This window comes from Sus scrofa, chromosome 6, assembly GCF_000003025.6.
Source record: "Sus scrofa isolate TJ Tabasco breed Duroc chromosome 6, Sscrofa11.1, whole genome shotgun sequence".
NCBI lineage: Eukaryota > Metazoa > Chordata > Mammalia > Artiodactyla > Suidae > Sus > Sus scrofa.
In genome coordinates, this window is record NC_010448.4 from 75,968,130 (window position 1) to 76,037,855 (window position 69,726).

Consider the following 69,726-nt stretch of genomic DNA (forward strand, 5'->3'; position numbering starts at 1 on the left):
AGCCGTTTCATTGGGCTGAAATCAAGGGACCCTCAGGGCTGCGTCCCTCTGTGAGGCCCTGAGGGAGAATATGCTTTTTGCCTCTTCCAGCTGCTGGTGGCCGCTGGCAGGCCTCGGCTGGTGGCTGCAGTACTCTAATCTGGGCCTGTGTGGTCACACTGCCGTCTCATGTGTATGTCGCATCTCCCTCTGCCTCTCTTCTACAGACACCTGTGGAGTTCCTATTGTGGCACAGTGGGTGAAGAACATGACTGGTCTCCCTGAGGATGCAGGTTCAATCCCTGGCCTTGCTCAGTGGGTTAACTCTCCAGCGTTGCCACAAAGCTGTGTCGTAGAGTTGCAGGTGGGGCTCCCATTCGACCGCTAGCCCAGGAACTTTGATATGCCACAGGGGTGGCCCTAAAAAGAAAAAAATAAATAAAGACACCTTGTGATGGCATTTAGGGCCAGGATAATTCAGGATAATCTCCCAGCTCAAACACTCTTAGTCACATGTGCCAACTTAGTCACAACCACGAAGACTCTGCCCGCAGGTTCCAGGGATTAGGACCTGATATCTTTCGGGGGCTATTAAGCTAACCTCCTACAGGTTAGGAACCACCATTTGCCAGCCGGGCAGGTAGAAGGGGAAGAAGCCAAGCATCCCCTTTCCAAGCACCTGCATTCCACCCAGTCAGGAAAGAGGCAAGACTTAACGCTTACTTTAATGAGATGTAATTGACACATACGTTGTGTACGTTTAAGCTGTACGAACGTGTACAACTGATACATTTCTAGGCTGCAATATGATTACCACGGTCCTGCATCACCTAATGATCATCTTTCCCCCTGAAAACATGGTTTTAAACATTCATATTATCTTCTTTGTTTCCACGTGTCCGAGTTCTCGATCAGACTTGAAACCGTTTTAAAACAAGTCCTTGGCAACCTCCAAATTCTCCTTGGTGACCTTCATATCCCTCTGGCCATAGTCTTGGGACCAGAAGGACATATAAAAAGTCACCCTTATCATTCCCTTTTTGTGGGGGCAGATTTACCTTAATAAAAGCAAGTTGGGGGGGTTCTTTTGTGCAACTTTCGAACTTGTGCATGGAGATTATTTGGTGGCTTTTATGGCTTGTTTCCCGGAAACTGATTCTAAGATGGAAATTTGGATGGGGGGTGGGGGTAGGGGTGGGATGGTGGGAGGTGCTCTTAGGAACCACACCTGGGAGGGAGTTGAGGGGAGAGGCAGGCAGTGGGAGGTGATGAACTGGGATGCGGTGATCACAAAATTTGGGGGTAATGCCTTGGGATGCTCTGGGGCTGGGTTGGGCCCTCTGCATTGTCCTGATTTAAGACAAGCAGACTGCCATTTGTCGCCCCATATTGGACGTATCTGCTGTCGCCTTGGGAATCAGCGGTGGATGATTCCAGGAGAGGAGCTCGCTGTCAGAAGCTAGAAGCCAACACGCTCAGCAGCTGGGGAATAAGGGCCTCCATCCTGAAGGGGGGTCAGGTGGTCCCCCACAGTGTCCACAAGGGACCCTCTCACTCCCAGAGGGCCAGAGACCTAGGCAGCCAGCCTCAGCCTCCTTGAGTCCGTAGGCACGAGCTGCTTAATAAATTAGTGGTGCACGAGCTCTGACCCAGCTGTTCCTCCTCCTTCTCCCGAAAATCAGTTACGCCTGGGCTGCTGCTGAAGCCTCCTTAATGAGGGGGCGGGCTGGAGAGGCCCTGAGCCCATAAGAGGGGAGGGCGAGGGGGCGTCCTGGGGTTATCTGAGGCTGCTGTGCCAAGCAAGGCTTGGTGCGCAGGCCTGGGGGCGGTCCGTCCAGAGGGCCTGGCCATGTCGTTTCAGAGCATCATCCATCTGTCCCTGGACAGCCCTGTCCATTCCACTTGCATGTTGGGAATGGAAATCTGCTTAGATCTCAGTGGGTGAGGAGATGCGGCCGGGGCTAGGGGGATGTTGGTGGCCTGGCTTCCTGCCGGGGGCTGTCCCTAGGTGAAGCAGGCATTGGGGGTTACCTCCCTTCTCTGCCCCTTCTTCCCAGCTCATCACGGGGAGCCTAATTTGGGTGTTTAGGGGCCTCACAGTCCTGATGCTGCTGCCAGATTTGGACCTAAATCCTGCTTCTGCCCTTTGGGGGGCTATGGGGCCTTAGAAGCGAGGGCCTCGCTCCCTCTGGGTCCCCTCACCTGTAAAACAGGGCGAGGTCAAGGCCAGCTCTCGAGGCAGCCGTGAGGATTAAGTTGGAGCCTCCGTGGGGAGGTGACTCGCTCGCAAGGCCAGCTTCCCTCCCAGGTCACAGCACAGACCTCCCAAACCCCAGCCATGTTTTCCTCTACTGGGGTCCCTTGCGGCTCAGACAAATGGCTCTCCCCTCCTCGGGAGTTGGCCTTTATAAATAAGCTGTATCTTGGTAACTTCTAGAACATCAGTGAGATGATGGGGTCTGAGCTGGAGCTTGTCGGAGGGAAGACCCGGGGGTCCTTGGAGGGGGGCGTGGTAAGAGGAAAGATGAAGTTGTGTTAGGACCCAAAAACTTGCCCTGACCCTAAGTTAGGGTGCCTCCGCGCCTGCGAGGATGGTGGGTAGGGACCGTCCCCCACCGTGCCTGCTGCACTAGGCTGAGTGGTAAGGCTCTTGTGCCCTAAATTCTGTCTTGTTGGGCAAACCAGGTGTGCCCCACAGAAGTGCGAGTCCTTCACCATCGCTAGCTCTCCGGGGGTCCTGGTTGATATCTACAACGTTGCGTCTGGGAAGGTCACGCAGGAGGCTGCCCTGACCCAGTGGCCCCTGTCACATCCCATGGATGTGCTGGTGAAGATGACATCCCCGAGCTCCGATGTCAACGGGGACAAGGTGAGTCTTGGGGGACGTTGAGGAGAAGGAGCTAATACAGTCCCTGGAGTATTAGTCTCCCTCCTGACAGGTGGCGTTTCCTGGGCCCTGAGTCCGTGAAAACGTCCCTGCCAAATGTTTGGCACGTCTGACCTTACTCTGTGCTTGCAATAAACCTGGGAAGTGGGCCCATTTTACAGACCAAGAAACTAAGGCACTGAAGAAGGGACATGCCCTACCCAGGCCAGTCATCCGCGGCACAGGGATTCGAGCTCAAGGATGTCTGTCTCGTTTGTGTGTGTTGTGACCATGACACCAGCTTCCGCATTGCCTGCTTTGGAAGCCTAACTTAAAAGGTCTCCACGGCTGAACTCCTATGGGCTCTTTGGCTGAGGCTGGTCTCCCAGGTGTGGGGCTTTTAATGGAGCTGCCACATGTTTGACACCGAGGATCGGGTATCGGGTATCGCGAGAGTCAGGTTTCAAGAGGCTGGTTCTACCTCCCTTTACACGGGAGGACACACAGACCTCTACACCTCATAGCATAACTAGTGTGACGCAGATTGGGGCTCTGAGCCCAAGTCTGTGCCCGTCCTTCTGGGCAAGCTGTCACCCTAAGGGGGCACCTGTGGCAGGGAGGCGAGCTTCGACCTTGTAGAACAGGCTCATCCAGTCAGAGTCGGGCAGGGGTGGTTCTGAGGTGTTAGAACCCATCAACACCCAGGCCACCCTGCCCGACACCAATCAAATCAATCTCTGGGGGTGGGACTTGGGCTGCTGAAGTTCCTGGCTCCCCAGGTGACTCCAATGTGAAGCCAAGGGTGAGAACAGCTGAGGCAGGATGGTCAGGACCAGGGGACCCGAGTTGGCAGAATCTTCTGAAGGGGGGTAGTCAGCAGAGGCTGGTAGTTAGCAGAAGGCTAAGCTGAGATGACGGAGGGGCAGACACAGCCCACTCTACACCCTGTGCCCAGGGCAGGCAACTCCCTAAGAGGAAGGAAGTACACTGAGATATAAGACTGAGGGTTTCACAGAGCAGGACTGAGGCTGTGATGGGTGCCAGCTGAGCCCTGAGGACCTGAGAAACCTTCTACACCCAGGGCTTAGCCTTCAGCACCATCGGGAATGGGATGCTTGACCTGGGATCAAAGCCTCCGTTTAGGATCAGGTGGTTGTGGGGAGACAGTCACAGCAGGTAATTGTGGCCTTAGATAATGGCTGGTTCTGCTTCATGATGAAGGCCTGTGGTCAAGGCCAGTGGCTCAAGGGCAAATCATTGTCTCTGTGGAGTTCCTGGTGGTTAAGGATTCAGTGTTAATCACCGTTGTGGCTTGTCACTGCTGTGGCTCAGGTTCAGTCCCTGGCCTGGGAATTTATGTATGCCACAGGCACAGCCCCCTGCCAAAAAATGGTGTGTGTGTATAAAATATGAATAGGCTCCTCTGGAAGCAGGGGTTATTATGGGACACAGGAAAGAATGACTTCTAATTTCAGAACCCTCTAAGATATCCCACTTTATCTTTTTGTTGGTGGGGGCGGGACACCCACAGCATATGGAAGTTCCCAGGCTAGGGGTCGAATCAGAGCCACAGCTGCTGGCCTATGCCACGGCCACAGCAACAAGAGATCTGAGCTGCATCTGCGACCTACACCACAGCTCACAGCAATGCCAGATCCTTAACCCACTGAGCAAAGCCAAGGATAGAACGTGCGTCCTCATGGATCCTAGTCGGGTTCATTAACCACTGAGCCATGAAGGGAACTCCCCAGATATCCCACTTTTGAGGGGAGAGCCGCTTACCCCATTAGAGGCCCCATGTCATCACTGTCCATCTCATGGGGCCACAGGTGGGACCCCAGGAGGGCAGGTACGGTGGGGAGAATATATAGCATAATGTAAAGCTTGATCTCTAGAGCTGGACAGCCCAGATCTTCAATTCTGCACCTCGCCCCCTTTCTGGCCAAAGGATTCAGTCCTTTGATCTCTGGCCTTGAGGACAAAGCCCACCTGGATGGGTTGTTGGAAGCTGCCTTGTGGAAGGGCTTGGAGGGTCCTGGCATGTTATAAACGGGGGCTCTTACGATGCAGTGGCCCCATCCTGACTCACAGCAGGACAGCAGAAGCTCAGAAGCTGTAATGGGAGCCCAAGGTCAAAGCAGGTGCTGGTATGTGGCCTGGGGCCCTGTGCCAGCCCCTGGCCCTCCAACGTTCCCACAGGTCCTGGGTGCTGTCTCTGCAGGTTTTGGTCTCCTACTTCCTGCCCCATGAGGATGTCCCTGTAGCCACAGCTATACTCTATCTCACTGGCATAGGTGAGTCCCCCCCCAGCCCTGGAGAGGAGGGTGGGTTTGCAGAGGCTCAAGGAGCTGAGCGGGGGGAGGGGGGGCTCTCCCCATAACAAGATGCCCCCCGTGGGTCCCAGATGGATTCACTTGCTACCCATGCCCCTGGTCCCTCCAAGCTCAGCGGCTTCTCTGCCGCCCTTGCTCGCTGCCTGCCTCATTCTCTCAACAGAATAGACAAGGGTCCACATGTTCCCCGCCCACACCCATCCCGTGCCTGGGTCAGACCTCTGCTCCCTCTGCTACAACGGAGGATGGAGGACGAGGAAGTGTCTGGTCCCAAGTTAACCTCATCACACCAGATCCCCTCCCCCCCCATTCAAGAACATTCCTTCAGCAGCTCTTAACTGGTGTAGGAAGCCGCTGCCCCTCCCCCTCCTCTTTAGATTGTTCCAGAACAAACTATAGTCCCTTAGTAGGAACAAGCTATTACGCCTATTCTCCTAAGGAACCAGCTGTAACATCTATTCTTAGACCTGCTTCTGTGTTTTCTTTTTTCTTTTTTTTTTTTTTTTGATTGTTTTCAACCTCCACTCATTCCCCTCCTCCCTGCTCCTTCGCCATCTTTGCATCCTCACTTTCTGCTCCTCTGCCTTGAACCTGCTCAAACCAGACACCCACCCCCAACATTCCCTCCTGGAGGACCCGAGCTCCCTCTGCTTCCATAGGTTGCGTCTACCTTGTTCTTCTCCCTGGACCTGCCCACAGTGTTCATGGCAGCTGGTGGTCCTTTTCTTGAGCCTCTGACCTGAGATACTTCAAGGGCCCCGCACGCGCAGCTTTCTCCCCCTCCCCAGCAGGCTGTTCCTTCTCGGATCCCTGGGCTGGATCCTTTTTGCCCTTCTGCCCCCCCATCCCCCACCCCCATCAGTGAGGTGCTGCAGGGCTCAGGAAGCTGCTCTGTAGACCACAGATGACTCTCGACTCTCTAGCCTCACATCCCCCGTACACTTGGGTGTCTGTCTACTGAGCGATGTCTCAAACTTAATATATCCCAAATTGAACTGATTCCCTCTACCCTCAAATGCCTATTTTAGGGTGTTACCCTTTTCTCTTAGCCTGTATTGATCATGAATCTTGTCAGGGTGGCTTTAAGTCTAGCTCAAATCTAGCCATGAGCCACCATCATCTGTTGCCTGATCGCTGACAGGTCCCCAGTAGGGTTTCTGGCCCCATCCTTGACCTATAGGTCCAATCTCATTTTGGTCTGAGAGAGGCATCCTTTAAAAGGTTATCAGGTAACATAATCCTCAATGCAAAGCTTCCCACCGCTCGCACATACTTGGATTAAAGCAAGCATTGCCGTTCACAAAATCTTTCCAAACTGGCCCCACGCTACTTCTAACCTGTGGCCACTCTTCTTTGTTCATTTCTGCATTAGGCACACTGGCCTCTCTGACCCTTGAACTTGCTACCATGCTCTTCGTATTCTTTGTCTTTTTAGGGCTGCACCTGTAGCATATGGAGGTTCCCAGGCCAGGGGTGGAATTGGAGCTGCAGCCACCAGCCTACACCACAGCCACAGCAATGCAGGATCTGAGCCACGTCTGCGACCTACACCACAGCTCACGGCAATGTCAGATCCTTAACCCACTAAGTGAAGCCAGGGATTGAACCCTCGTCCTCATGGATACTAGTCAGGTTCATTAACTGCTGAGCCACAGCAGGAACTCTCCCTCTTCCTAGTCTAACTTCTTTCACCCCAGATACTAACAGGAGTCACTTTCTTGCCTCCTGCAGGTCTCTGTTCACACTTAGACATCTCTGATCTAAAACGGAGACACCCCCTCCATCCCTTTGTTCCCTGTGGCATTTTACCATTGGACTTGATGTACTTATTTCTTCATCCCTTGCCACCGCCATGTGTGCATGTACAAGCACACACGTCCCTAAGTTCAATGAAGATGGGGCCTGTCTTGCCCACCGTTGTATCTCTAGGACCTAGAACAGTACCTGGATAGGGATGGGCATCCCTGAGCATCCGTGCCAGGTGCCGAGTGGACAGCAGCCAAAGAGGTCTGTTCCCTTGGCCCTGACATTCCAGTTGAGCAGCGGCACATTCACTGTCAAGAACTATGAACAGGAATAAAACCAGGGTAAAGCCATAGGCTGCTCAGTGTGGAAGGGGCCGGGTGGAAGGTGGGATGTAGAGACCCCAGGAGGAAACCCTATGGCAATCCTTGGGCAGAAGCCTGGATCTTGAGCTCTAAAGGGGTTTGGAATTGGCACACATTGGGCCTTCGCTGTGTCTTAGCGTGCCATGAGCTTTCCTGAAGGCGAGGGAGGGGAGCCTTCCAGGTGGGGCATCATCTGGGATAAAGAGGCACAGGTGGCATCATGGCCACGCGGGCTTGCTCTGTGGCCCCCAGGAGGTTGGGGGAGATTCAGAAATACTTGGGCCTCTCCAGGCTTCTGAGGAACTTTCTTCTGCTAAGCCAGCAGCACACGCCAAGGGCCAGAGAGCCCGGATACCAGCCTTGGGCCGCCCTGGCGCCTTGCCCACAGCTCCAGGGCTGCATTCAGCCGGTCTAGGTGGCTGAAGCCTTTCCCTCCTGTTGCAGAAGTCTCTCTGGACGTGGATATCTACCGCAATGGGGACGTCGAGATGGCAAATGACAAACAGGCTAAGGTGAGGCAGTCCAGGGGTGCGGGAGCCAGATCTATCTCATAGACACTATTCAGCCGTCATAGTGTCTCTCACGTCCAGTTGCTGCACCAAATCGGAGCTGGTGTTGTTAATTTCCAGCTTCAAAAAACTAGAATGTCTTGGAGTTCCTATTATGGCTCAGAAGGTTAAGAACCTGACACCATGTCTATGAGGATGTGGGCTCGATCCCTGGCCTTGCTCAGTGGGATAAGGATCCCGTGTTGCCACAAGCTGTGGTGTAGGTCACAGATGAGGTTCGGATCCAGCGTGGCTATGGCTGTGGTATAGGCTGGCGGCTGCAGCTCTGATTAGACCCTTAGCCTGGGAACCTCCATATGCTGTGGGTGCGGCCCTAAAAGAAGACAAAAAAAGAAAAAACTGGAATGTCTGGCGGCACTTGTCTCCCTTCCTTGCCTGGCCGTGCAGCCAGCTAGGCTGGAGGGTCAGCTGTCCCCTTCGGGACCTCCCCTGACCTTGAGACAAGGTTGGAAACTGGTGACCCACTAGCTCCTCTCCTGTGTCACAGCCCACTTACCTGATGCCGCTGTCCTGTTCCCGTAGGCACCGGATTGATCTAAAGGTCCCTGTCACCCTAGAGAGAGCCTTGACTCTGTCCCCGATGTGGGGTAGCATCTGGGAAGCCGAGGACTTTACGTGGCTTCTGAACCAACACTCCTGTCTTCTTTACAGAAAAACTGGGTCTGGGGCCCCGATGGCTGGGGCGCCATCCTGCTTGTGAACTGCGCCCTGACCAACCGGGGCCAGATTAAGGACGGGAAGATCACAAAGGTGTTCTCTGCGGAGGGTGAGAACCTGCCACTCGCCACGGACACTCTCTCCCCTTCCTCCCTGGGCTCTGCCTCCTCTGGGGGCTTCACTGTCGACCCTTAGTAAACCCCAATTCCAGGCTGAGCTCCCTGCTCTGGGCCCATCAAGTCTCTTGTCAATGGTTTGATGGCTTGAAGTCACGTGGCCCCGTGGCAGGAGCACAGGCTCTGATGTCAGGTTACAAACTGTTACTTCCTGCCTGTGAACTCATGTATATTAACTTCCCTGATCCTGTTTTGGCATTTGAAGTGGGGATGATAGAATGTGGGCCCCAAAGTTGGCTGAGAAGACTAAAGACACAAAAAGGGTCGCTGAGACCCTTCCTAAAAACCCTCTCGTAGCCTAGGGTTGAGCACCTGACTGTCTTAGCAAAAGCCCACGTGGATGGGCCCTGACTTGTGGTTGGGTGTACGTTCCAGGTCTCAGCAGTAGACCAGATGCCCCGGTTCCCACCAAGGCTGGAGGGTCACCCCCCTGCCCTGTGCCAGGCCCCGTCGTGGGTGTCATAGGGACCATCTATCCCTTATGAGCAACTACTGGGGTAAATGCCATTCTCAGAGCCATACTTCAGGCTACCCACCTGCCTTTTAAGGTTTTCAAGATCTAGGGCAGGAAAAGGCAGCACTGCTGCGTAAACATGCCTTCCAGGTGATTCTGGAGTGAGCTGAGGTTCGGGCACCCGGTGCTGGCAAGCTGCCTGCGGCCATGCGGGGAGCAAGCAGCAGAGACGTGATACAGACCTGGGCAGAGTGGGAAGCAGAGGGTCCTCTGTGCTTCAACAAACAGGCCCCCCCCTCCCTGGCCCTACTGCTCCCTCCACCCCTGGGGTGCTGGCCTCCAGAAGCCGCTGAACCTTTGCCTTGTCTTTGGCTCAGATATAAGGAATCTGTCCCCGATGGTGCTGAGAGTTCAGGGGCCCAGCTGCATTTTAAAGAAACACCGGCTGCTGCTCCACACCTCCAAGGAAGAGTCGGACAAGGCGAGAGTCTACCGGCCACAAAGTGAGGGTTTGTCCACGTGCCCGGGCAAGGGGCGGACCTGCTCCTGGCAGAGTCCCCATCAGAAGGCTGCCAGGGGACCTTGGGCTGCAGGTCGGGGTCTGTTATGGCTTGTGTCCCTGGGGTGCACCTCTCCTACGGGGCTTTCATAGCTGGACGAGGAGAGATGGGTGTTAGCCGAGGTGGTGACCTTGTCTCTCAGCAAACCCCAATTCCAGGCTGAGGTCGCTGCTCTGGGAGGGCTCGGCTGTGTTGCAACCCAGAGAGGAAGGCCGTGCACCGGGCCAGGGCCCAGCTTGTGTTGGGCTTTTCAAACGAGGCTGTCAAGCCGAACTTTGTTTCTCACCTTTAAAACCTATGGCCCTCTGCCCAAATCTGGTCAATGCCTAGAACTGCCATGCATCTTTGTCCTTCGAAGGCAGACGTTTTTATCTGTGTCCCCACTCCCTACTGGTCTTTGAAGAGTGGTCAGTCACTGGCCCCCATTCACGAACAAACACCTGACTGTCCTCTGAGCCCTCAACCCCAGAAACATAGGGGCCAAAAAGCCAGCTTGGCCCCCGCTCGCCAGAGCTCCCGCCTGGCTCTTGACCCAAGAAAGGAAGGTGCCCTCAGGTGTGGTGGCAGCCACTGGGCTCCTTCAGCAGTGGGTCTGTCCCTCTCTCCTTCCTAGAGGACAGTTCCAGCACATTCGAGTTGGTGCTGGGCCCAGGGCAGCACGCCTATGCCTTGGGTCCCCTCGAAAGCGACTTGAAGGAGACCTTCTACGTGGAAGCCCTGCAGTTCCCGTCCGGCAGCTTCCCAGGCCTGATTTCCTACTCGGTCTCCCTGGTGGAAGAGTCTAAAGACGGGATAGGACCTCAGGTAGCTGGCAGCCCACGGAGCAGGGACTGGGTAGGACGGGGGGCCCCCCCTCAGCTGGGCAGCAAAGGGGGCCGTGAAGGGTGGAGTGAGGGTGTCACCCCACCTTTGGGAGAAAAGCCCTGCAGCGGCCATGGGGGAGAGGGCTGCAGGGGGGCGGGGGGTGGGGAAGCTGGGCTGAGCGGCTGGAGGCCTGGTGGGGAGTGGGGAGAAGGTAGCCGGGAGCCAGGTCACTCGCAGGACCTCGTCCCCTCCTGCAGGTGATTCCAGAGATCCTGGTGTACAAGGACACGGTGGTGTTCCGGGTGGCCCCCTGCATCTTTACCCCCAGCACGCAGATGCCCCTGGAGATGTACGTCTGCAGGTGAGAAGCCCGCAGGCTGCCCGGGCCTCACCGTGTCAGTAACTGACACGCTCTCCGGTCTAGCGTTGAGCGGGGGCAGGGAAAGGTGACTAGACGTCTCCCTGGGAACGTGAGGTCCTTCTTCCCAAGACAGCTGGTCCCTCCCCCAGAGAGTCATCCGATGCTTATTTGAATACCTGCAAGGCTGGGGCTGGAGCAGTGAACACAAGTCTCGCTCTGCTCTTCTGGGGAGACGGTGTGGTTTCAGGCAGGATCAAGGGCTCTGAGGCCGGGGAAAAGGATGCAGGGGTAAGGATGAGCCTGTGCTCTGGGGACAGCAAGCAGGTGGGCAGAGCCAGGAGCGAGCCAGAGAGAGGAGGAGAAGGGGCCCCAGGGCCTCGTGGGCTCTGCGTGTTAGGGCTTAGCCTCCGAGGCTGTAACAGACCCCCAGGGCAAGGAGGACTTCATCCCTCCTGCAGACCCCGTGGAAGGATGGAAGAAAATAGCGCTTCCACAGGGAGGTCGGCTAGGGAGGAGGGTCTATGGAGGAATGCCAGGCTTCAGGATGTGAAGATAAATGGGAAGAGCTTAAGGGATTTTGCAGATATCTAGGTACCAGATCTTTCTCTGGCTTTCATATCTGAAGGCAGAAGTTCACTCACAGGAGGTATCTGCTGAACCCTGATCTTCTAAGACTCTGCCATGGGGTGGTATTCAGGCATGGCTTGACCCAGCTTTGCCACAGATGGTGCAGGAGACTGGGACTCCACTTTCTCCCTCATTACACATCTTGGACTGTTCCAGGCCTTGCCAAGCTAGTCAGATCCCTGTAGTCTTGTCTGCGTGGACTCAAGAAATAGATTCTTTTGGAACAGTAGCATAGAATAGCAATTCAAGTTCTGGACCTGGAACTGGAATAGAATCCAAATGTTGATGCTTCCCAATGATGACCTCGCTGGCATCCCACATGTGGGGACCTGTTTATAAAATGGGTGATCTTACATCGGCCTCAGATACCACTGTTTCTCTCCAAGGAATGGATGTTCATCGTGGACCTATAAGCCAGGTGCTGTACACGCAGCACTAAGACTTCAGGGCTCAAGACCCACCCCTAGCACCCATATGAACATGACAACTTCACTGCCCATCTTAAGGGGGTGCTCGGCTTCTTGGCATCCTGGGAGGAAGATTCAGCCCCCTTGGGGAGAGAAGAGTCAGTGTTCTGGGTAAACTGAGGCAGGAGAGGCAGTTCTAGGTCACTGGGGCAGCAGATAGAATGGCACTGCAGGGTAGGCATAGGTGGGGACCTAGGCCGCAAGAGCAGAGGCTGATACTAGCAATTTGGGGGGGGTTAGGGCCGCCCCTGCAGCATATGGAGGTTCCCAGGCTAGGGGTCCCATCGGAGCTATAGCTGCTGGCCTACACCACAGCCACAGCAATTCGGGATCTGAGCCATAGCAACGCAGGATCTGAGCTGCATCTGTGACCTACACCATAGCTCATGGCAATGCCAGATCCTTAACCCACTGAGCAAGGCCAGGGATCAAAGCTGCAACTTCACGGATACTAGTCAGATTCATTTCTGCTGCGGCACCACAGCAGGAACTCAATGACACCAGCAATTCTTGACCTCACTCTGCCATAAACTGAGCCATGCCAGGTCAGGCAAGCCCTGAGCCATTGGCTGGCGTTCCATGAGGTGGGGGAACAGCAGCAGCTCGGCTTTCCTGGCTGGGGTTGGGGGGGTGGGGTTGGGGAAATGGCACATGATCTCTCCTGACCAGGAGGTGATGCCCCCTTGCCCTGGTCTAGTGAGATCACAACCCTTGGGGGAGACTTGGAGCCCTTCCCAGAGCTGGCTTATCTCCCATGGCAGAGAGCTGCAGGTCCAGGGCTTTGTGAATGCGGTGACGGAGCTGAGCGAGAGGAGTAACAGCCAGGTGGCATCCGTCTATGAAGACCCCAACCGCTTGGGCAGGTGGCTCCAGGTAACGCCCCATCTGCGGGGGAGGGGCGGGGGGGGAGATGCCCATGGGGCACATGTGACAAATCTCAACCTTCCAGCGAAGCGAAGAGCCACCAGGGGCATCTTTGTTCTTAGGACCTTGGGGGTTGCTGAGATGAAATACTTACCCAAGTCCTGGCTACTAAGGGATAAAGCTCAGAGTCTCACCTCCTCCCATTTCCAGAATAGATGTGTTTAAGAACACAGAACACCTAGCCCTAAGCCCCAGGCATCTGAGGGTCTGACGCCAATAGCAACAGGTTGGCAGAGCCAGGAGGATCTCCCCAGGGTCCAGCTCAACCCAGTCTGTTTTTTTGGCAGAGGGTGGGGTGTGTGTGGGGGGTGCTGCACCTGTGGCATATGGAAGTTCCCTGGCTAGGGGTTGAATTGGAGCTAGAGCTGCCGGCCTACACCACAGCTCACAGCAACACCAGAGCCTTAACCCACTGAGCAAGGCCAGGGGTTGAACCCACATCCTCATGGATACGAGTCGGGTTCATTACCGCTGAGTCACGACGGAAGCTCCACCATCAGGTTTTAAATCTGACAAATGGAAGAACAGGTCAGGGAGCGGCCCCAAGGAAAGGAAGTAACCTCTAATGAAAAAGAATCTTAAACATCTTTTTCAGTGTATATGTACATATATGTGTATATGTAAATAACATGTAAAACCGAATCACTTTGTACATCTGAAACTAACCCATTATAAATCAACTATACTGCAATTTAAAAAAAAAAAAAAAAAAAGGGAGGCTGCCTGAGCAGGGTTTTGAGGGCTGAGCAGGAGTTGGCAGGATGAAGGGGTTTTTTCCCCTGCCCGCAGTCTCCGGAGGTGGCCCGTGTACGAGGAGCCAGGACGCAAGAAAGCAGCTGATGGAGCGAGAGGAACTCACGGCTTGTTTCCCTGTCCTGCAGGATGAGATGGCCTTCTGCTACACCCAGGCTCCCCACAAGACCACTGCCTTGGTCCTGGACACCCCTCGGGTCACCAAGCTCGAGGACTTCCCCATGAGATACTCACTGGTGGGGGCTCCATTTGACGGATCTGAACGCAGGCCAACCTCTCAGGCCTGGCGCCTGCCTGGGAGGGGATGGGTGCCAGGGGAGGGGCCCAGATGGTCCTTGGGGGGGGGGTGGGGGGGGATCTCCCGAGAGTCTTGAGGCTTCAAGCTCATCCGTCCTAACACGCTGCCCCGGCTGGATGTCCTTCCAGAGCCCTGGGATCGGCTACGTGACCCTGAACACCCTGGACCACACCGTGGCCAGTATAGACTCCATCGGGAACCTGATGGTGTCCCCGCCTGTCAAGGTCAAGGGGAAAGAGTACCCTCTAGGCAGGATCCTCATTGGCAGCAGCTTTTACCCCAGGTGAGGCGAGAGGCTGGCGTAGGTGGGGGCCCGAGTCTTAACTCCAGAGGGAGGGACCCTCGTGGTTCGGCTGGATCCACCTGAGTCCCAGTCATCGGCTCTGGACCCTGAACTGTCAAGTCAGGACCCCTGAGTCTTCGATTCACGAAGGAGACTAAAGGGAGGAAAAGGAGCCAGGTGGTGCTTCCAGGGTTTAAGCTGAAGGGGCTGAATTTGGTGGGCCTACGGACCCAGCAGGATGTTATTACCACAAAACGTCTGGCTAGAGTTCTTGGTGGCCATTCATCTAAATCCAGGACATAGATGTAGGGGCCGGGGACCAGTGTCCTGGGGTCCAGTCCTGAGTGGAGCCAGGGTAAGGGATTCTTAACGACCACGCCCACCCCCTATGGACCAGCCAATGATTAGAGCAGCCCATTACCTGAAGGTAGCCTTGTACCCACCGAGGAGCTGGCAGCCAACCTGGGCCATGCCAGCTCAAAGGCTATTCATTCCTTCCATCTCCTCCTTAGCAAGGATGGCCGGGACATGAGTAAGGCCCTCCGGGACTTCCTCTACGCCCAGCAAGTCCAGGCCCCAGTGGAACTCTTCTCCGACTGGCTGATGATCGGCCACATCTATGAGTTCATGTGCTTCATCCCCACACAGTTCAAAGTGGAGGGCAAAAAGGTTGGTGTTGGGGCTGGAGAGAGAATGTCTCTCTCCCCTCCGCCTCTGTTGGAGACTCCTGGAAGTTTCTAGGGGGGAAGCTGGCATCTGACCCCAGTTCCTTGTTTCCTAGGACTTCCGGCTGCTCCTGGCCAGCCCCAGCACCTGCTATAAGCTGTTCACGGAGAAACAGAAGCAGGGCTATGGAGATGCAGCTCTGTTTGGAGAGATTAGGAAAGAACAGCTGCTTTCTAATGGTAAGGGACCCTCCCACCCTTCACAAGAGAGGTCAGCCCCTCTGTCCCAGAGGTCCTTTCTAGAGAGTCCTTTCCACTTTGTTCCTCCCGGTCAAAAAGATCCCAGGAAAGCAGAAAAGCATAAGGGGTGACATATTAAAATATCTTGTTCTATTTTAAGGCAATTCTGATGGTACCAGGGCAGTACAGGCAGATCAGGCAGAAATTCTGGGATGGCGGGGAGGCGGCTAGAATACCGGCAAAGGGGAACTTAGCCAGCAAATGGATGGCTCCATGTGGTTGGTGGGCCCACCGCATGCCACCCACGCTAGTGTCTGGATCTCTTCCGGGTAGGTTGGGATAAGGACCTTGGGAATTGGGACTTCAGGGTCTCCTGCCTCTGCGGTTCTGTTCAAAACATTTGAGGAGCCTAGAAAGGGAGTGAGGGGGCTTTTGAGATTCTACAGCCTGAGGAAGAACAGCTTCAGCATCACATGGGAGCTTGTTAGAAATGGCAGAATTTCAGCTCCACCTTGGAGGGGGCCCAGGACCTTATGGCTTTAGGAGGGCTTATGGAATGTGATCCTGAGCATGAAGCACCTGTCACCCACCACATGCCAAAGACCTTGTGTCACCCCAGCTGATGGCTGAGTTGGACAACTGAGGAATAAAGCTGAATAAGCTGGTGGAGATCAGAGGTGGAAGGCACCAGGCCATGCGTATGGTCGGGAGGCATGGAGGTGCCAGGGAGAGGGGTGAGTGGGGGCTGATGCCCCTGTGAGCCTCCCAAGCTGCCTCCCTCAAAGCAACCCAGGACCGAGGGGTGGGTCGGGGCAGTGGAAGTACTCTCTGGGTTCTCATGGACCCCGCTGAGTCCCCAGATGTGATATTTGACCTAGTTGGGTCCCTGGAGACTAACCAGGCCAGCCTCCATAGTCAATGGCCAGAGATGACCCCCAGTCAGCTATACCCAGGGCCAGAGTCCGTCCAGCACCCCCGGACCATGCTGCCCAGTCCGTGGCCCACGGGGCTGCCTGCCCTCTCCTCCTTCCTGCAGGGAGGGAGGCCCTTACCATCAATCAACTTCTGGCCGATGAAAACATGAAGAAACAGAACGACTATGTGGAGGTACGTGGACCAAAAGGCACTGACCACCTGGGCAGTGGGTCCCTAGCTGAGCAATAAGTGTGACCAGACATCACACACAATAACTTACTCTAATCGTCAAAATAACCCGAGAATGTAAACCCATCTTGTCTTGGAGGGTAGGGAGGCTCGGAAAAAGCCACCAGCCTAAGCCAATTCGGGTTTGAGTCCCAAATTGCTGGTGCTGTAGTTCTGCTTGCTTCCAGCAGAGGGCCCCCAACCCCGACTCAGGAAGCTCTGAGCTGGGGAGATTTGAACACCCTGGGGCCTTCTCAACCCTGCTGGCTGAAGCAGCCCTTCAGCCCAGAGTCAGAATCATCCAGCATGGCAGATCTCTTAAAACGTGAATCACAAGCTGTGAGAAACAGATCCCTCAGAAATTAAACAACTTCTAGCGGGGAAGCCACGGCCCAGAGCAGGGCAAGGATGAGCCCAAGGTTACCCGTCAGCACAAAACCACTTGGCCCACTGAGTCCTCCTGGCTCCTGGCCAAGGCATGCGCTGTGCCCTGACTTTGGCTGAAACAGGAGGCCTCCCAGCGCAGCAGGGTGGGCAGCAGTCAGATGTGGGGTTCAAACAGCATCTCTGAGCCCTGGTGAAACGCATCTTTGGTGTGCGGCCGTGAGCCCCACATCGAGACCTCAGAGATGCTCAGGTGTCGGGTGTTGGCTGGTCTGGGCAGAGAAGTGCCCAGGGGTCCTGCTTGTGTCCCCTCCTGAAGGAAGAAAGCGGGTACCTGGGCTGGAGGACTCACTCTTGCCCCCGCCCAGGCCCCCCCGACTCTGGCTGTGACAGAGGACCAAGGGGCCCCATGTGTTCATGGGATTAGGACCAGGAACTGCCCGGGGCTGAGGGATCCCGGCCTTTGCTGAGCCCTGCCCCATGCTCCCAGCCGGTACCGTGAGCGCCCTGCCCTTCCTGCCCCGCAGAGGTGCATCGACCTGAACCGGGCCATCCTGAAGCGAGAGCTGGGCCTGGCGGAGAAGGACATCATTGACATTCCGCAGCTCTTCTGCCTGGAGCAGATTGTCAACGTCCCCTCCAACGAGCTGACCGGGAAGCTCTACGCAAGGCCCTACTTCCCTAACCTGGTGAGGGGCGAGGGGGAGGGGGCTGCCCGGCTAGGCGAGGGAGGTGGGGGGGTGCCTGAGAGGAAGAGGGGTGCAAGGGTAGGGATGACGTCTCCCCCAACACACACAGGGAGCAGGTGAGTGACTCGCCAAGCAGTGACCAGGAATCGGGCCTTGGACTAATCCCCAACCTTAAGGAACCAGGTGGCCCATGTCACACACACAGGGATGCTGCGCCCTATCAGAGTTGAGGGGACTAAGCCATCTGCTGGCTATGAGACCACAGAAAGCTCCCCGACAGGGACTTCCTGTCCCTGCATCTGGGCAGCAGCATCTGGAACTCAGAGGTACTTAAACATTTCCTGTCGAGAGTCTAGGGGTGTGGGGTCTATGACAGACCCCTGCTATGCCAAACCTATGCCAACCTTGGCCTCTATCTGACCTCCCACAACTGTGACTCGTCACAGAGACATTTGGGCTCATTAGCTCCTTAACCCTTGGCAGACCATTTCTCTGAGCCCCAGGGACAAAGGCCCTGCATCCAGCAATCACACAGGGTTTATCTTTTTTAAGACCGATGAGACCTTCTGGACATGAATAGGAGCCTTGTGGAGGTCCGGGCAGTAGGTGTGGGCAGTGGTGGGAGAAGTGCCTTTAAGGAAGAGATGCTAGAATTAAGATGCGAGAAACAGACAGGAGTCCAATGACAAAGCCAGGAAGCCAGGAGAGGTTGGCAAGACTACGGCCCAAATAAGACTAAAAGGCCTGGCTGTGGCGTCAGCGGGCAGCTGTAGCTCCGATTCGACCCCTAGTCTAGGAACCTCCATATGCCACAGGTGTGGGCCTAACAAATAATAACTAAAAATTAAAAGGCCTGGGCAAGAGAAGTGCAGTGGAAGAAGGAACTGGGGAAGCTGGCAAAGCTGGTTCTTGGCCAGGCAGGATTTTGATTCTTGCTGTTGAGAAGCTTTCACAGAAGTGGGTTGGAAGTTTGCTCATATTGCCCAGCACTGTGTCTGAGCCCCGGCCCAGAGAAGGGCACCCTGTGCTTGTTCTTCCTGGTCCAGCTCAACCCCGACGGGTAGCTGGGTGTTCCCTGGTGCTGCAGCCGAGGGCTTGCCTCACCTAGAGGAGGGACGGGACTGCTTCCCCGGCTCTGACCCCCGGCCTCCTAACCGCCTGGCAGCTGCAGATAATCGTGATGGGCCAGAACCTGGGCATCCCCAAGCCCTTCGGGCCCCAGATCAACGGCGCCTGCTGCCTGGAGGAAAAGATCTACGAGTTGCTGGAGCCCCTGGGCTTCCAATGCACCTTCATTAACGACTTTGACTGCTACCTGACGGAAATCGGAGACTTCTGCTCCTGTGCCAACATCCGCCGGGTGCCCTTTGCCTTCAAATGGTGGAAGATGGTGCCCTAGACCCATCTCAGCGCTGCCAACCCTGCCCCAGCATGAATGGCCCACTGTCAGCCCTCAGTGTCTGACCCTTCCCCTGCTCGGGACCCCGGAGTCAGGACCCCGTTCACCTGTCACGCAGCATGCAGCGGGTTGGCAAAGCTGGCAGCTTGAGCCTCTTGGAAAAAGATGGAAATGTCTCCAGCTGAAAAGTCACTAATTGTTCATTAAAGCTCTAGCCATTCTGACTGCACTTGGGCTGTGGCCTGTTTGGGGGCAGGGGTGAGTCACAGCTAAAGACGGCAAGTGGAGGCAAGTGGAGCGGCTGGAACCCCTCTGTCAGGTGGCTCCACTGGCGGGGAAGGGGAAGGGGGAGAGGGCAGCGGGGCTGGAAAGACGGCCACTCACAGCGCAGTTGCTGCTACCCCTTCATCTTGAATGTCTCTGCCTACAGTGGGAAACAGGTTGGGATCACGGAGATCCTGCAATTTAGACACCCGACAAGTGGGTTTTGTGGATGCTTGCGCTGATGTGACAAGATCTAGGCTGAGGGACGGAGCTGCAGGAGGCAGGCCCCATGGGAGAGTGGATCCTGGGCCCCCGAGGACAGTGGGCTTGAGCAGGGCCAGGCTCTGGCCTCCTTGGTTTGCAGGTATAGCCTCTCCTTAAGGGGACCCTCGTTAAGGCCAAGGGGAGAGGAAATGCCCACGCCAGGACCCTGAGCTGCCCATTTCTACCTCTGCCCATCCCCGCGTTAATGGCACAAAGTGGCCGTTAAGGCAAATAACCCTGAGGTTTAATGACAGACGCTCCCGCCCCTCCCCTTCTCCTGCCCATGGGAAGCTTCGGGCAGCCCCCAGGTGGAAAAGGGAAGTCTGACAGGAGGGGCTGCTCTAACAAAGCAGCCGGGTCCCAGAGGCGCCACAAACGGGGACCGGTGTTGGAATGTTGGTGGCTGATGGCCTGGAGAAGCCTGGAGCAAAGGCCGTCAACATGGGCTGAACAGAAAACGCCTGGATTGGTTTCTTGGGGCCCCCTGCTGGACAGCTTGCCAAATTGCCCGTAGGGTGCCACTTGTGACAAGCGCTTTAGGGCCAACAAGGCTCCCCTTAGGAAGACAGGGTGGGCAGAAGTGGAGCGGATCACGTTTGAGGGCACTACGCAGGTGTTCCGTGCCTCGTCTCATCCTCTCACAGCCCTGTGTGACAAGAAGGAACAACTGCTTTGAGTTGGGCCACTGGCACGCTGAAGCCTCTCCTCCAAGGGGGCACCTTTCAGGGGACAGAGCCGCCCAACCCCAGCGCGGCTTAAGCCAAGAAGTTGAAGCCTAGAAGCGACTGGCTCCCCTGGGGCCCCGGGCAGGAGGTGCGCGCAGGAAGCTGTGCTGTGTTGTTTGTTCCGATGAAAAAGAAGTGCAAAAGCCGAACAGAGTAAACAATGATGCTGTTTATTTAAAATGTTTACTCCAAGAAATATATATATAAAAAGACAATTACAGCACTAAACCAGGCACCTTCGACCAAATCACAAGCTCTTCTTGGGTTCTCCCCTTCACTCCAAGCCTCCTGGCCCTGTCTCCTTCCTGAGCTGGAAGACTCAGGTGCCCCAGGGGTCGACACCATGTGCACCCCCCAGCCCAGGCCGCTGTGCCACCTCCTCTGGGAGCGCACCTCTCCCCAGACCCCAACTCCTTGTTCTAAAGGATCTTCCCCACTAGGCAGCTCGTTTTAAAATTCTAATAAGCCCAAAAGAGTGACTGTGAGAGAGGAGAGGGCCATCTCCACTTGGAAGATGCTTCTCTGCTCTGGTCCCAGACAAGGGGTCCTAGAGCCATTGGTGGGTTTCAGACAAGTCTGCTTGAAGGTCAAAGCCCCGCTTGGTTAAGGACAGCTCCTGCAAGGCCAGGACCTGGGTGACTGCTCCCTTGACTCTCCTAGTGACCGTGCAACCCAAGGGAGGCTGCGAGGGGACAAGGAGCATATGCGTCTAAGCCTGAACCAGGAAAGAGGTCTGTCCGGGGAAACCGAGGGGTTCTATGCAAGGAAGCTTCAATCAGAGATGGGAATTCTGGGTGATTTGGACAAATCAGGTTAGTTTAGCAGAAGCTCTGAAGTTGCAGAAGCTCCTCCCCTGGACTATACACACAGGACAGTGGAGACGAGCATGAAGCCAGACAAATCTCAGACGCAGGCCGGCCTCCTCCCGCGAGGCCTTGGGACTGGCCAGGACAGATACTGCGACACGGCCTTCAAAGGCAGAAGCCACTGTCAGGAAGCGCAAGGAGGGGGAGGATACGAGTGGGGAAAAGCAACGACGACTAGGTCATTTTTGGCATTTTAACATCAAGACAATGACAAGTGGTAACGATAGCAAAGCAAAAAGAAAAATAATAAAAGACCAATATTTAACTTTCCCATCCACCCAAGTCTCACACTGAAGTTCTACCCCCATCTCCCCCAGAAGCACCACTGAACTAAAAATCTATTTTAAAGCACCCAAACCAGTCCAGACCCTCTCGAAAGCGAGAGCCCAGCCAGAGCTGTCGCCTCTCTCGGGTCCAAGCGAGAGGAGGGTTCCGGGAAAGGCACCTCGTAACTCGCGCAGAGCAGCGCAGCGCCGGTGACGGGCTCGGGCAGAGGGCGCTTGGCGGGGGAGCTGGGGTGGCGGTCACAGCCTCTGCACCGACGCGGGGAAGGGGGACGTCTTCTGTAATCCCAACTATTTGGTAGCACAGCCAAGCCAACGTGACAAGAGAGTTGGGATAACGGAACAGGGACCCGAGCCTCCGAAACAGACCAAGTCGTTCCAGCAGGATCCAGCGGAGGGGGGAGTAAAAGGCTGGTCACCCAAAGGGCTGATCCTTCTCTGCAAGGACTCACTCCGGAACGCACTGTTTACCGCTGGCTGGTCCATCTCTAACGGCAACTGCTGGCAACGCAGCCCCAGCTCCGAGGAGCCCTCAGGTCGGATCTCGAACCAGATACATGGTCCCCATGTCTGCCCACCCTCGCCCAAGTCCCCATTGGTTCCACGATCACCTGATTTCCACTTGGACTTCTTTGACAGCTAAAGTCAACACAGATGGCTAAACACAGATCCGAGACCCCCGCCAGGGGGGAAATGGCAGGTTCTATTAATGTCGCAGCCAAAAGGCGGTGGGGCTTACAAGCAGCCAAGGGGAGAAGCGGAACACACGCGGCCTCAGCCGGTCTAGAAGGAAAAGCAGGAAAGAAGTGACCCAGATGCTTCCCAGCACGCGGGTGTGATTTTGGATGGAGATCCACCACCGGGGACGTCTCTGCCTCAGGTGCTGCCGGCTCCCCCAAGGGACACTTTGTTCTGAGCACGTGGTGACTCCGCTCGGATCACATCGCTCATCACAACCGGAGAGGGGAGTTTTGAGAAATGTATTGAGAGAAGAAGGGACAAAAGGAAAAACAACTTAAAAAACAAACCGAAAAAAACCTAGATTGCTCAAAGTTTCTGCCTCTTTTGTAGGAATGGTAAGTCAACTATGAGCAAATATTTTAATTAAACAGTAAGAGGGAAAAAAAAAAAAACACTTTGGAAAGCATACAGAAAAGGTAGTTGACGTTGAATCACTTATAAAACGGAACTTCAGGGAGTCTAACAAAAATGCACCTTCGGTCAACCTTTGCTTTTTTACAAATTCCTCGTTCGACTTCTCGTCCCAGTGCACATGGAAATGACAGCTGCCGCGAGAGGTGGAGCCGAGAGACTCCGCGAGATCAGAGGGTCCGGGGGTTGTACTCTGGCAGTTTCTTGATCTTCTCCTTCTCGGTCTCACTTTCGTCTCTCGCTATCACCAAGGAGTGTGAGTAGCCCATGGCGACCTGGGGACCAACCAGTGTGGGTGGGCAAGGGCGCTCCAGCTCCACCCGCACCACGCTCGGGGTAACCAGCACAAGACATGCCGTGGACCCCAGCAGCTGCGCTGGCCAATGGGGTCGGTATGGGGATCAAAACGGAGGCACCCTAAAAAAGCTCAAAAAAGCCCTCAGTGGAGGACCACCAGTGATAAGGTGACCTGCCACTGACACCCTGCCAGCCTGCTTCCAGGCTGCCACAGGGGACGGGATGGAAAGACGCCCAGCAGGCAGGGTTTGGACACCGACTGCTGGCAGAGGCTGTTGGGGGCTCAGGGACCATGCCCCCACTCCCTCTGCCTTTCTGGACCACAATCCTGCCCAGTATGAGGAGGGCACAAGCCCCACCTGTGCTTCCGTGACAAGGGCTGGCAGCCTGGCGGGCTAACAGCCAGGGGCCTCGCCCCGCAGCCTAATGGTGCAGAGAGTTCAGGGTGAAGGTGCAAAGCAGACGTGGCTGATGCGTGGCCTGAAACAAACCTGCTGTGGCTGGACCCTGGCAGATGGCCCTCAGGGTGAGCAGTGACAGGGCCTGGGCAGCTGGCCTCTATGCCCTCCCTGTCACCCACCACCACCAGAAAACTTTAGCACAGGGACAGGAAAGCAGCACAAGGAGGTGTCAGATTAGGCTCAAAAGGGCCACGATAACCAGAGGCCAAAAGCGAGTTGACTGAGCAGCACACCCAACTCTGCTCTGGCACCCTGGCCTCGCCCATGCCTGGGCACCGCGCTCACCTGCTCCGTGAAAATGCCATCCAGCGTCTTCACCTCCTGAGCCGCGGTGGAAGACTTGGGCTTGTGATCCCCGTAGCCCTGGCAAGGTGAACAGGGGATGCTCAGGGAACTGGGGTCACCAGTTGGAAAGGGAACCATGGCCACCATGTGCCTGGTCCTCCAGGGGCTTGGAGGCCCCGGGGGCCCAGCCCCAGGCAGCCACCAGACTGCACCTGTGCGCACAGCCCTGAGCAAATGGCACCCTTGGCCTCCAGCCCTGAGACGGGGCGGGGGTCGAGGAGCAGCTCCCCGTCAGCTCCCATCCACGAAAGCAGAGGGGAAGGAATAAGACCTGCTCCCAGCGGAACTAAAAGAGCCAGGCTGACGCTCAAACTGCCATTAGAGGCGGCAGGCCGTCGGGATGCGCTCCAGAGCCCACCTGTTCTCGATGAAGCTGCTGATCGGTGAGGACTCACCACGGCCCAGAGGCTAAGAAGCAGGCCCTTGGTCGAGAAGGCCAAGTGAGGGCGGAAAACCGAGGGCCGTGGGTTCTAATCACTCAGGCCGCTGAGCTCAAAAGCAGGGAACACAGACAAACTCATTTGAGAAAAATGACGGAGGAATGTCCGCAAATGACCTAAGAAGCTAGAAACCAGGAAGCCGGGACACGCGGTCAGTACTGGCCATGCGGTTTAAAAGGACACGCTGTTCCTGGTGACCAAGACCCTCCTGCAGGGACAAGAAACTGCCCTCTTTCCTTTCGACGCCACCCCACGACTACAGCTGACAAAATGCAGGGGGTCGAGATGCCCCCCCCACCCCGCCTTCCGCTTAACACCGAGGACAGGAGAGACTTTCCCGACTACATGATGGGCAGAGAGTAACTGACAGCTGGAGGGGCCCAAACGTCAGGGGATATACTGCGGACCCTCAAGAGACAAGGGAACCACCACCCCCCATGACCGCTTTCCTTCTGCGTATTTTCAGGAAGCGGTTCAGGGAGCCCAGGCCGGGTTCTGCCTCTGCCTCTGCCTGGCAGGGACCAGCTTACCAGTTCCCCAAAAGTGGGCGATGGTCCCCAGCTGATGGTGCTCTCGTCTGCGGCCACGATGATGCTGCTCTTCCTGCAGAGGCAGAGCCCGTCAGCGCTGCACCCACCCGGTGGCCCGGGCCACAGCCTGTGGGCTCCCGGCCTGAGTGCAGGCTGTGACCTACTGGTGTTAAAATCCAGCAAGTCCCATTAAAAACTCCATTTCCAAACAACACGGCACGGGCTCAAACCCCAAACGCTGTCCCCCACAGGCCCAAGCTGCAGAGCCCTGGGCCCCAGGAACCACAGGACCCCAGACCTTTCCGCCACACCCCCACTCGGGTTCTGGGGCTCCTGGAGGGGGGTCACTTTTGGAGGCACACACACACTGGGAAAGGAGACACCGAATCAGGATGAAAGCAGAGTTCATTCTAAAGCAGGTGGAATGTGACGGCCAGTAACTTGGGCGGGGCTAAAGGTGGCAAAAGCCACATCAATCCTCGCAACGACCACCCTGTCATTCCCGCACGACCTGGCAGGTGGTCTGGATCAGCAAACTCCTCACCGGGAAGTGCCAGACAGCGCCACAGGCGTCCCCCAAACAAACTGAGAACTGACTTGGGACACTTCCTTCTTCCCCACGTGTTGCAGTAACCGACTCCCTCCTAACTAACAGCAATTCTGAACCCGAAGCGAGAGCGCACACGCCAGGCCGGGAACACTCTAGGTGACTTTCTGCGGAGGCCATGGCGAGGTGAGCACAGCCCTCCTGCCCCTCCTGACTCTGGAATCCGGGGCCGACGCCCCGACAGGGGGGGCCCAAGTGTGTCCACCGCACCCGGGAGGGAGGCAGGACAGACATCCCACTCACGCACCCGCAAGCCAGGCTCCGGATTCTCCAGCCGCAGAGGTCCTGCACGGCCTTGGGGTACATGGTGGACTCCCGGGACGTGTTGGTGGCCCCCCAGAAGAACAGACCACCTGGGAAAGACAAACAGGTCCCCACTGAGACCATCACCTCCAGGGCAGGATTCTCCTCTCAGCAACACCCAGGAGAAAGGTAAGGAGGAGACCCGCCGGGCACAATGCCTGGCACACGTGACAAGGAGCACTCGGTCCAAAGAACCCGAGACGTCGAGGAAGCCACAGTCCCGCTGTCTTGAGTAGGACAGGGCTACGGGACTCGCCACGGAGCAAGGGGCCAGGGCGGGAAACCGCGAGTCTGTTCTGGACTCGTCCTCCAGAGGCCCAGCCGGGGAATCACTGACCCACTTCCCTGACGGCAAAGGAGCAGGTGTAGCCGGCGTAGATCTGGGATGCCCCGCGCCCGGGGAAGTCGAACAGCTTCACCAGGCGGGGGACCATCTCGTCCTTTTGCTCGGCGTGGCCCAGCCGGCCATAGCCACCGAAGCCCCAGGAGAAGACGCGCTTCTGGGAGTCCAGGACCAGCTGCAGGAGACAGAAAACGCAGGGCTGCAACAGGGAATCAGCGGCATCTCCGCTGTCCCGAGAGCCTGTGCCAGTGGCTGAGGACCAAGGGCAGAAACAACCAAGATGAGCCTCCTCTGATGGGGGAGGCGCCGGCAGCCGGCGCGGCCTCGAGAGGATGTTTGCTATTTCCCGTTCCTGCCATCGTCCCGTCATGAGCCTTCCCCTGCCCCCCATCAGCAGCACGAGGGCTCTGTCTCCAGAGCAGGCCGACGTGCTCCACTTCCTACTTCGATCCTGACTAACCCGCAGGCAGAGTCCAGAAGAAAAGCCCCACCCGCCTCGGGTCCACCTGCAGATGGGTCCACCCAGGTCACCTCCACCCAGTCACAGGTGCTGTGCGCATTTCAACATGCCAACAATTCAAAATCCATATTCTGGGAGCTCCCGTTGTGGCGCAGCAGAAATCAATCCGACCATGAGGTTGCGGGTTTGATCCCTGGCCTCTCTCAGTGGGTTAAGGATCCGGCGTTGCCGTGGCTGTGGAGTAGGCCAGCAGCTGTAGATCCGATTAGACCCCTGGCCTGGAAACCTCCATATGCTGTGGGTGCGGCCCTAAAAAAAAAAATAAAAACAAAAATAAAATAAAATCCATCTTCTTACATGCGCCCCTATGTTCACAGCAGCACTATTCACAACAGCCAAGACACAGAGCGCCCCAAGTGTCCACTGACAGATAAGACATACAATGGAATACTACTCAGCCATTTACAAGAATGAAATAATGCCATTTGCAGCAACATAAACGGACCCAGAGGCTACCATCCTAAGTGAAGGAAGTCAGAGAATGCACAGAATGCATCAACAGCAGGGTCCTACTGTTAGCACAGGGAACTCTACCCAACAGTCGGTGAAGGTCTATGTGGGAAAAGAATCCGGAAAGGACTGTGTCCATGCGGAACCGAGTCACTGTGCCATCAAGCGAAAACCGTCACAACATGGTAAATCACTCCTACCTCAATAAAATGGAGAAAATGGAGAAATGTGGAAAAGAATGGGTCTGTGTATCTATGTATAACTGAGTCACTTTGCTGTACAGCAGAAATTAACATACTGTAAGTCAACTACACTTCAATAACAGAAAAGAAATAAGAGAAAGACCATATGGTATCAGTATAGGTGGAATCTAAAACACGACACAGGTGAACTTACAAAACAGGAACAGACTCGCAGACATAGAAGACTAACCGATGGTTACCAAAGAGGAAGAGGGAGGTTGAAGTTTGGAGTTTGGGATTAGCAGCTACACACTACTACAAATAAAACAGATAAACAACAAGGACCTACGGAAGAGCACGAGCACTCAGTATCCTTTAATAAATTATAAAGAACAAGAACCTGAAAAAGCACATGAATATATATTTATAAAACTGAATCACTTTGCAGGACACCAAAACAAACACGACTATACTTCAACTAAGAATAACACGTAACAGGAGTTCTCACTGTGGCTCGGCAGTAACGAACCTGACTAGTATCCATGAGGATGCAGATTTGATCCCCGGCCTTGCTCGGTGGGTTAAGGATCCAGTGTTGCCATGAGATGTGGTGTAGGTCGCAGACACGGCTTGGATCCAGCGTGGCTGTGGCCAGCAGCCATTGCTCTGATCCGACCCCTAGCCTGGGTACTTCCATAGGCCGCCAGCGCAGCCCTAAAAAGACTAAATAATATAACAATAAAATGTCTCATGTTTGCACTGTGTGAATGTACAATCTGTTAACACAGTTTGACACCAGAGGCCTAAATAAGATCTATTTCTCCTGCCCTCACTGCACGTGTGAGCAGCCATTGCTGGCCTGGGGGAGACTGCGATGTCCCAGCCCTGAGGTCACTCAGCTGCTGAGCTGCACACAGGAGACCAACCTGTCTCTGGACTCCCACCCCACCGCACTTCAAGAGAGAAGGAAAAACAAGTCTGACCCTCAGGCACTTCCAGGCCACACAACTACAGAGAGGGAACTAAGATAAAAAGATGCATATGCAAAAACCCTCTTGCCATTTGTCTAGAGGGATCTTTTAAGAAAACACCCTCAATGATTAAGCCCATTCAAGCCCCCCCATAGTCTTTCTGCCACAGGATGTCCGCAGGTTCTATCAGACAGAAGACAAAAGCAGAAACACTGTTCACAGCTCGATCCCAACCCTTAGCACCCTGGAGTTTAGCTCTGTCTGTAGACGTCTGGTGAGAATAACGCCCCCAGACAACTGAGGGTGCAAAGCCCTGGGGGCGGGGCAGGATGCCCAGGAAGCCAGAAGAAAAGCCAGGAGCACTGACACCTTACCGTGTGGTTAGCGCCGCAGGCCACATCCCGAACGACGACGTTTGGGACGGGCAGGATCTGGCCGTCCTTCGTCTTCTCGATGAAGATGGCCACCCGCCGGGGCACCAGCTCGCAGTCGTACTCTATCCGCTGCGCCCGGGCGATGAACTTCCCGTCCGAGTTGTGTCCTGCAGCCACCACAGAGCCAATCATCAGCACCTGCCCAGTGGGCCAGTCGGGGGCTCCCGGAGACCCCAGTCGACCAAGGCAGTGTCCTCCAGTCTGAGGCAATGACCCAATTAGTGGGGCAAGGAATCCATATTATGGGTTGAAACCAGCTATTTTTAAAAAACCAAATAGAACAGACTAAGAAACACCCCAGGACGCTTTCTGAAACAGAGGAATTTTGTAACAATTCTCTGCATGTGTGTCTATGTTGGGGCCGGGCCGCAGCCCACAGCAGGAGGCTGCAGATCCAAAGGAATGGCCTCCTGAGCCCCATGTGGTGGGGGGGCTTGAGGAGTACCGGATGGGCCAAGAATGGACCAAAATGTTCAGCACTATTTCCCAGACTTGTGTTAGTATGAATTACCAGTAACCTGACAGATCGCCGTGGTTGTCAAAACCACCTCGTCTCTGCCTTGCCAGACCCAGTAAGCACAGGACAGCCAGAGTGGGGCTGAGCGGGTGCTGGGCGCACTGCACCAAGGTCACGTTCTAACTCTGAAAGGACCTCTCTGGGTTTGGACAATGAGACTGAAAGCCATCTTTTTCCTTTGGCCGCACCACTGGAATGTTTAAGTTCCCAGGCCACGGATCAAACCTGTGCCACTGCAGTGGCTTAGGCCACCGCTAACCCAAGTCACTGCCATGACAACACCAGATCCTTAACCCGTTACGCCACAAGAGAAGGCCTGAAAATCCCTTTTAAAATAAGCTGGGAAGAATAACTGACTCTACATATAGAAATCAAACCAATTTCATGAAATACCTATTACAACTGAGTGTAAACCAAGCAAATGAGTCTGTACCAAGTGCTTAAAGGGGAACTGGCTCACGGTAACTGCTCATAAACGCCAGCCATCAGCATCATCACCAAGGTCATTTCGTGTCCCTGAAGGACAATCTACCTGTCATGTCGAGCTGCCTGTCCGCAGATCTGGGGCAGCCGCAGGCAGCAGGGGGGCTGCACACGGTTCCGGAAGTAGACCAGAAACTCGCTTCCGGTGTTTTGCCCGGGGCTGGGGAAAGCTCCAGGGCCTGTGGCCATGGAAACGGTTTCGCCAACAGTCTCTGGCAACTCCCTGGCAACCAACACTGGATGTGCAGAGGGGCTGTTCTTTCTTATTCACTCTGACTTAAGTATATTTAGTTTCACCAAGTCACTGTTCCCTGAAGTCTAAAGGCCAGTGAGATGCTCCTCGTTCTATTTATACCGACTTCCATCTGCCTGCTCTTAATGACGCGGAGACCCAGGCAACCCAGATCCGGGGGCTGCCGAGGATCCGGAGTGGCACGCCGCTAAGGAGCCAGCAGAGGGCGCCCACTCCTCACCTCCCACTTGGAAGGAGCCGGGAGGTGGGAAGACACCAGAGGAAACAACACTTGGGTATCAGATGGGGAAAAAAAAATGGAGACCTTGTAGAACCAGGACCGAAAAGCACTTTCGACTTCCAGAGAGCGGAGTACTCAGTAACAAGTACCGGGAAGTGCTTTCTCGGCTTTTCTTTTCTATTCGATGAAATACAAATAAATGTGTTTTGGAGGAGTGTATTCTGCTTCGGGACACAAATTGGGAAGGGAATCCCACTGTGATGGGGTCCCGGCTCCGTCACGGCGACCCTGGAATAACGGCCAAGGCCCAAGTTTTCAGAACATCCTTACTCTGGTGTCATTTTCTCACTTTCAATGAAGGCAAATCTTTAAATATGAAAATGAATGAAGGTGATTTGATTAAAAAAAATTTTTTTTAAATCATTTCATATAAAAATGAGTTCCCATGTCAGGAAAAAAAAAAATCTTTTGTCAGACACAAGCCTTGATTTTCATGAAGTCACTGGAAGACTCCACGACACGCTGGGCCACTCAACGAGACATGCACTTAATGGACCGAGGCCATTATCTGCGATCAATTACCCACATTTCTATCATGTGTGTGCAGCCCCACACCGCCTTCTGGTTCTAGACATACAGTTAGATTACAGAGCTTTTAAAAAAGGTTCTTCCATACCCAGCTGACCATATTCAGGGCACCCAAAGGAATAGAGGTTTCCTTTGCAGTCCATTATCATACTGAATTCAGCCCCACAGGCCATTTTGGTAATTGGCTGGCCGTTGTACATTATCTGCAAAGAAAAGACAGGAGACTTTCAGTTTTTTTTTTTTTTTTTTTTTTTTTAAAGGATTGATCAAGTCTCTACCTCCCCATAGGTTGGTGTGAAACAATTACTAGGCTACAAAGGATTTGTAATGGGCCCAACAACGCTGAAGGCAAAAGCTGAGAACATAAAGAAAACACCTCCCAGTCAAGTTCAAAGGCAGGCAAATGATGTCCCTGAGTCTTTGTAACCCTTAAAATGCCCAACACCAGGCCTCGCATGTTCTGGTGCCCAGTGAATGTGAAATTCAACTGACCGGCGTGGGTACGAGGGCAAAGAAAACAGAAAACAGTCACATTTAGCCTCCAAGGCGCACTTCAGTCACCAGTGCTTATGTCAGGCAACTTGAAAAAAAAGCTTTTACAAGCATTTTTGCCCACCAGTAAGATGAACTGTTTTACACTCTCTTTGCTACTGTAAGAGCTGCCTGCTAATGAGTCTAATTGAAGGTGTGAATAAGAAATATAATGGTTTGAAACAAGAAGACAGAAGAAGACAGCAAAGGCCCTGAGTAATTTCACATGGGATTTGGAAACAAATCTGAGAAAGTACTTGAAGACTCAATGTTGCAACTAGTCAGTCTGGGAAAGCCCAGCTGGGGGAACTGGAGGGCACGAACCACAAGGCAAATCAGGGAAGGTGATGAGACTGGAGATGGGGCGCTGGGTCCAAGGCTCGTCCTGGGCCCTGCTCACCCTGGCAACCGTCACATTTCCCTGCTGAGCTGACAAAACAGCATCACTCAAAGATTCTCCCAAGGGAGTTCCCGCTGTGGCTCAGGGTAACAAACCGACTAGTATCTATAAGGATGTGGGTTCGATTCCTGGCCTTGCTCAATGGATTAAGGATCCAGTGTTGCTGTGAGCTGTGGTGTAGGCCGCCAACTCTAGCTCTGATTCGACCCCTAGCCTTGGAACTTCCACATGCTGCATGTGCAGCCCTAAAAAGCAAAAAAGATCCTCCCAAGAAACCGCAAGTACACTTGGCCACGGTCCCTTTTCAAGATCAAGAAATCTGAGTCCCTCCCCTCATCAGACTCACTGGCCTCCTGCTGCCTCCTATCAGTAGTTGGTTTTTTAAACATAAATCCCACCCCTTTAACTTACTCTGCAGTTTCTCAGGAATAAGAGACGACCCACCTGCCATTTGCTGCCCCCCCCCGGCCACGCCCATGGCATGTGGAAGTTCCCAGGCCAGAGATCGAACCCCAGCCACACAGAACCTGACTCAGCTGAGCCATTAGGGAACTCCCTACCTCCTGCGTTCTAAGCACTTAGCAGGTGACTTCTTACAGGTCAACACTCAAAGTACCTGCAAGTAGGGACAAATCACATCCACGTAACGATTTCCACTTTCTGTGGAATAAAACAGGCTTAAAATAGGCCTCTGGAACCAATTATTTCAGTCGGAACAAAAAACTATTTTGAGGACGTTCTTCAATTGTGACCATATATTAAACCTGCTCCATTCAAAGCATTGAGAGCTGCTTTTACAAGGGTTTCAGTAACTCAAATAATGGCAATTGGCTGATCTCCCCCCAGAAAACCTAACACAAAAGAGAAACAGAGGCCCCGAAGGGGGGAGGAGGGCGGGTACCTGCGCAGGGCTGGGAACAGCATCTGTCTGGTTGCCAAGGCCCAGCTGCCCCATCTTGTTCTCCCCAAACGCAAACACGGAGCCTGTTTCTGGAAGGAAAAGAATGACATTCATGACAAAAGGGAAAATAATGCTGGGCGTTCTGAACTACATTTGGAATCAAAAGCTCAAGCATAATAAAAACAGCTCCTCTGCCAGAAAGAATGCTAGGGAGACTCTCCCAAAAGGGCGTGGGGCGGGCCGCTCAGGGCAGAACCATTTCCCAGCAGACACCCATCCTCGGCCCCGGGCCTCCTGCACCTGTGGGTGAGGCTCCTGGAGAGTCAGACCTTCTGATCCAGTGGGGGGGCAGCCCCACCTCCCCCCACCCCCACCCCAGGTGGACGTCTGGCCTCTGATGGCTTTTCAGGGAACCGGCCATTCCTTACCTGTCAAGGCCAAGGTGTGGTTCCGTCCACACGCCGCGGACACGATCACCTCGTGGCTGAGACCCTCGAGGAGTCTGGGGGCTTCAACTCTCTTGGTGTCACCATGGCCCAGCTGCCCCTTCTCGTTTCGCCCTGTGGGTGAGGAACAGGGTTGCATGGGGAGGAGGGTGGGCGGCCAGGGCAGCCGCAGGGCTGAGTCTGGGCCCCCAGAAGGCGCCCTGCAAACCCATACCCAAACCAGGTGAGAGAGCCAACTCCTCAGGCAGTGCCAGCCTTTCGAGGCTGCCAAGCAGGGTCGGGTAACCTGGAAGATGGGTAGGGCTGTCCCCACAGTCACCTCTGAGGGCAGCTGCCAGCCACCACCTCACCTGCACCCGCTCTGACCCTCTCCTCGGGGGCAGCGGCTGGCACCCACGCAGCACTTCCACCAGCTCTCTGCCCCCTCGGGAAAAGGCAGAGAAGCCAGGACAGGCCTGGGTGCAACATACCACAAGCAGACGGGCTCATGGAAACTCACAGCTCTCACTTCTCACCACACCTGCCAGACACCGACCCCCTCATCCGCTTCACTCCGAGAGGTATTTTAAGACCGTGACACCTGCCGAGTAGGAGTCTGGCTCCCCCAGGGCTCTGAGCACCCACCACGGACCCTTTCTCGTCTCTCCTTCTAAGCCCACCTGGCCATGGACTGCAGGGGGGGGGTGTCAAAGGCCAGCCTGCTCTGAATACAGGCCCTTCCTGTGGCAGGCCTGCCTCTGCTTCTGGGGCTGTGCTGGTGCAAAATCGGGGCAGGAGGCCCCGGGAGCCCAGCCGGCCAGCCCCCACCCTCACCCCCATTCAGCCCAAAGCAGACGTGGGGAGCTGGGGGACCAGAAGCAGGCTGAGCATCCCTGAACCTCCCCTGGTTTTCATCACAGCCTACAAGAGTCCCCAGACGAGACCCTCCCGTGGGCTGGGCCTCCCCCTGGTCCCTCTATAACCAAGAGAGGAAGCACACTTGCCACTGAACATTTTGGGAGATTACACCGGGCCAGAAAGTCAGGTAATTCGGGAAGGGGAGGGGGTGTTTCCGCAGCCTCCCCAACAATGAGACCTTTGACCCTGCATTCAGGAAAGAGGGGGGGCAGAGCCCCAAAGATGAGCCCCGACTGTGGTGGACAAGGCTTAAGAAGGTGTGACCGGCTGTCAAGAGGAAGATCGTCTTTCAACCTTGATGGTGGAGCTCTGGGGGGACGGCAGGCGCCAGCTTTTATTTTAGCTACGGAGTCTGCTCTTCAGGGCCGCACCCGCAGCACACGGAGGTTCCCGGGCTAGGAGTTAAATCAGCTACAGCTGCCGGCCTAGGCCACAGCCACAGCATCTCAGGACCCAAGTGGGGTCTGCGACCTACACCACAGTTCACGGCAACACCCCATCCTTCACCCACTGAGTGAGGCCAGGGATCGAACCCGCATCCTCATGGATACTAGTTGGGTTTGTTAACCACTGAGCCACGACAGGAATTCCCAGACACCACCTTTTAACGGAAACTGCCCAAGTTCACGGTGAAAGGCACCTTAAAGAAGCACCAACCATGAGCTTTTGGCAAATGTGAGAGGCCAAGTGGCCAGCAGGTGTAGACCTCCTGACTTACAAACCACGAGTTGTCCTGGGTACTGTACCTTCCAGAGACTCACCATGGACTAGGGACAGCCCCGCTGGCTGGTGCCCCCTAATGTGGCAAGCCTGCTCATGGGCATATCTTTCCTCTGGAGCCAGGTGAGATCACAGGTTTTCGAATCATTCCCTGCCCACAGGGAAGCCCAGGGGACGTTTTCAGAAGCACCATATTAAGAGAAATTCAGCGGAGATCAGAAATAAGACAGCGCTGAGTTTCTGTCGGGGCTCAGCAGTAACAGACCCTGACTAGTATCCATGAGGATGCAGGGTTGATCCCTGACCTCCCTCAGTGGGTTAAGAATCTGGCATTGCCATGAGCTGTGGTGTAGGTCACAGACTCAGCTCAGATGTGGTGTTGCTGTGGCTGTGGTGTAGGCTGACAGCTGCAGCTGATTTGACCCCTAGCCTGAGAACCTCCATATGCCTCAGATGTGGCCCTAAAAAAAGCAAAAGAAAAAAAAAAAAAAAAGAAAGGGAGTTTCCTTTGTGGCTTAGCAGTTAATGAACCCAACTAGTATCCATGAGGACCTGGGTTCGAACCCTGGCCTCACTCAGTGGGTGAAGGATGGGGCATTGCCGTGAGCTGTGGTGTAGGTCACAGACTTGGCTCGGACGTGGTGTTGCTGTGGCTGTGGTGTCGGCCGGCAACTGTAGCTTCAATTCAACCCCTAGCCTGGGAACTTCTATATACTGTGGGTGTGGCCCTAAAAAGACAAAAAAAAAAAAGGGAAAGGAAAGACACAGGAAGCTGGAAACTCTGACACAGAAGGCAGCATTCTGCGGGGGGGGGGGGGGGGCATTGGGGGAGGGACACAACTCCAACTGGGAGAAAAGGAAAATCGTGGCAATGTCAGCGTGTCACCAAGAAACTACAAAGTTTAAATTTGGGCCAGACACACTTGTTAGCTTTTTTTTTTCAAGAGAATTACAAAATTAGCAGAGTGCAGGGAAGACAGCAGATGTTAATATATTTGGACTTTGGTACAGCCGCTCATGAGATTGCAAAAAATGGTTCAAACAGCCCGAAATAAAAATGCAGTCATATGGACGCAGAACCAGCCAAAGGACCAGAAACAAAGGGTGAGGACAAATGCCAACACCCTCCGGGTGAAGAAGAGTCCAGGAGCCACCAGAGGGTGTGGGGGAAACAGCTTCAGCCAGGACAGGACCAGAGGGACTGATCAGGAAGAGAAACTGGACACGAGGCAAGGAAGCCTCTGCAGGGACCATGAAGGCAGGGAAGCTGAAGGGCAAGCCCCTGCACCCAGGCCAGGGGGGCCAGCAGGGGGGCCAGCTGATCATCTGTGGAAAAAGTACTCCACTGTCTGGGGAAACGGAAGAAGAAACAGGAACAAGACTGCAGAGACTCGGGCTGATGTCACGACGTGGCAGAGAGAAAAGCTGGTGGCATTTAAAGTGACAAGAACAGAGGTCTACGTCACACTGTGCCGCGGGCGGGGGGTGCTGTGCGCTGGGGGACAAAGTGCCCAAAATAGGAACTCAATTCTAGACACCTTGGTATCGCAAAGATCCAGATTCATTCAGGAAAAGGTTGTTTAAAGAGGATTTGGACCAAAACGTGGCAGAGGAGTGAGGGGGGTGTGCTCACGGGGCAGAGGAGCTGGGGCCAGGGGACCAAGGAAGGATGCCCACCCTGAGGGGCCCCGCTCCGTGAGTCCCCCGGTCCCTGGCCGCAAGTCACTTACCCCAGCTCCACAGCTTCCCTTCCGTGGTGATGAGCAGGCTGTGGGCAGCGCACGACCCCGAAACCACCGTCCGCACCCGGACCCCCGACAGGCACCCATACCTGTGGGGCCCCCACAAGTTCTGACCCAGGTTGCGGTAAGCAGCTGGGAAGAGAAAACATCAGACACCTGGCGTGAGCAAAGACCTGCCCTGACCGTCCCCAGCCGGAAAGGCCCAGCCCCGTGTAAGGTACCCCCTCAGGAGTGCCTGGGGCCCAGAGGGGACCTGTCAGCCGCCAAAGACCCTGTTCCACCTCTGTCTCTGGCCCAGACCCACGGGCAATGGCTGCATACTGGCAGCCAAAAGGCAGGTGCCTCCCACCCACAGCCCCTCGGGATGGGACCGACCCAGAAAAGCAGGCATCAGACCTGAGTCTCCCTCCCCTGTCACGGCAGCTCCCTCCCAGGCCTCCACCTGAAGGTGGGGGGTCCTGCAGCCAGAAGGCTCTCTGGGGGCCAACCCAAGTGTCCCCACCCTCCAAAGGGCCCGCCCCTCCCCAACCCCCGCACCCAGCTATCGGGCCCTCTGCCCAACGCCAGCACATCTCCATCCCCATCTTTCTCAGGGGTCCCGTTGTGCCGGCCAGATCATGACCCCTAGCTCTGCCCAAGAATTTGCTTCCCCAGAAGCCCTTCCTTGCCCCCTGCTTGTCCTTCAGACCTCAGATCCAGCCCCCGCTAGAGAAGCCCTGCCCGCCCACTCCCACCTTTTAACTCGTCACCCCAGGCCCTGTGAATCCCGTCACACTACTTATCCTACTGAATTCCCAGGGCCTTCCTGCAACCCAAGGGCGGGGGCCTCCCTGTGCCTGGAGCAAAGCAGGCACTCGGCCCGGGAGGAGTGGCAAAAGACACAGCCACCTCCTCTGCACCTTATTAGTGAACAAGACATAGCCAATTTTTGGCTGAATATTCTCAGCTTGGGACTCTCAAGAACAGAAAAACGAGCCTGTTTCTAGGTCTGTGATGACTATTATGAAATGCTCGCTGCTGCCAAGTCAACTGTGTCAGATTGATCTGGATGCAGGAATGGACTGAAAGGCCACTGTTTCTCTATCAAGTACCTGGCTCCGTGGGAAAGTCTATCAAACTGTGCCCGCCCTGCTGGCACCTCACCAGCAGAGGGCACCAGGCGAGGCCTCTCTTCGTTACAGGGAAGGTCAGGCAGAGGAGGGAAGTTCCCTGCCACTGGGGACAGCCCTGAGCTTCTCCACCTGAAGACACCCCTCTAACTACCAAAAGGTGAAAGAAGACCTGGCAATGTCCTGGGAAAGAAAGAGCGAATGAGAAACGAGAGCCTTCACACCTGTGCTAAGGGCTGTTCATCTTGGAGGCAAACTGTCATGGTGGCATAGATGCCATGTACCATGTCTGTGGGCAAAGGGGCCAGGGACACGCTGGCTGACCCAGCGTGGCTACGTGGACCCATCTCACACGTGGGAAGATGCTCTCGTTTGCCCCCTGCATGAGCTCCAGGAACGTCAACGCCCAAGATGCCATCAGCTGGTGAGAGGCAGGAATTCTCAGGGCCGCCCTAGGAACCCGCGCAGGGATCCAAGTCAAACTAAACACACAGCGGCAGTCCCTGGCCTGGTCCTCGTCAGAGGTGGAGCACAAATCACAGCCATCTTGAAACCAAAGGACGCCTCAGGTGCGGTGGTGCTGCTTTTACACGGTCCTCAGTGCTAGGCACCCAAAGGCTACGGGCCCTCTAGGAAGGAAGGCACACTTCAAGGCTGGGAGGGACTGGGGAAGACCAGGGTGGGAAGGAAAAATCCTCTTCCCTCATGTTTGGCACCAGTGGAAAACCAATTCTCCCTCCCTTCGTGTCTGGCTTCAAGGGCCCTGAGAGCTGAAGGATGCTGGAAAATTTTTTTTTGTCTTCTTGCCATTTCTTGGGCCACTCCGTGGCACATGGAGGTTCCCAGGCTAGGGGTCTAATCGGAGCTGTAGCTGCCAGCCTATGCCAGAGCCACAGCAATGCGGGATCCGAGCCGCGTCTGCGACCTACACAGCTCATGGTAACGTGGGATCCTTAACCCACTGAGCAAGGCCAGGGATCAAACCTGCAACCTCATGGTTCCTAGTCAGATTCATTAACCACTGAGCCACGGCGGGAATGCCTGAAAAACACTTCTTAAAAAATCTTGTTTAGGAATTCCTGCTGTGGCAGTGAGTTAAGAATCCAACTGCAATGGCTTGGGTTGCTGCAGAGGCACAGGTTGGCTCCCCAGCCTGGAGCAGTGGGTTAAAGGATCCAGCATTGCTGCATCTGTGTTGTGGGTCACAGTTGCAGCTCAGATTCAATCCCTGACCTGGGAACTTTCACATGCTAGGGGTGTGGCTGTTAAAAACACTTTTTTCTTTTTGGTTTACTTATATAATAATAGACGCAGCCCTGCTCTCCCCGTGGCACCTACCTCCCCCTCTGCAGTGTCTCCAACTGCAGGTGGGCCACTCAGTTACAGATCAGCTCGAGGCAACAACGGGACACATGTGCAGGGACTGGGAGGGAGACTGAGGTGACGGCTCCCGGGAGGGTTCCAGGTGATACCAGGCAGGCAGCTCGGCCAAGAGCTTGGTCCTGAAGACCGGACACTTTCCATGACAGCAGACAACAGCTCGAGCCTGCTTCTGTCTCAGCTGGACCCTGAGCGCCGCTGAAACCCCGCCTGATGTTTCCACAGAACAAGAGGATCTCCGCGGCCCACCCTGAGGCCCTGGGGAGTGTCAGTGTGCAAACACTGGTTCACCGGGCGATGCTGGAAAGTACTTCAGGAATCCTTCCAAATGAGATCAAGAAGCCATAAAACGTGGCAAAGGGCCAGCCTCCCTTCTCCTGGATGGGCTGGTATTCCCCCGAGGAAAGACACACATTTTCTTAAAGCCTTTGGGGACTAAGTTACTTCTTGGGACGTCTCTGCTCCCCCAACCTGTTACCTGCTCCGTCAAACCAGTTCCCACAGCAATTTCACAGTGTGCAAAGGAACAGGGACTCTTCCGAAACGTCCAACAAGCTTACCATCTGACACGTGACAAATACTGAGGGGAGTCTGACATCCCCACAACACCAGCCTCTTCGTTTTAATGGAAATAAATGACACAAGAAGGAAAAAAATGTGTTGGTGCTCATTTGAGGCTACGACTTATATCCTTCAATTTAATCCCAACCTTCTTTCAAGAGCAGAGCTGTCGAGTGAAAGTCTTGCCAAAGACCTGGGTTCGAACACAGCCCCACGACCAGACTGGCTGTGTGGCCTTGGGCACGTCACTCAGCCTAGCTGAACACTGCTGTAAAAGCTGAGAATACCTACCTGGCGGTGGTCACCAGAGCCACACCACACACCTAACACACAGGAAACAATCAGTAGCAGCATCGGATGGGTTTAGAAACCGTGGCTCATACCTTGTTGTTTAGGCACTTCTTTCCGACCAATCAAGTCCCAGTTGGTTGCCCCAAAAATCAAAAGCTGCCCTTTGCACTTAGACCCTTCAAGTTTCTACAGAGACAGAGAGAGAGGGAAAAAGAATTAGCTCGCGATGCTCTTCTAGCTTCCCAAACCTGTCCAACGACTGCAGGAAACAAAGAAAAGGCAGTCGTCATTCCTGCTTTCACCCGTGGACGGAGGGGCCCGGCCTCATCTTCACCTCGGCAGCCGCTTGAACGTGCGGAACCTGAGATGCCCCGGCAGCTCCTTGGTTAAGCCCACGTTCGTTTTTATCCTTTGGGTTCTCTCTTAAAACATCTTTGGCAAAGCACCACAAAGGAAGCCAAGGGGCCTTCCTCCCCGCCACGCTGCCAACTGCCTCACACAGGTATTTCCAAGAGGCCACCGTGTCACACAGGGAGTGAGTGGGAAAACCATCACCCTCGGGGCCAAGGCTGCAAGCACAGCAGGCCGCACGTGGACTTGAAGCCTTGAGGGCCCCATGGCTTCTCTGCCTGGCGACGACACACCCATCCTCCCTGTGTGCTGCCCGCATGGCCAGGAGCCTTGGCGGGGACAGGGACTCGAGAGCCTGGAGCTCATTTCCACCAGAGGGAGGAGGACCTGGGTGGGGCTGCACCGGTCTGACCAGGGTAGCCTCTGAGAGGCTCAGTCTCGCTGCTGGCTGAGGGACAGAGGACCAATGGTGAGTGGCCCCACTGGCATCCCTCGGCCTCCATCCTCCGTCACTAGGGCTACAAGCGTTCACTGTCACGGGGAACACGTGCCACTTTAAGAAGCCACAGTCCAATTCCAGGCAGCACTCACTCTGTTCTCAGCCTTCCCTTGGTTCTTAAGATGCCTGGGACACTTTTTAAGGTCAACTTTGAGTCACAGGTTCAATTCTGAAGTCCCCACTCAGTTCCACCCAGGCAGGGGAAGCCTAACTTCCTGTTCTGCTTTCACCCTCTACACCTCATCCTCCCAGGACAAGAAAAGCAAAGAAGGGGTTTTTCCTTCCATTCACCAAAGCGTTCCTGGAAGGCACCAAGAAAAAAACAGACCCAAGGGCTGCAAATCCAGGTCTAACCTCTGGGTGGTGACGACTCCCAGTGCGGTGGGTGAGAGGAACACATCTTCCCGGGAGAGGGGGGGGAATTCCACGTCTTAGGGGACTCTGTAAACCACCCCAGCCCTGGACCGGCCCCACCATGCTCGGCCACGTGGGCAGGGCTGGGGGATGCATCCATCCACCGGGCACACCCACAGTCAGCTCGCAAAGGGGTGACAAAGCAGCCAGGGCTGGAGAGTGACTTCGCTGCGTTAATTATTCAGAAAATGACCTTAGTCAGGGTAGGCCAAGCCCCAGCACCCACAGCCTCGGGTTACTGGAATGGGAGCCGAGTTTCCCCCGGTTATCTCCCCTTCTTGGTTTAACTGGCGGGCCTGGCGGGAACATTCTACAGGTAGGTCTAGCGTCGGGGACAAAGCATCAGAGGACTGTCAGGTTCCGGGCGGAAGGCGCGCCTGGGTCTCAGCCCCCATCACTGAGTTACTCTCCACTACCCCGCAGGTCCACATGCAGGGGCAGCAGAGACTCAGGAGGGAACTCATGCACCAGGGGATGAGCTGCCAGGCCAGAGATGGGTGGGGAAAAGCAGCAGAATGATGTCAACCTCAGGCCAGGCTGACCCCACTGGTCCCCCGGCGGGCAGGGGACCCCTATGCTGTCACAGCACTTGCTACGACTGTGACACCCTCCACACCTAGCCTGCCAGAACTGCCTCCAGCACCCTGGGCATGAGCAGGGTTTAACGTCTTCCCTGTGACTTGCAGATGCCAGCCTCTGCCCAGGAGGTCACGGGCTCGTGGGTACTGGCCCATCAGCCAGCTGGGCATTTACACGAAACGCCGAGCTTTCTGTTTCTGATACAAAGCGTGTGTGGGAAACCGGGTCTAACCCAGCAACAGAGGTCTGAGTCCCAGGAGGGTGGCAAAAGGTTCCTTACTTGGGTTTTTATGTCCTGGGCCTCACTTCCTCACACGTTAGATGCTCTTACCTATGTACCTTGTGACTGTAGGCTGCTTACCTTTATTTCTCTCTAACTTAATTCTTCCGTCCACCTTCTATGAAATTTAAAATTCAAGGAAGGACTGGAACTCCTGACACCTCTTAAAATCACAGCCCCTGTCCCTCTCTGTTACAGACCTGAACACACCCAGGTGTGTGGTGGCTCCACCCAGAGGACTCCAGGGGCAGCTGCCAGGGCCGTGAGAGCCAGAGGACGTGGGACCCCCAGGTGGAACAGGGCCTTTGCAGATGGGCCGAGATTGTTTTAGGGATGAAGGCAGCAGCCATACCACCTGTGTCTGCAAGACACGTGGCAGAAAAGCTGAGAAAACCCGTCTCCCAACAGGATGAGGGAACTTCATTTCACCTGGCTGCCTGCAACAACCTGGTCACGGAAGCTGGCTGAGACCAACAGCCTGGGCAGAAACGGGCGATGAGCGTCTTCCATCAACAAAATGGGGTTTCTGGACCAAAGTGATTTCTGAATTATTGCCCAAGTGCAAGAAGCATGTTTGTGAGGCCAGAGTCAACCTTTACCATATATCCATTTAAGAAGGCTGCTCTCGGTGGAAGGAAGACCATTCAGAATCATGCCAGCAACAATGATTCCCCAGTGGGCTATCAACTCAAACAGGCTTCATGCTCAGTTTTTAGTTGTATTTATTTGGTCCTTTTGGAAAAGACTGGGTTGTCGCAGGATTCACAAAACCCGAGCAACCCAACACTGAAGAACTACAAAGACCTGGACAGTTTTCGACTGCTCACCTATCTTCTAGGATTCAGCCAAGGCTGCTTGTCTTACCTACGGGTTTATTAAGTTCACAGGGAATTCAGGCTGCATCAACCCCAGAGGATCATAAAAATGCTCATCGGATGTAACTACAGAGAAACGTGAGGTCCTTGGAGAGAGCATTTTCCAAGACTGAAATCCCAAGAATGTTTCATAAAAACACACATCTCTTCCTTGAGGCAACTTTCTCCCTCATCCATCCCAGCAACTGGGGGTCACCTTTCACAAGCCCAACACCTACAGCGCTGACTGAAGGCAACGCAGCTCAGACGACTCCTGGCAGCTGCTCTCACGCAAACCTCCTTCCAACAGCCCTCAACAAGTGGCAAGGCTTGCAAAATTCTCAGTAAAAAGCCTCTTTCTGGAATAAGCTAGGGACGGCTGTTGGCCTGTGGCAGCAGACAGGATTCCCATGACTGCTTACCAGGCGCTTCCCTTGGAGTCCAGGAACCTGAGCCAGGGATACACCCAGGACCACAGGCCATGCCCACCTAGGACGAGGCAATGAGAAGGCGATAGGGCAGCATGGGCCTGGCCTTGAGCCTGGACCAATGGACGCTAAGAAGAACTTGAAGCTTGAGGTGTGTGCTTTCCATGAGACACAGAGAAGCATCCTTTGTTGGGACCTGTCTCCCACCTTCCTTGAGCCTAGGATGGCATGCTGGCCAGTGCACTGCACTCTCTCTGTGACTATCTTCTTCGGTGAATCTCAGCAGCAGAGTAAGAATTTTTTACTTCCTGACAACTAAAATCACTGCTCTAACAGGTGGACTAGAAACACCCAGACAATACAGCAGAGGCAGAGCCCCAGCTGGCCTTTCTTTTCAGTTCCCTCTTAACACTGTGATTGGAGGGCAAATGTCTGAGGCCCCTGAGGCCCCCCACATTTGTTAAGAGGAAACACTTCCTGTGCTGTTTTCGCAATACTGTGGCCATTGCCCTGGCACTGGCCTGGGTCCCCAACCCTGGGTAAGACATTTCAGTGATAGAGGCTCTCCTTCACGTCACCCTCCTCCATCATCTGATCCTTTCCACTGAGAGGACAGTTGTAAGGCATTTTCACATGAATTTGCAGAGGCGTTAAGGATGACATCAGAGAAAACCTGAGCCCGGTGGAAATCTAGCCCCATGTGATCTTCAGCTAGGCCCTTATGCTCTGTGCCCCAGTTTTCTCATCTACAAAGTGGACCTAGAAGCACAGTATTTTTAACCATTTAAACACTGCCTGAGATCCTCGGGAGGAAAGCACCGAGAAAAGGTATTGAGAAAAAGACCTCTTGAGGCTGTCAGACTCTAGACCCTTAGCAGAAGTTCTTACTCTTTTGAAGTTATTGGAGCATCTGGGGAAAGCTGTGGCCCTCTCCCTAAAGACACGTTCCACACTAAACCTGTGGCTTTTGAGCATCTGATCCCAGGTTAAGAGCTCTGGCTCCGCAAGGTTTTGCAGGTACATAAGTTGGCCACGATCTTAATTAACATTTGAAGACCAACTCTAATGAGCAAACTGAAACTCATTCAGACCACGGAGATGCTTCTTGCCTCGGGGGAGTACCGCACAGAGCCCATATCAAGCATCCGCACGCTCGGACCGCAAGAGTCGAACAAAGCCCAAACCCCCCTGCGGGTGGGGGGGGGCTGCCCGACCTCCAGGGGGAGCCTCTCCGGAGCATGCGCCCTCGCACCCTGCCCCAGCGCCCGCCACCCCCGCCTCCCCCTCCTCCCCGGCAGCGCGAGTCGGCGCAGGGCCGCATGGGGCATGCGCGGCGGCCGCCAGGCCCCGCCCCCCGGGAGCGCCGGAGCCGAGGCGGCGGGAACCTCAAAGCCCCGGCATGAACCGTCGCTCCCCGCAGCCCGCCGGCGGCCCCCTCCCCCGGGGCGCCCAGGCCCACTGGCTGTTCTGGGGGTCCGGGGCAGCCGAGGGCACGCAGCGCCGCGCCCCGCGCTCGGTGCGCGCCTCCCCGCCTCCGGCCGGAGACAACTTGCAAAAGTCTCCCTTCCCGGGGCGGGAGGGGGAGGGGAGGCGGAGGGAGTCGGATCGAGCGGCGCCGGGGGCGGGGCCATGACCCCCTCGCGCGGGCGGGCGCGGGCTCCGGCCGCCCCTCCCCCGGCGGGGGGCCCGGGGCGCGCGCCCCAACGGCCAACGGCCGCGCGGGCGGGAGGCAGCGGGGGTCGGGTAGGCCCCGGCCCGCGCCTGCCCCGCGCCCTTTTGTTGTGCGGCGGCGGCGGCGATGATTCAGCCCGCGGCCTGCGCGGGGCCCGCCGCCCCCGGTCAGGACGCGCGCGGTGACGCGCCGCGGCCCTCGCCTCCCCCAACCCCCGCCCCCGGCCCCGCACTCACCACGCGCTCCTTGGTGTGCTCCGGCTCGGTGATAACCACTGCCGCGCCGCCCGCCTTGGTCGTCGCCGGCCGCGCGGCGCGCTTGCCCCCACCGGGGGCCCCGTCGAGCTCCAGGCCATCTTCGTCGCCGCTACTACCGCCGCCGCTGCTGCTACTGCAGCGCTCGGGCCGCTCGCGCTTCCTGCCGGCCGGGCCGCCGCGCTTCCTGGGCCCGGCGCGGGCCGTGCCGTTGCCCGAGCTCGGCTCCTCCCAGGCCGCCGCCGCCTTCTTCCTGGGCATGGTCGCGCTGGAGGAGACACGGGGCAGCGGCGCACAATGGACGGGTTATAAACTGCGCGGGGGGAGGGGAGCCAGCCGAGCCACCGGCCTCCACTTCCTCCCCTGCCCTCCCCAAAGTGGCGGCCGCGGGGTGGGCGGAGAGGGGGCGAGCCGGGAGGAAATCGCACCCCTCCCGGGCCCCGGCGCGCCTCCTCTGGGGAATCCCGCACGGGAGCCCAGGTCCCCGACTGCAATCCGCTCAAGGAAAGAAAAAAAATGGAGAGCCCCCGGCCCATCCTCAAGTTATGTTTGCCTACATCGCATCACAGTTGCAGCCAGGTTCCCAAAAAAGTGAAGGGAAAGCAAGAGGGAGTCTCTGATCTCCTGGGTTTTAATTAGAGGAGGCTTCGGGACACTTCAAAGATCCCCTTTTGGCTCCTCGGGTGGTGAAGGAACTCCCCCCTCCCCGGTTGCCCCACCTGCTGCTTTTGTCTCCGCACCCCCCCCCAAGCCCACTCAAATGCAATTCTATCGAACCCCCGCGTGAGCCCCCAATTCCGCCTCAGACTGGGGGTTCCGACCTAGGGCTCTAATTAGCCGAATCCCTCCGGGTGGGCTGCCCCCCGCGGGTCAGTGGGGAGGTGGCGCGAATAAAGCGGGCCCCCAGCCCAAAACACCTGCTCGCACAGACACAAAAATTAAACTTTAATGGTGCCCAACTCTCTCCCGGCCCCTCCCGGAGCGTGCAGCTCAGCGGGTCCCTGCGATTCCGGCTGCAAAGTGCCCCGCTCCACCGCTACTTTCCCCCAGCGTCCCTGCGTCTTCGCCCTGTCTGCTTTTCTTTTTTTTTTAATTGATTTTGAACAATGGGATCTCTGTCTGTCTCCGATTAAACCACGTGGGTCCGCCTTCCTTCCCCTTTTTATTCATTCAATTCCTCCCAACCCCCCTTCCCCAGTTTTTTTCCTCCTACCTTTCCCCTCTTAAGAAAAAAAAAAGGGGAAAAAAAAAAACTTTCCCAGACCCCGCAAACTGATCATTGTGGATTTTCATTTTCAGCTCCTACCTGGTTGGAGTGATGCGAAACCGGAGAGAAAAAGAAAGAGCGGCTAAAAGACGAACCAAACGGCTTTTTTTCCCCCCCAGCCCAGACGAGGGCTCCAGCCCACTCACCAGATACACTTAAAATGTAAATACGAGCTTCCAGAACAAATGCTACAACACAAAACAGAAACACATGTGCGGCCGGGAGGCAAGCGAGCGCGCGGCGGGGCGGGCGGCGCGGGGCCCGGGGCGCGCGCGCCCCCTGCTGGCGGGCGGACCCCGCGGCGGCCCGGCCCCCGCCCGCGCCCGCGGGGCAGCCCGGCCCACCGGAGCCTGCGCCGGGCGCCACGCCGCCAGACTTCACTCCCCGGTCCTGCGCGTTTCGCAGGCATTTCGCAGGCGGCCCAGCTCGCCTTGGGCCTTCTACGCAGCGCGTCCTGCGCGTCAGAGATTTCTTTGGGGTTAGGAGAATGTTAGATTGTTTTTCCCCGGACGTGTCTAGACAGGTCACCTGAGGACAGTCGCTGGAAAATAGTTACTTTGCTCACTAAAGCCGCCAACAAGGGACGTGCCCTGATTGAGTGATTGGAGTGAAAGATGAATGCAATTTGAATAATTTTCTCCTGTGCAGAGAAAAGCTGTATTTTATTTGGCTATGGATGTGTCCCAGTATGTAGCAAGGTTCTGTTACATGGTATAGAGTTACATATGTTAGTGAATTATTAGTAATTAATTTGGAGGCCAGGGAGGCACAGGAGGCTAGTCTTGATGGAAATTCTTCATTTTTGGACACATATTTACTGAGCCCTCAGTACATGCAAGGTACACAGTGCTAGGTCTGGGGACACAAAGCTTGAGAATAAGATTTCTGTCCTAGTGGCATGCACAGTCTAATGGGAAAGGGAGATAATTAAACAAGTAATTCCAAGTGTGGTAAGTGATGGGGTTCAAGACATCCTACCCCAAAGTACGCCACCTTGGCATATTGAATATTTTCAACTGAAAGAGTGCTGGCAAAACCCGCAGGAGCAGGAAGGACACTCTAACCTCCCCCTCCCCCCACCCTTCTTCCCCAAACCAGTCCTAAAACCCTCAGGTGAGAGGTGCCCTCCCCATACCAGGAGGACAGAAACACCTTTATCTTTGAAGACAAAGGAACACCAGGAAGAATCCTGATAAACAAGCCTTGCTACGTTTCCTCCAGTCTATTACAATTCACCTCAAGCTCCTTAACCTCTCCGAGTCAGCTAGACTGTCCACTCTTTTATCAGACCTAGCAGACAAATACACAGATCTCTTTCTTTGGGTCTTCATTTCCTTATGAAGTTGCCTTTGTCTTGTAAAGCTTAGGTTAAAATAAATGTGTATGCTTTGCTCCTGTTAATCTGTTTAAGGAGTTCCCTGGTGGCCTAGTGGGTTAAGGACCTGGTATCACTGCTGTGGTGCGGGCTTGATCCCTGGCCCCAGAAACTTATTGCTGTGGGTGTGGCCAAAAAAAAAAAAGTCATTGTCAGCATAACTTTCAAACACAGCCAGAAAAGAGGCTTGAGGTAAAGTTTGGTTTTTTGTTTTTTGGGGGGTTTTTTGCCACTTCCGTGCCATATGGAAGTTTCCCAGCCAGGGATTGAACTGGTGCTATGTGCTATAGCTGTAACCAGAGCCACAGCAGTGACAATGCCACATCCTTAACCGGCTGAGCCAAGAGAGAACGTGGAGGGGGGAAGCTTTTTTTCTCCCCTACCTAAGCTTTGCAAAGAAAGACCTATGTAGGGCTGTCATGGCAAGGGACTTCATCCTGTTCTGGGGTCAGGGAACTCATCCCCGTTGAAAGATCAACTGAGCAGAGCTAACTAACTGACAGGGTGGGCAAGACTCACCAGATAGCAGGGTTGAGAAGACTATTCCGGGGCGGGTGGAGGGAACAGTACACACAAAAGTCCAGGGATCTCGAGAGACATTCTTCCTGGGAGATGTGCCCCGTGGGGTTGGGAAGAAGAGCGCTATGGCCGAAGAGGCAGGCAAGAGTTAAGATTGCTCTTTGCTAGAAGATCTTGTTGGCTGGTCCTGGAAAAAAAGCAGGGATCGGGATGGGGGCTTTCTTCCTACTGGTCTCCCCGTCCACGTTATGATCTCAACATCACTTGGTCTCCTACCAAGGATGTTTACCTGGTTCCTTTTCCTTTAGGCATTCTTCACAAAGAAGTGCCTTCTTCAGGCAGCTTCCTGAAGATCATTTTACAAGTTCTAGGATTTTTGCAATCAATTCATTCCTTAACCATTAGAGCAAGAGGCAGGATTGAAACAAATGTTTCAAGAAAGACAAAGAAACCAAGAGACCTAAATCTAAGGTATTTGATCAGAGCCAAAATCTGTGTGTCCAGGGAGCCAAGGGCACTTATGTAAAAGAACTTTAGAAATGAGAAATCAGCGGGTACATTTCAGAGATTTTCAGAAAGGTCAAGACAGGAAATAGGAGCACCCTCGGAAAGGCTCTTCTTAATAATCCTGCATTAAAAAAGATTTAGGAGTTTAAACCTTGATATTTTTATATAAAACATAAGAGGAGCCAACCAGACAAGAATTTCGCCTCAATATGCCATCAAGTCCCCTCCAGGAAATGACATGCTGATGCTTGTCAGGCTGCCTGTGCTTGGGTGGGTGTTGATTCTCCAAACACCCTGTGTGGCCAATTAGCAGTACTGACAAGACCTTTAGATGTCAGCCTGCGCGTCTTTTTCTTTTTTTTTCTTCTTCCCCATTATAAAGCTTTTTCCCGGCGCAAAAGACACATGCGTCAGAAACACTGATGCAATGAGACGCTAATATCAGATTGCATCATATGATCCTAGGTGTGGTGCCCCTGAAACTGGTTTTTCTCCAGGTCGTGCTGCCGTAGAAAAGCGCTTTGGGTAGAACACCCGAGAACTGGCCCTACTTGTCAGATGGCACAAGTAATTTTTGCAACTACATGCCTCAATTCCACTCCTGGGGAAAGCCGGTGTGGCTTTCCTGGCTGAAATGGGTGTGCTTCCGACACTGATCCGTTGGGTGTGTCATGCTGCAGCTTATGTAATGAATGTCACCTAGGGAGATGCACCTACCAGGCAGGCTGGAAGCAGCACTTCTGCCTCCAAGATGGTACTCTGAGTTGTATCTCACTTGAATGGAACGACTTCTCTAGGACAGAGCAGTTTGGTGCAAAACTGAAGAGGAGAAGGGAAAGAAGGTGGCTGAGGTTTCTCGGGTACTTGCTGCATGGCTGGCACAGAACTGCGGCGGTGGGGGTTCCAACAGCCAGCCTGCCATCACCAAGACTCACAGCAGGCTGTTTTGCCTCCTCCCCTCGTGTTCATAAAGTCATATGTCAAGTTAGATTAGGCTACTTTTAAGGTCCCTCCCAGAAATGCAATTCATTCAACTTAGTCACAGAAAGCTCCCCCTCCTGTCGGAAGATGAATTTTCTGGTCCAGGCTCTATAAAAAATCATCACTCATCAGGGGAATGATGCTCCTGCCCAGTGGAAAATGGGCCTGTGTTTGTACATTTGGATTAGGGTAGGATGATGCAACTTGGATCTTCACCATCCAACATGGTAGCCATGCTGGAAATATGGCCAGTGTCAATTGAGATGTATTGTCAGTATAACTGCACTGGACTTTTAAGTCTTAGTGCCATAAAAAAAGAGGATGGAATAACTCATAATTTTTTCTGCCACACCCGCGCATGTGGAAGTTCCCACGCCATAGCAGTGACCCAGGCTGCTGCAGGAACAACATCAGATCCCTAATCACTGTGCCACAAGGGAACTCTGTCATTCATACTTTTATGGGGGGGAGGTAAATTAGGAGTTTGGGATTAACATTACACACGTTGTATTTAAAGAATAGGCAAACAGCAAGGACCTACTGTAAGCACAGAGAATTAGACTTAATCGCTTGTAAGAACCTATAATGGAAAATAATATGAAAAAGAATGTATGTATGTATAACCGAATCACCTTGCTGTACCTTTGAAACTAATAGCACATTGTAAATTAACTATACCTCAATAAAAATTTAAAAATTCTATGGAGTTCCATGTGGCCTAGCAGGTTAAAGATCTGACATTGTCACTGTCGTGGCTCAGGTTTGATTCCTGGCCTGGGAACTTTGCATGCAGTGGGCTTGGCCCCCCAAAAAGCAAAACAAACCAAAAAAACCCCTCTTATGTTGATCACATGTTGAAATGACAATATTTTTGACATATTAGGTAAGTGTCGTATTAAAATGAGTATCACCTGTTTCCTTTTAACCTTTTCGATGCGGCCAGCACAGGTTTTTTAATTATGTATTTAAAATTTTGTGGTTCACATTTTATTTCTATTGGAGAGTACAACCTCCAAAAGCATAGCTAGAAAGCAGTAATTTGCTCTGGACCCAACACCTTCTGCCTCTGTTCTCTTCTTTCCCCCGTCAGCTAAATGACATTATAGAGTCTGGACAGCAGAAATGATCCTAATATTGTAAATCAACTATACTTCAAAAAACTTTTTAAAAATGAAGAGGAGTTCCCGTCGTGGCGCAGTGGTTAACGAATCCGACTGGGAACCATGAGCTTGCGGGTTCGATCCCTGGCCTTGCTCAGTGGGTTAAGGATCCGGCGTTGCCGTGAGCTGTGGTGTAGGTTGCAGACATGGCTCGGATCCCGCGTTGCTGTGGCTCTGGCATAGGCTGGTGGCTACAGCTCCGATTCGACCCCTAGCCTGGGAACCTCCATATGCCGCGGGAGCGGCCCAAGACATGGCAAAAGACAAAAAAAAAAAAAAAAAAAAAAAAAAAAAATTAAAATGAAGGAAAAAAAAAAAGAATTTGGGCTAAGTTTGTGGGTGGGGGTACTTGATTGAACATTTGAATATTCCCTGATTCTAAGAGTTGTAGTTGGCAAGGAATCCCTGTCATTGTGTTTGGAAAGATGTTTTCTAGGAGAACAAGACCTTTTAAGCCCTTTCAACCAGTGAGCCATGAAAGTTTAGAACCCAAATGATCTTTAAATATTATTGTTGAATCTTTAAACTCCCTCGTCTGTAAGTCCCTCGTGGGCTGGGATTTCATTCATCTTTGTTTTTCTAGCAGCCACTCAGGCAGCCTGGCATGTAGTCAGCTGTCAATATAGTTTGTTGACCTGTATAATACCCAGACAAAGAACCAAAACCGCCCACCCCCCAAAAAAGAACCAAAGCCCAGAGAGGCACTGAAACTACCTAGGGCCACACAGCTAGCTGATAGGAGAGCCGGGAAAACCATAAGCCCCTTGAACCAGTTGGGGAAACCCTTGATGTGTTCCCTGGGCCAGCAGCAGCTGCATCACTTGATGTTTGTTAGAAACACAGAAGAGTTCGATCCCTGGCCCAGGAACTTCTTATGCCATAGGCGCAGCCACCCCAAAAATAATAATTTCAGACTTAGGGAAAGTTGCAAGAATAAAGCCAAGAATTTGCCCAATTCCTGGAGCTAGTGCCCCAACTTCTCTTCCTGAGACCTTGAGGGGCTCACACTTTTGCGGACTCCCAGCCACCTGTACCACAGGGAGCAAGCAGCCCTTCACAAGTTTTGCCCCCTCCCCACCAGCCGGCCCCCCTATTCCTGCTCTTACACAAGAGAGCATTCAGGAGAAATGTGAAAGGAAAACAGGCACACCTTGGGAGTTCAATCTAATTATTTAGACCAAGGAAAAACAGGATCAAAATCAATTTCATCAATGTCTGTATGTCGTTTGTATCCACCAGACTCTCCCATCTCTGCTTCTGTACCGGTGTTTGCGATTCATAGCGCTGTCCTGGCCTGGGATAGAACCCCAGCTGGCAGAATTGATCTCTAGTCAATACTTCTCTAGTCTTTTTGTTGGCCGTGCCCTTGGCACGTGGAAGTTCCCAGGCCAGGGATTGAACCCGCACCACAGCAGCACCCCGGGCCACTGCAGTGACCATGCCAGATCCTTAACCCACTTCGCCACAAGCGAACTCCTCTAGTCATTTTTTAAGACTATCCCTCATCCAAGTTTGCAAAGAAAAGCCATCTATTGCAGAGATTCCATTTTCCTGTGGCTGTGGGCAAGATGGATATATGGTTTTGAGATCAGAGATGTACAGACATTGCACATCTGCCCAGCATTGACTGTGTAATGGAGCCGAGGAGCCAGGCCACCTTCCAGTGAGGTCAAGAGATGGAGTTTGAATGGACAAGAAAAAACAAGGCTTTGGGCTCAGCTACAGAATTAGGTCATGTGCCTGGGAGGTGAGTGAGAAAGCAAGAAGGAGTTCTGCCTGTTTAATGTGTCAGGTGGCCCTGATGGCTGGGAAGCACTGCATTTCAGGTCATGTCATGTCATCCAAAACTCTAACAGCCCTTTGGAAAATGAACAAACCAAACTAAGCGAGGCCCCCACGGTGCCAACTACCTAGGCTGTCTGATTTTCACTTTCACTGAATGGACTGAGTCAGCCAGATGAAGGAAAAGAAGTCTTCAAATGAAACAAGCTCTGGCATTTATTGAGCACCTATGGTGTGCCAGAGACTGAGTCATGTGCTCTGCAAAGAAAAGCCTATTTAGAGAGCTCCCTCGTGGCACAGCAGTTAAAGGTCCAGCATTGTCACTGTGGCAGCTCAGGTTGCTGCTGCTGTGAAACAAGTTGGATCCCTGCCTGGGAACTTCTACATGCTGCCGGCACAGCCCAGGAAAAAAAAAAAAAAAAAAAAAAAAAAGATTCTTATCACAAGAAAATGGATATGGGAACAGCCACCTCACCAAAGGAGAGAGAGTTCCACTCATGGCTGTAGATCCCGCAAGCCCATGCCCCCTGGCACAGAGAGTGTGTGGAGAAGTTGATCCGGGCCCTTCCCACTCACCTCTCTGGGGCCTGGGCTCCTAGGCTCTCAGGGGGGCCAGCCATTCCTGCCTTGCCTGCTCCCAGATGTGGCACATGGAAGGCACTGTGAGAGGGCTTCTTAAACTGTAAAGGGGTGTTCCCAGGTAAGGAAACCCTGGCAACAGGTTAGCGCAGCATCTAAAACCATCTGTTTCCCCTTGGACCCTCCCTGGTGAGGCCCAACCAGGAAGTCATCTGCTCAAGTGTCCACAGAGCCAGGCAGAGCCCACCTCTTCCTGCCTTCGTTTCCCTAATGCACAGTTATTAGAACATTGTAGCTGAGTACTTTCTTTTTTTTAAAAAAATTGAAGTATAGGGAGTTCCTGTTGTGGCGCAGTGGAAACGAATCCTACTAGTATCCATGAGGATGTGGGTTTGATCCCTGGCCTTGCTCAGTGGGTGGAAGATCTGGCGTTGCATGAGCTGTGGTGTAGGTTGCAGGTGTGGCTTGGATCTTGTGATGCTGTGGCTGTGGCTCAGGCTGGCAGTTGTAGCTCTGATTCGATCCCTAGCCTGAAAACTTCCATATGTTGCATGTTGCTGGTGTGGCCCTAAAAAGCAAAAAAAAAAAAAAAAAAAATATATATATATATATATATATATATATATAGTTTATTTATAATGTTCTATTAGTTTCTGGTGTACAGCAAAGTGATCCAGTTGTATATATACATATTTTTTTTCAGATTATTTCCATTATAGATTATTACAGGGTATTGAAAATGGTTCCCTGTGCTATACGCAGGAGCTTGGTTTTTATTTTCTTACTTTTCTTTTATTTAAAGAATTTTTGGGCGGAGTTCCCATTGTGGCTTATTGGGTAAGAACCAGACTACTATCCATGAGGATGAGGGTTCAATCCCTGGCCTTGCTCGATGTGTTAAGGATCCCGTGTTACTGCTGGCTACAGTATGGGTCACAGATGCAGCTGGGATCCGGTGTTGCTATGGCTGTGGCAGAGACTGGCAGCTCCAGCGCTGATTTGACCCCCAGCCTGGGAACCTCCATATGCTGCAGGTGCGGCCATTTGAAAAAAAAAGGTTGTGGAGGGAGGAAAAAAATTTGTTTTGGCCATACTCACAGCATGCAGAAGTTCGTGGGCCAGGGATCGAACCCAAACCTCAGCAGTGACAACACTGGATCCTTAATTCTCTGTGCACCAGGGAACTCTAGGACCTTGTTTTATAAGCAGAGTATCTTCTAGTGAGTTGACAGTTACTTAATGCTTTATTGTTCACTAGGATTCAAGATGAGATATAACACTGCAAATATAAACTATAGTAATATAAGGAATAATGATATAATACTTCCATAACTTCTGTCTATTTTCAAAGAGGCTGACCTCAGGGCCTGCACTGGACCTATTCCTGCACTTACCCCATGGTCCCCGACAAGCCCTTGCCTTGCTGTTGTCCCCCACCCCTTCATTTCTTAAATACACCCTCTTTCTCTGACCCCTTCTTTTAATTCCCTCTTTTTTTGCTTGTCTTTTTAGTACCGAACCCTCGGAATATGGAGGTTCCCAGGCTAGGGGTTGAATGGGAGCTGCAGCTGCCAGCCTAAGCCACAGCCACAGCTGCCACAGTTCATGGCAACGCCAGATCCCTGACCCACTGAGCAAGGCCAAGGAATAAACACGAATCCTCATGAATACTAGTTGGATTCGTTTCCCCTGTGCCACTATGCGGCCCTAAAAAAAAAGGCAGGAGTTCCCGTTGTGGCTCGGTGGAAATGAATCTGATTAGCATCCATGAGGATGAAGGTTTGATCCCTGGCCTCGCTTAGTGGGTTAAGGACCTGGCATTGCCGTGAGCTGTGGTATAGGTCACATAGGCGGCTCAGATCCCACATTGCTGTGGCTGTGGTATAGGCCAGAAGCTGCGGCTCTGATCTGACTCCTAGCCTGGGAACCTCCACATGCCGCGAGTGCAGCTCCCCCCCAAAAAAAGAGAAAGAGAGAAAAGAAAAAGAAAGAAAAAGAAAAAAGAAAAATAAAGTAGGCCTATTTAAAAGAACACATGGGATCACACAGGTCTGGGCCCGATCCATGGAAAACCTCTTGGCTTTGAACATGCGACCAGGTGTGCAACCTGCCATCAAATACCAGTGTGATTATGGGGCTTAGGAAGCAGGAAGCTGGCACCAAGGAGGGTGAGAACCTCATGGGTGGGAGCCTGATGGCCACCTGTCCTGTCTAGTGTGTAGGTAGGAAATACTGTCATTTCTGTGTTCGCCGGGTTGCTCTGGAAACTATCAGCTGGAATCTAGTCCCCTCCCTTGAGGGATGAGAAAACGAAGACCCAGGGGAGCTGAGCTGCCTGGAGTCTGAGCGGGATGAAGGACCCTGCCTGGACTCCTCACTGCTCCGCCAGGAGCCATCCTGATACCTAAACCACTCATTACTTTTATCTTCTGGGTAGTTTAAATGACTATCATTAGGGGCACGTTTCTCAAAAGAGTACATTTATTACCAAACCTCATTAAGTTGCCCGAGTCTTGGGCTGGGTCCCCTTCTCTGCCTCGGAGGCAAGGAAGGAATTTGGCTGGACACAGAAGCATTCCCCTCCCACGTCCTCATTACCTAACGCTGTGTCCAAAATAGGGCGCTGGGGACCTCTGGGCGGCCAGTCTGACAGGAAGGGGGTTTCCAGTGACCCTGAAGACAGCAGTGAGCACAGGTGACCCCAGGAACACAGGCAGGGCCTTCTGGGGGAGGCTGAAAAAGAGGGGCCTGGGGTGAGAGACAGCATGGGCAGGAAATGGAGAGTTCAGACCCTGGAACTGTCCGGCTTCAAACTCCAGCTCTGCCCCTTGCTGTGTGATCTTGGACGAGTTAAATAGCCTCTCTGTGCCTCTTGTCCCTCCTCTGTAAGTGGGAACGAGGACAACAGAAGCTACCTTGGAGCCCCATTCTGTGACCTAAGTGAGCTAGTCTTAGGATGATGCTAGCAGGGAGCAAGGGCTATTGAGTTGCTCTTAACCTAGACCTTTGGAGGGTGGCCCCTGGATACTCAGAGCCAAAGCTCCAGCCCTACTGGCACCATGACCTTGGGCCACTTGCCGAACATCTCTGGACCTCAGTTATCTCATGTGTAAGATCAGGGGGATGACGGAGCCTAATTCCTAGGATTGTTCTTAGGAGTCAAGGACTCAAACCCAGAGCTTGGCGCAGAGGGAGCTCCCAAGAAAGAGGAATTGCGTGAGCTAAGACTCCTGTCCACTGATCCCTGGACTCTTGTGGGCCTCACACTAGGAGTGCTCAGATGACCCTCAGGAGTGACTGGCTCTGGCTACGTGGCTGGGCAGTAAAGTGGGAAGAGCCCAGGTCAGGAGCCAGGGGCACCAGGTCTGAGGCTCCCAGTGCCATGGGCTCTTGATGACCCTGGGCGTCTTCCAGGTCCCCAGCTGCACCCAAGGTACCAAAAGGAGAGGTCTTCCATCGGGGCGGTGGTGGGGGATTCCTCGGAGGCACCTGTACCCCAGCTCCCCCAGCCTCACTCCAAGGAGGGCACATTCCTTTTTATAATAACAACAAACATCTGTTGGGTCCTGACTAAGCGGCAGGTGCTTTACATGCATGCAGTTAACCCTTACATACTCCTGAGCTAGTTCCCCGTGAAGCACAGAGAGGGGGTGCAGCCTGCCTGAGGTCACACAGCGAGTTCATGGTGGAGCTGGGATTTAAACTCATTTCTGTTCCCATCATGGTTCAATGGTTAACAAACCCAACTAGTATCCACGAGGACGTGGGTTTGATCCCTGGCCTTGCTCAGTGGGTTAAGGATCCAGTGTTGCTGTGAGCTGTGGTGTAGGCTCTCAGCCGCAGCTCCAATTCAACCCCTAGCCTGGGAATCTCCATGTACCGCGGGTGTGGCCCTAAAAAGACAAAAGACAAAAATAAATAAACAAAAATAAAGAACTCAATCCTGAGTAATCTCTGAGCCTGATTATTGATTGATTGATCGATGGATTTGCTTTTCATTGTGAACTCATTATAGCCTCACAGGAAGTTGCATCGAGAGTATAGAGTGGTTCTTTGTACCCTTCACCCAGTATCCATGAGGACTCGGACTCAATCCCTGGCCTCGCTCAGTGAGTTAAGGATCCGGTGTTGCTGGGGCTGTGGCATAGGCCCGCAGCTACAGCTCCAATTGGACCCCTAGCCTGGGAACATCCATATGCTGCAGGTGCAGCCCTAAAAAGACAAAAGACAAAAATAAATAAATAAATAAGTAAAAATTTAAAAACTCAATTCTGAGTAATCTCTGAGCCTGATTATTGATTGATAGGTGGATTTGCTTCTAGCGTCATAGGAAGTTGCATCGAGAGTATAGTGGTTCTTGGCGTTCCTGTCATGGCCCAGTAGAAACAAATCCGACTAGGAACCATGAGGTTGCGGGTTCTTGATCCCTGGCCTCACTCAGGGGGTTAAGGATCTGGCATTGCCGTGAGCTGTGGTGTAGGTCACAGATGCAGCTTGGATCTGGCGATGCTGTGGCTGTGGCAGAGGCCAGCGGCAACAGCTTCAATTAGACCTCTAGCCTGGGAACCTCCATATGCAGAGAGTACGGCCCTAAGAAGACAAAAAATAAAATAAAAAGGAGAGTATAGAGTGGTTCTTTGTACCCTTACACCCAGTTTTCCCCAATGCTTACATCTCACACAGCTAAGGTATAATATCAAAACCAGGAAACCAGAGTTCCCGTCTTGGCGCAGTGGTTAACAAACCCGACTAGGAACCATGGGGTCACAGGTTCGATCCCTGGCCTCACTCAGTGGGTTAAGGATCTGCCATTGCCGTGAGCTGTGGTGTAGGTCACAGATGAGGCTCAGATCCCGCGTTGCTGTGGCTCTGGTGCAGGCCAGTGGCTACAGCTCTGATTAGACCCCTAGCCTGGGAACCTCCATATGCTGCAAGTGTGGCCCTAGAAAAGATGAAAAGACAAAAACAAACAAACAAACCAGGAAACTGACATTGGTATAGACAAGCATTGTATAGTTCTGTGCCAGCTTATGTAACAAGGGCAGAGTTGTGAACCATCACAGAAATCAAGATAGAAAACTGGCACTTCCCTGGTGGCTCAGTGGGTTAAGGATCTGGTGGTGTTGTCACTGCTGTGGCTCAGGTTCGATCCCCAGCCCAGGAACTTCCATATGCCATGGGTGTGGCCAAAAATAAAAAGACAGAAGACTGTTTCGTGATGACCCTTTATCGACATACCCAAGACCGCCCCCCACCTGCCAGCCTTGATCCCTGCAACCACTAATCCGTTCTCCATCTGTGTAATTTTGTCATTTCGATAGTGTTATATAAATGGAAAAGAACACTTGCTTTCTTTGGCCACACTTGTGGCATGCAGAAATTCCCAGGCCAGGGACTGAACCTGTGCCACAGTGGTGACAAAGCCAGATCCTTAGCCTGCTGAGCCATCAGGGAACTCCAAGGTCAAATTCATTTTTAGTGTTGCTGTGTAATTGCTGCAGCACCATTTGTTGAAAAGTCTATCCCTCCTCTTTTGAGGTTGGACATAAAGCCACGACACTGCCACCTCCGGTCTTTATGTATCCATGTTCCTTGCAGGATTTTTTTTTTTTCTTTTTCTTTTTTTTTGTCTTTTCTAGGGCCGCACCCATGGCATACGGAAGTTCCCAGGCTAGGGGTCTAATCGGAGATGTAGCCGCCAGCCTATGCCAGAGCCACAGCACCGCCAGATCTGAGCTGCGTCTGTGACCTACACCACAGCTCACAGCAACGCCAGATCCTTAACCCACTGAGCGAGGCCAGGGATCGAACTCGCAACCTCATGGTTCCTAGTTGGGTTTGTTAACCACTGAGCCACGACGGGAACTCCTCCTTGCAGGATTTTACTTGAAGAAAAAATTATACTGCTTACATAGTTCGAAAATGGTTGAACTAGAAGATACCAATGTTCCCCTGGCTCTAAATATCTCATTCGTTAGTTCTAAGCGAATTAGCCTTCGGTGATACAAGAGGTGCTCTATGAAAATCCCCCAGTAGAGGGATTCCTGGGTCCCAGGCCTTCTCTGGAACCCTCTTCTCACCAGCTGCAGCTTATTTCTCCAGAAGGAGCAGGTTCTCTGACTGGGAGAATTAGTGGATAAATGGCATCTCTGGCCTGGAGCCTGGGCCTGCAGGGAGGCAGGTAGCCCCTTTCTGAGGAGCAATTAAGAGCTGGCAGCTTAGGTGAGGGGGTGGAGATCAAGGGTGAAGACCCAGCCTGGAGGATTTGGAAGTGGGGCTTCATAATCAGAATTTAAATACTTGCCCCCACCCACCGGCTCTTTGATGTTGGGAAAGAATGGCAGCCACTCAAGGTCTCAGTTGCGGAGTTCCCCTGCTGGTGCAGGAGGGTAAGGATCCAGCATTGTCTCAGCAGCCACAGTGTTGTCATTGCTGTGGCTCCAGTTTGATCCCTGGCCCAGGAACTTCCGCAGGCCGCGGGGTGTGGCCACAAAAAAAAAAAAAAAAAAAAAAAGAAAAAGAAAGAAAGAAAAAAAGAGGCCCCAGGTCTGAGGCTGAAGGGGCCTGCAGAACACTTCCCCCTGCACCACTTCCCCCCGCCCCGCCCCACCCCGCCCCAATACAAGTAGATGCATCTGGGGATTAACTTCCTATCAGGAGCTGCCCAGACTCCCAGAACTCCCCTGGTAACTAGGGGCTCTCTCTACCCCCTCACTGCCACCCTTACCAGTTGAAGGTCGACCTTGAAGGTCACTTGTCAAAATGTTTTACAGAAGAAAAAGCAGCTAAAAATAGTACAGGTGGAAGGTCCCTGCTCACATCAGTAGGATGCATTAAAGTTCGCAAAACATGGAGTTCTCTTGTGGCACAGAAGGTTAAGGATCCGGCATTGCCACTTCAGAGACTGGGGTTGCTCCTGTGATGGAGCTTTGATCCCTGGACTGGGAACTTTCACATGCCGGGGGTGCAGCCGAAAAACAAACAAACAAATTCGCAAAGCATGTTGGTCTTCTCTCTTGCGTCTCAACAAACTGGCGAAGGCATGGGGCACAGATTATTACGCCCACTTTATAGAAGGGGAAATTGTGGCTTGCCTTTTAACTTCTATCCACTAGACCTTCGAAGCTTGGGGAGAGAGGGCTCAGGCTTGCCTCGCTCACTTCTGTGTCCAAGCACAGCTTCCAGAACCTAGTAGTTGCTCAGGAAAGTGAGCAGAGTAATGCTCAAGATGCTAAAGCTAATCAGGAAAACAGCTGCATGAACCATCCTGGCAGTTCTCCTTCTCCAAGATCCAGCAAATAACACGTGACAGGAAGGAGTTTGTGATAAATGTACCCTCAGAAAAAGAAGAGAGAGCAAGAGAGACCAAATTCAGCCTGGGCGTTAAGAATGTTTTTTAGGAGTTTCCAGGCTCAGCAGGTTAAGAATCCAACTGGTATCCATGAGGATGCACGTTCAACCATGGGCCTTGCTCAGTGGGTTAAAGGATCTGGTGTTGCCACAACCTGCGGTGTATGTAGGTCTTGGATGCGGCTTGGCTCTGGCGTTGCTGTGGCTGTGGTGTAGGCCAAGGGCTATGGCTCCAATTCGACCCCTAGCCTGGTAACCTCCATATACTATGGGTGGGGTCCTAAAAAGAAAAAAAAGAAAAAAAAGCTTTTTAAAATTTATTTATTTATTTATTTTTTGTCTTTTTGCTATTTCTTTGGGCCGCTCCTGCAGCATATGGAGGTTCCCAGGCTAGGGGTCGAATCGGAGCTGTAGCCGCCAGCCTACGCCAGAGCCACAGCAACACGGGATCTGAGCCGTGTCTGCAACCTACACCACGGCTCACGGCAATGCCGGATCCTTAACCCACTGAGCAAGGGCAGGGACCGAACCCGCAACCTCATGGTTCCTAGTCGGATTCGTTAACCACTGCGCCACGACAGGAACTCCAAAAAAAGCTTTTTTTTAAAAACAGATTCATGATTACCAAAGGGAAAGGGGTGGGGCGGGGGCAAAATAGAACTGCCAGTGGGGCTGGCAGATACAAACTACTATATTTAAAATAGTGGAAGGAGGAGTTCCCGTCGTGGCTCAGAGGAAATGAATGAGGAACAATGAGGTTGCGGGTTCGGTCCCTGCCCTTGCTCAGTGGGTTAAGGATCTGGTGTTGCCATGAACTGTGGTGTAGGTCACAGACATGGCTGGGATCTGGGGTTGCTGTGACTCTGGCATAGGCCGGCAGCAACAGCTCCGATTTGACCCCTGGCCTGGGAACTTCCATATAACGCAAGTGTGGCCCTAAAAAGACAATAAATAAATAAATAAATAAAATAAAATAAAATAAAATAGTGTAAGGAGTTCCTACTGCGGTGTTGTGGGTTAAGAATACGGCATTGCTGTAGCTGTGATATAGGTGGCAGCTCTGGCTTGGATTTGATCCCCAGCCTAGGAACTTCCATATGCCTTGGGTGCAGTTGAAAAATACATACATACATATATAAATAAATCAGAGTAAAAAAGGAGTTCCCTGGTGGCTTAGTGGGTTAAAGATCCAGCATTGTCACAGCAGTCAATGTTGTGGCTTGGGTTTGATCCCTGCCCCAGAAACTTTTACACGCTGTGGGCACAGCCAAAAAAAAAAAAAAGAGTAGTTTTTATATTTGAACCTCAGGTAAGCAGCATGTTCCCTCCCCCAAGGAATTTCATATTTCATTCTGTACATTGGTAGACCTGTGTTACTAAAAAAAAAAAAACAGAAAACAAAACTACCCAATTATTATTATTTTAGAATTTGTCAATAAACAATAAAGCATTTGTGAACATGTATTTCCTCTCATTATATTAACTACCCACATAATATCCACAAAGTGTGCCTCTTGGCTCACAAAGCCTAAAATACTTGTTATCTGAGCCTCTACAGAAAAAGTTCACCAAAAAAAAAAAGAGAAAGAGAGAAAAAGAAAAAGTTCACCAATCCCAGCTGTGGAGAGGGAAGCCTGAGCTTAATGCAAGTTGGGAGTGGTGGGAGGGCATCCAGATAAAACCATAAGGAGGGGGGTGGCAGATTCAGTGTCCCTGGGCAGGGGAGCATAGCGCACAGGAGGAGGGGGTCAGAGTCTCTAAAGAGAGGGGACCAGGATGCTGTTTCTCCAAAGACCAGGGTCTTTTAAAGAGAAATCCACAGGCCCAATATGGTGTCATTTGTGCTAAATCCCATGATACCAAACCTAGACTCAGTTTGACCTAATCGCAGTTTCAACCTTTCTCAGAAATGCAATCTTAATCCGCTGCTCTGGAATGTTCTGGTCAGCACCAGTGAGGTCATCGTCTGTCCCCTGGGCCCTCTCCAATCCCCAGAGGAAGAAGAGGTATCTACATGATAAAACCATTGCCACTCTCTTCCCCACCCCCAACGTCAGAAGTCCTTGCCTAAAATTAAACCTTAAGAGCCCTTGCCGCCACCCCCCCCTCCTATAAAAACCTTCCATTTTGCAAATCCCTTTAGTTGCCGGATGGGGTGCGGCCCCATTCATGAATCACTGAAGAAAGCCAATTAGATCTGCAAACTTACTTGATTGAATTTTTTTTAGTTCTTTTTAGGGCCAAACCTGCAGCCTATGGAAGTTTCCGGGCTAGGGGTTGAATCAGAGCTGCAGCTGCCGGCCTACACCACAGTCACAGCAACGCCCAATCCATCCAAGCCACATTTTCAACCTACGCCTCAGCTTGTGGTAATGCCAGGTCCTTAACCCACTGGACGAAGCCAGGAATGGGACTGAACCTGCATCCTCATAGACACCACATCAGGTTCTTAATCGGCTGAGCCACAAGGGGAATTCCAAGTTTTATTTTATTTTTTTGATTTTTAGGGCCACACCTGCGGCATATGGAAGTTCCCTGGCTAGGGGTCGAATCCGAGCTGTAGCCACCGGCCTACACCACAGCCACAGCAGTGTCAGATCCAACCGCATCCGCAATTTACAGCAACAGTGGGATCATGAACCCACGGAGCGAGGTCACTGAGGGAGACCAGGGATCGAACCTGCATCCTCATGGATACTAGTCAGGCTTCCTACTGCTGAGCCACAATGGGAACTTCCCCAAATTTTATTTTTTGACTGCCCTATAATGGTGAAGGTCGTCTAAAAAGCTCCCGTCAAGCACCGGGGGTTATCCATAGACGCCTATCATGCAAGGAAAGTGTTGTCAGGATCCTGCTTTCCCTTGGGGAAGCTGAGGCGGAGAAAGTTCTCCCAGCCGGTGAGAAGCAGAGCTAGGTTTCTGTGACGTTAATTTTATGTGTCACCTCCACTGGGCTGAGGGATGCCCAGACAGCTGGTAAAAATACTGTTTCTGGGTGTGGCTGTAAGCCTGTTTCTGGAAGAGACAATCATTTGAATTGATAGACTAAAGAGCATCCTCGCCCCTCACCCGAGTGAATGACCAGCTTCCAGACCCTTGAGGGCTGGAGAGAATAAGAGGGCAAACCGCTCACCCTGCCAGGCCTGGGACACCCAGCTTCTCCCAAACTTGGTCATCAGCGCCCCCGCTGCAGGCTGGGACCCCCATGGACATGGTGCCCGTCCCACTTTCCTGAGGCTCCAGCTTGCAGGCAGCAGACCATGCGACGTCTCAGCCTCCCAAACCAAAGTGGTGCAGAAAGGGGGCCTCCTTCCAGGGCCCGAGACCGGGTTCTTGTCGGACACTGGGAAATGAATTATCCAAGGAGACACACGTGCTGACAAAGCAAGAGACCTTATTGGGAAGGGGCGCAGGGGTGGAGAGCAGCAGGGGAAGGGAACCCAAGAGACCTGCTCTGCCACATGGCTCACAGGCTCCGGTTTTATGGGAATGGGGTTCGTTTCCGGGTTGTCTCTGGCCAGTCGTCTTGCTCGGCGGTGCTTGGTCTGGTCCAGAGTCCTTCTCGAAGGCGCACGCATCTCTCAGCCAAGACGGCTTCCAGCGCCGAGGATCCTGGGAGGTTGGTTGTCTCCTGCCTCCAGTGGGCCTCTCCCACATCCTCCGGGCTACTCTTCAGGGCAGCAGCGTGTTCCTTATCAGCACCTCCTGCTGTGAGACAACCCATGCAAGTGGCTATTTTTGTGCCTGGCCAGGTGGGCAGTTTCGGTCAATAGTCCCCTAACAAAATGAGCCGGTCCTTCACAGTCACAGTAAATCTCTATGTGTCTCTGTATCCTATTAGTTTTGCTTCTCTGGAGAACCCTAACTAATACAGATTCGAACACAAAACTGACCAACATCCAAGCCCAGTCTCTCTCCTGTGCACCAGGCTCTCTCTAGAAGGTGGGGCTTTCCCTTCCCAGCACCCCAAGTCCTGCAGAACCTGCTCTTTGGCATCTTGCAATCATGAATACTTCTTAGGTGCTTGACGTGCTCAGCACCTTTCTGAGTCCTTCAAACTCCTATTCATCCTCCAGAGCCTTTTCCAGGAGTTCCTGTTGTGGCTCATCAGTTTACAAACCTGACTACTATCCATGAGGAAACGGGTTTGATCCCTGGCCTCGTGCAGTGGGTTAAGGATCTGGCGTTGCCGTGGCTGTGGCGTAGGCCGGCAGCTGTAGCTCCGACTCAACCCCTAGCCTTGGGAACTTTTATATGCAGAAGGTGTGGCCCTAAAAAAGGCAAAAAAGGGGAAGAAGTCCACGGTGGACACAGCACCATGGTGGGACTTACACCGTGGGACTTGTTTCAACCAATCAACTACAGACCCAGGGCCTTACTCAGGTCTCTCCAGGGCCCTGGTTTTCCAGGCTTCACCTGTACAACACCGTGAATCCCCTTTCTAACACCGAAGGCCCCTGACCCCACCGTCAGGACCGCACACGGTGTGTTTCTCTGCTGCCCTGCCTGCCTTTGCCCAATCAGTGAGTAACTCAGCCAGGCAGTGTTTTCCTTCTGAGGGCCTTCAGTTTTTAAAATCTAGACACAACCTCTTCCCATTTGGGCTGATGTTGTTGTGTTAGTGCCCTTTAAGAACAGACCTAGGGGGAATTCCCGTCGTGGCCCAGGAACCATGAGGTTGCGGGGTTCGATCCCTGGCCTCGCTCAGTGGGTTAAGGATCCGGTGTTGCCCTGAGCTGTGGTGTAGGTCACACATGCGGCTCAGATCTGGCGTTGCTGTGGCTGTGGCGTAAGCCGGCAGCTATAGCTCCGATTTGACCCCTCGCCTGGGAACCTCCGGACGCTGTGGGTGTGACCCTAAAAAGACAAAAGACAAAAAAATAAATAAATAAAAAAAGAACACACCAAGGGGCTAAACCTCAAATTGCCCCTGCCCTGGGGTGGGCCCTCAGAATGCATTGTAGTACCTGCCCTGAGGAGGGACTAAATGCTAAACACAGGCCCATCAGGGGCCGGAAAGAAAGCTGGCAAACAAAGGCCCGCAGTTTTGAGAAATCACCCTAATTAGATCCAGCGTTTCTTGGGCTTTTTCTAGGAAAGGTTGGGTACTTAGCATACATCATTTTTAGGAAATAGGCATTGTTATTTTAGGAGATTGACGTTCAGAGGGGTGAACTAACTAGCTCACACAGTTAGAAGACGGTCAGGCCAAGGTTATGACGGGGATAATAGCTAGTGTGTATAGTGCTGGGCCAAGGTGTATGTACTCCATAAAATTGTATACAGTTCTCCGTATACCACTGTGAGGTGGGTCTATTTTCATCATCATCCCCATGTTACAGAAGAGGAAACTAAGAAGCAGGGAGCGCCTCTCTCAAAGCAGCCTAGCCAGTCCTGGAAGGTGGGAGGGAGCGAGGACTTGAACCCAGGTCCTCCACACCACCTGTACTTGGCCTTTGGCTCACCCTGACCCGCTTGCTGATTCTAGAGTCCTCCCTCTTCTCAGCCACCCTGTACATAGGTGATACTAGGAATTTTGCTATGGGCAGACCTGTGGTCTGATCGCAAGCAGGAGCTGGGATGGGGGTGGGGGCAGGGGCTTAGGGAGCATGGGGTCTCTTGTGAGAACTGCGCAGATCCCAAAGCCTCAGGGATTCTCACAGGCACGGGCCCCGCTCCCTGCCCGTGGTGGAGTGGTTATCTCTTGGCAAAGTCTGAGATTGTGTGCACTGGCTCTTCACAGGTATTTGCAGGTTTGGCCACAATCTCCGTTCGGGACTGGTGAAAAAAACAGGCTCCATATGTGAATTTCATGTCTGCTCACTCTATTTAAGTGAAGTTTTAGCACTTTCTGGAAACAGCTTTTTCTACCTTCCAGCTCCTTCAGGCTGTCTGGGAGGTTAACCCTTTGCTCTCCCATCCCTCTTTCTCAGATGGATCCTTTCTCTCCCTTTTTTCCTTAAGATGCTTTCCAAGGAGGTGTAACTTACACACAGTGAACTCTGCATGTATTTTAAGATACCGTTGGATCGGCTTTGACAAATGTATGCAACGCTGTAGGTCACACCCCTGTCAAGATGCTGAGCGTGCCTATCATACCAGCGTTCCCTTGGTCCGGATGCTGGGTGGTTCAGTCCCTAGCCCTGAGCTGGGTGCCTGTTCTCCGTTACTGGAAAGCTGAGTTCGCCTTTGGTGCCTTTCAAGCCAATAGACACAACAAAGCCAAAGATTGGGAGAAGAAAGGATTTATTATTTGCAGCAAGTGAGGAGAACACCTGAGATCTTTCCCAAAGCAGTGTCTCCCCAAACAGCAAACCTGGGGAAGTTTTAAGGTAAGAGTACATGCATATTCATGAGGGGGCTTTTTTTCATTTATTTATTGTAAAAAGTTTTTATTATAGTCAATTTACAGGGTTCTCTCAATTTCTGCTGCACAGCAAAGTGACCCAGTCATACATCCATATATATGCTTTGCCTTTTTTTTTTTTTTTTTTTTTAAGGGCTTCACCTGCAGCAAATGGAGGTTTCCAGGCTAGGGGTCAAATCAGAGCTGCAGCTGCTGGTCTATGCCACAGCCACACCAATGCCAGATCCGAGCCGAGTCTGCGACCTATACCACAACTCATGGCAATGCCGGATCCTTCACCTACTGAGCAAGGCCAGGGATCGAACCCGAAACCTCATGGTTCCTAGTTGGATTCGTTTCCATTGCGCCACAACGGGAACTCCTCCATATACATTCTTTTTGTTTCACATTCTCCTCCGTCATGTTTCATCACACGTGATCAGAAATAGTTCCTTGTGCTACACAGCAGAATATTTATTTATTTATTGTCTTTTTAGGGCCAAACCCGTGGCATATGGAGGTTCCCAGGCCAGGGGTCAAATTGGAGTTACAGCTGCCAGCCTACACCACAGGCACAGCAACGGGGGATCCAAGCTGAGTCTGTTATCTACACCATAGCTCACCGCAACGCTGGATCCTGAACCCACTGAGCAAGGCCAGGGATAGAACCGAGTCCTTGTGGATACTAGCCAGATTTGTTACTGCTGAGCCACAATAGGAACTCCTCAGGTATTTATTTTTATTTTATTTTTTTCTTTTTATGGCTGCATCTGTGGCATGTGGAATTTCCCCAGCTAGGGGTCAAATCAGAGCTGCAGCTGCTGGCCTACACACAGCCACAGCAACACAGGATCCAAACCACATCAGCAACTTGGGCCACAGCTTGCAGCAATGCCGGATCCTTAACTCACTATGCAAGGCCAGGGATTGAAACTGAATCCTCATGGATAGTATTTGGGTTCTTAACCCGCTGAGCCACAGTGGGAATTCCTCATGAGGGGGCTTGAGCAGAGGAGAATTCAGCAAAGAACTGGGGCAAAAATCAGCAGAGTCCAAGCTTTACTTGATTGAAGTTCAGAGGGTCTATGTCAAGATTCTATCCTTCACCTGAGTGGGGGCCTTTGTTCCTGCGGAACTCAAGGCTATATTATTCTGTATATTCCTATATTATTCTGTATATTCCTCTGCCCCAAGGCTGTGCGATTATTTCTTTTTCTTTTTCTTTTTTTTTTTTTTTTTTTGTCTTTTTAGGGCCGCACCCGCAGCATATGGAAGTTCCCAGGCTAGGGGTCAAATTGGAGTTGCAGCTGCTGGCCACAGCCATAGCCACTCCCAATCCAAGCAATGTCTGTGATCTGCACCACAGCTCGAGGCAACACCAGATCCTTAACCCACTGAGCGAGACCCGGGATCGAACCCACATCCTCATGGATACTAACTAGTAGGATTCATTTCCACTGCTCCACAATGGGAACTTCCTGTGCTATAGTTTCTTTCTTTCTTTCTTTTAATGAGTTTTTATTTTTTTCCATTGTAGCTGGCGTACAGTTGCTGTTGTTTCTTGACTGCTCTTGCCTGGTCTCTACATCCTCTCCCTTAAGATCACTGGCTACTAAGACCTGTTCCAGGGCAAGCATTGTGGCCAGGCTTAGACCACAAAATGGTTTATGGAGTTCCTTTTGTGGCGCAGGGGGTTAAGGACTGGAACCAACATTGTCTCCGTAAAGATGTGGGTTCGATCCCTGGCATTGCTCATGGAGTTAAAGATCCAGTGTTGCCATAAGCTGCAGCATAGGTCTCAGAGGTGGCTTGGATCTGGCGTTCATGTGGCTGTGGTGTAGGCCAAAGCTGAAGCTCAGATTCGACCCCTGACACAGAAACTTCCATATGCAGAAGGTGCAGCCATAAAAACAAAAACGAACCCAAGATGGCTTAGGCCAAAATGAGTTCTTATGTCAAGAAAGCCATTCCTCCTGTGGTGTAGCACTGGGAGCTATGTCTGGTCACTTGTGATGGAGCATGATAATGTGAGAAAAAAGAATATACATGTATGTGTGCCTGGGTCACCTTGCTGTGCAGCAGAAAATTGATAGAACACTGTAAATCCTCTATAATGGAGAAAGTAAAAATATTTATGAAAAAAAAAAAATAGAAAGCCATTCCTGGTTCTTTCTCTGGAGACCCCCAACCTATCTGCTTACATCCAGAGTCCTCGGGCAGAGGGACACCCAGCCTTAGCTTTCATTAGCTGCCAGGTTTCACTGGGTGGGGACCCGGGTAATGGGTGGCTGAAGTGAGATACAGCAATAGCCCAGTAGATGGCCCTTCCAGCTACGGGGAAGCTAGCTAATTCAGTGTGTGTGTGTGTGTGTGTGTGTGTGCGCGTGTGCGTGTGCGTGTGTGTGTGTGTGTGTGTGTGTGTGTGCGCGCACGCGCGCATAACCTATCCATGACAGTGTATGCTATTAAAGAAAGAAAAGTTGCACTGGACAGTAGTTAAAAACTGTAAGGGGAGTCCCGTTGTGGCTCAGTGGTAATGAACCTGACTAGTATCCATGAGGATCCGGGTTCAGTCCCTGGCCTTGCTCAATGGGTTAAGGATATGACGTTGCTTTGAGCTGTGTTATAAGTTGAAGACGGGGCTTCCATCCCACATTGCTGTAGCTATGGTGTAAGCCAGGAGCTTTAGCTCTGACTCCCCCTCTAGCCTGGGAACATCCATATGCCGCGGTTGTGGCCCTAAAAAAGCAAAAACAAAAACAAAAACAGAAAACGGTAAGGAGGGGAGTTCTTTGGTGACGTAGCAGGTGAAGGATCTGAAACCAATCAGGGCCCCATGGGGCTCCTGGGCACACAAGCCTTTCTGTGTCCCCCATTTCTGGTTTTTAGGGAGTAAGCTTCAGCCTCCATGACCTTCTCTGGGTTCCAAAGGGCAGGTCCAAACAGCTGCTAATCAGGGAAGGGAGGGGATGCTGAGACTGGGGAGGAGCAAGAAACAATAGTGCAGCTTTGGGGCAGGGTCCTGGTCCCTCCTCAAGGGACCTAGATAACACTGTCTGCGCATCTTCTGCAGAACTAAAACCACCAGCAAATGGAAGATGTTAATGAAGCCTTCTTTATTCCAGAAAGAAGACCCCAGACCAGTGAACACCAGTTTTGAAAACAATGCAAGCTTGCCTCTACCCCAATCCTTAACTTTGGCCCTATTTTTCACTCTCCAAACTATGAAACCACCTCCTAATCTCTCCTAAGGTGGGGGGGGGGCACAGTCTTTAAGGTATTACCTGCTGTGACCCTCCTTTGCCTGGCAAAG

At 53.1% G+C, this 69,726-nt stretch overlaps 2 protein-coding genes across 6 annotated transcripts; one reads left to right on the forward strand and one right to left on the reverse strand.

The window, feature by feature from the left end:
• On the forward strand, window positions 1,726-18,968 carry PADI6 (peptidyl arginine deiminase 6). Its single transcript, XM_013999025.2, has 16 exons — window positions 1,726-1,920; window positions 2,665-2,848; window positions 5,067-5,139; window positions 7,731-7,798; window positions 8,507-8,621; window positions 9,520-9,645; window positions 10,316-10,506; window positions 10,764-10,867; window positions 12,723-12,834; window positions 13,767-13,874; window positions 14,065-14,219; window positions 14,732-14,888; window positions 15,001-15,124; window positions 16,161-16,231; window positions 17,179-17,340; window positions 18,506-18,968. The coding sequence occupies exons 1-16, from the start codon at window positions 1,829-1,831 to the stop codon at window positions 18,737-18,739; spliced, it is 2,076 nt and encodes a 691-aa protein (XP_013854479.1). The 5' UTR covers window positions 1,726-1,828; the 3' UTR covers window positions 18,740-18,968.
• Window positions 20,142-46,071, reverse strand: RCC2 (regulator of chromosome condensation 2). Of its 5 annotated transcripts, none has more exons than XM_021095430.1 (13): window positions 45,961-46,071; window positions 44,530-44,815; window positions 39,309-39,402; window positions 35,864-36,007; window positions 32,499-32,630; window positions 32,071-32,159; window positions 30,327-30,441; window positions 28,118-28,284; window positions 25,615-25,795; window positions 25,222-25,327; window positions 24,368-24,440; window positions 23,338-23,415; window positions 20,146-22,569 (listed from the first exon to the last, which is right to left on the reverse strand). In XM_021095430.1, exons 2-13 carry the CDS (start codon window positions 44,806-44,808, stop codon window positions 22,465-22,467), a joined length of 1,563 nt encoding a protein of 520 aa, XP_020951089.1. In that variant the 5' UTR covers window positions 44,809-44,815; window positions 45,961-46,071; the 3' UTR covers window positions 20,146-22,464. The 5 variants fall into 5 exon arrangements, 2 of the variants coding, with proteins under 2 accessions (XP_020951089.1, XP_020951088.1); XM_021095429.1 differs by having other exon boundaries at window positions 45,854-46,027; XR_002344917.1 differs by having other exon boundaries at window positions 20,142-22,569; window positions 23,338-24,440; window positions 45,854-46,014.

Bases quoted from the DNA above. Each gene is read 5' to 3' on its own strand.
- PADI6 (XM_013999025.2), top strand. From the start codon at position 1,829: ATGTCGTTTCAGAGCATCATCCATCTGTCCCTGGACAGCCCTGTCCAT. The intron at 10,507-10,763 runs GTAGCTGGCAGC...CCCCTCCTGCAG, and splicing joins AAGACGGGATAGGACCTCAG to GTGATTCCAGAGATCCTGGT. The intron at 10,868-12,722 runs GTGAGAAGCCCG...CTCCCATGGCAG, and splicing joins CTGGAGATGTACGTCTGCAG to AGAGCTGCAGGTCCAGGGCT.
- RCC2 (XM_021095430.1), bottom strand. From the start codon at position 44,808: ATGCCCAGGAAGAAGGCGGCGGCGGCCTGGGAGGAGCCGAGCTCGGGC. The intron at 24,441-25,221 runs GTGCGTGAGTGG...CTGCCTCTGCAG, and splicing joins ATCCGGAGCCTGGCTTGCGG to GAAGAGCAGCATCATCGTGG. The intron at 22,570-23,337 runs GTGAGCGCGGTG...GTTGGTCCCCAG, and splicing joins ATGGCATTTTCACGGAGCAG to GTCGCCATGGGCTACTCACA.